This window comes from Chiloscyllium punctatum, chromosome 28 (assembly GCF_047496795.1).
Source record: "Chiloscyllium punctatum isolate Juve2018m chromosome 28, sChiPun1.3, whole genome shotgun sequence".
NCBI classification, from domain to species: domain Eukaryota; kingdom Metazoa; phylum Chordata; class Chondrichthyes; order Orectolobiformes; family Hemiscylliidae; genus Chiloscyllium; species Chiloscyllium punctatum.
The window spans coordinates 24,003,195-24,075,283 of NC_092766.1; positions in this window are offsets into that span (position 1 = coordinate 24,003,195).

The following is a 72,089-nucleotide window of genomic DNA, read 5'->3' on the forward strand; positions in this document are numbered from 1 at the left end:
TGATTGTCCACCACCACTCACCCGGATTGTAGAGATTAGGTCTGATTCACTGGTTACATCTGTGTCTCATTTGCTATTTATACCATGTGGTGAGTAAGTGGCCCAATTTAGTAACTTCATCTCATTCTGAGGTGTATTTGGTGCGACTATAGTCAGGCCTTCCTGTTTTCTCCATTTAACAAGGCTGTATCCCTGGCTTGATGGCCAGGATAAAGTGGAGTATATGCCAGGCAGTGATAGTGAAAATTTTACTGGAGTACAATTCTGCTGCTGTTGGTAATGACCCGAACCGTCTCACACAGGCCAGTGCAAAATTCCAAAATCTATTGGAAATCTGCCCTGTTGAGCACAATGATGGTGTCACATATACACAGGGGGTCTTCACGATGTAAAAGTGGAAAATGTCTCCATAAATATTGTGTGCGGTAGTCACCATTCCCAATACGGTCATTGAACAATGTGTCTGCAGCCAGTAGGTTGGTGATGGTGAGGGGGATGGTGATGTTTCTCCCTATCAGTCGTTCCCCCTGACCCGGTGCAGACGCAGTGAAGCAGTTGTGTCCTTTTGAACTCAACCACCTCGATCAGCAACGCTGCTGCTGAGCTCCCCTTGGTGGTGGTTTTGAAATGGCCCACCCAGTATATATCTGCCAGCTCTGTCATTCCCTGTGCTTCCTCCAAGTGTTGTTCAATGTAGAGGGACACTGATCCACCAGCTCAGGCAGGGGAGTCATCAGGAGGTTTCTGTGTCAGTGTTTGATCTGACACCGTGAGGCTGAGGGAGGGGAGTCAGCAGGAGGTTTCTGTGTCAGTGTTTGATCTGACACCGTGAGGCTGAGGGAGGGGGGTCAGCAGGAGGTTTCTGTGTCAGTGTTTGATCTGACACCGTGAGGCTGAGGGAGGGGAGTCAGCAGGAGGTTTCTGTGTCAGTGTTTGATCTGACACCGTGAGGCTGAGGGAGGGGGGTCAGCAGGAGGTTTCTGTGTCAGTGTTTGATCTGACACCGTGAGGCTGAGGGAGGGGAGTCAGCAGGAGGTTTCTGTGTCAGTGTTTGATCTGACACCGTGAGGCTGAGGTAAGGGAGTCAGCAGGAGGTTTCCGTGTCAGTGTTTGATCTGACACCGTGAGGCTGAGGGAGGGGGGTCAGCAGGATGTTTCCGTGTCAGTGCTTGATCTGACACCGTGAGGCTGAGGGAGGGGAGTCAGCAGGAGGTTTCTGTGTCAGTGTTTGATCTGACCCCGTGAGGCTGAGGGGGGGGGTCAGCAGGAGGTTTCTGTGTCAGTGTTTGATCTGACACCGTGAGGCTGAGGGAGGGGAGTCAGCAGGAGGTTTCTGTGTCAGTGTTTGATCTGACACCGTGAGGCTGAGGGAGGGGGGTCAGCAGGAGGTTTCTGTGTCAGTGTTTGATCTGACACCGTGAGGCTGAGGGAGGGGAGTCAGCAGGAGGTTTCTGTGTCAGTGTTTGATCTGACACCGTGAGGCTGAGGTAAGGGAGTCAGCAGGAGGTTTCCGTGTCAGTGTTTGATCTGACACCGTGAGGCTGAGGGAGGGGGGTCAGCAGGATGTTTCCGTGTCAGTGCTTGATCTGACACCGTGAGGCTGAGGGAGGGGAGTCAGCAGGAGGTTTCTGTGTCAGTGTTTGATCTGACCCCGTGAGGCTGAGGGAGGGGAGTCAGCAGGAGGTTTCTGTGTCAGTGTTTGATCTGACACCGTGTGGCTGAGGTAAGGGAGTCAGCAGGAGGTTTCCGTGTCAGTGTTTGATCTGACACAGTGAGGCTGAGGGAGGGGAGTCATCAGGAGGTTCCGTGTCAGTGCTTGATCTGACAACGTGAGGCTGGGGGGGGGGGGGGGGGGGTTCAGCAGGAGGTTTCTGTGTCAGTGTTTGATCTGACACCATGAGGCTGAGGGAGGGGAGTCATCAGGAGGTTTCCATGTCAGTGTTTGATCTGACACAATGAGCTTCAAACCTCCTCCAAACCTATCCCATTCGCTATCTCTCTCTCCTTCCCCAAACCCTACATTCCTCTCTATCTCTATAACCTCCTCCAAACCTTCCACCCATCCGATGTATATAACTTCCTCCAGCCCCTACTGCCTTTGCTCTCTCTATCACACCCTCCACGCACTGTACCCCTTGTATATCTCTCTAACTTCTTCCAAACCCGACACCCCTCCCTATCTCCTTAACCCTTTCCAAATACTGCACCCCTTCCCAGCTCTCTAAACTCCTCCAATCACTACTCCCTTCCCTATTTCTTCAACCTACTCTAGATCCTGCACCACACTCTATCTCCTTAACCCATTCTAAACCCTGCTCTCCTCCCTATCTTTCTGAACCCTCGAAACCCTATACTTCTCCCTACTTACTCAACCCCACCAAACCACTCCCTATCTATCTAATCACATCCAATCCCTACACCCTTCCCTATCTCACTAACCTGTTCCAAACCCTATGCTACTCCGTATCTCTCTCAAACCCTGCACGCCTCCCTATCTCTCTAACCCCTCCAAACCTACACATTTCCCTATCCGTCTCACCCCTTCAATCCGTAACCCTTCTCTATCTCTCCAACCTCCTTCAAACCCTATACTACTCCATAGCTCTCTCAAACCCTGCACGCCTCCCTATCCCTCTAATCCACTCCAAACCCTACACCCCTCCCTATATCTGTAAGCCCCTCCCAAATCATATACTACTCCCTATCTCTCTCACCCGCTCATACTACCCGCTAATGTTTTATCACGCCTCATATTTACTCTTCTACTTCCGTTTTAAGTTTAACCCTACACATATGGCAGTTGCCTCCATTGCCCTGCTCAATTTGTACCTGCTTTAAGCTTCTCTTTCCGATTTAATTCCCTTCTTACTGCAGTAACTGACTCCATTATGACTAATAATGCATCACCACCTCCTCCTTTACCCCTCTCCTGTGCTGCCTATAGTTCTTGCACCGCAGAATATTGAGTTGTCAGCCCTGACCTCCCTCAAGCACATCTCTGTAATAGCAAAAATGTCACAATTCCACTCGTCACCGCGTTCCCTTATCACATCTGTCTGTCCGATAATATACCCAACATTAAGGGAAAGCACATCCACCCTGGAATATATTACCTAGAATACTCTGTAGCTCTGAGTTCTTCAGTCATTGACTGCTCGTTATCAAGCTGCCCAATTCATGAACCAAAACTGTAACTCTGGGACTGAATGAATATTTGTTGAATAGTAATTTCATTTTCAGTAAATGTATTCATCAAATGCAACTTTCCAGAACTGAACGGTCAGCTCTAAATACAGCGAGTTTCTGCTGATTAATTGCCTGCTTAGTGTGCAGAGGGGACAGCCCTTTGTAATGAAGGAAGTGAGACCTGGAGATGCTGGTGATCAGAGTCGAAAAGTGTGGCGCTGGAAAAGCACAACATATCAGGTGCATTTGAGGAGCAGGAGAGTCAAAGCTTTGGGCATCAGCCTTTCATCGGGAAGGCATTGGTGCCTTCCCATGTTTTCCATTCCATGATTAACAGGTTATAGGGAACCATATGTGTTCAGGAAAGCAGCACTGTATAGAGCCCGGAAATGGAAAGCAGTCAATCAGATAGTTGGACAGTGAGTAGACATGGTGAGGTGAAGTACAGACTGATTGAAATACAAACATAGGGATAGCTAAATCTCCTAGGCGAGACGGGATCCACCCTGGCTTACTACAGGAAGAGAGCGAAGAGATTACTGCACCTATGGAGATGATCTTTGCTTCCTCACTCTCCATTGGCGTCGTGCCAGATGATTGGAGGGAGGCATATGTTACTCCCTTGTTCAGGAAATGGAAAAGGGATCCTGAGAATTACAGACCAGTCAGTTTACATCAGCATTGGGTAAAGTTTTGGAGAGGATTCTGAGAGACAGAATTTAGGATTACTTGTAAATCATAGTTTGGTTAGAAATAGTCAGCATGGCTTTGTGAGGGGCAGGTCATGCCTCACAAACCTTATTGAATTATTTGAGGATGGGATCAAACACATTGAAGAAGCGAGAGTAGTGGACGTGGAGTACATGGTTTTTAACCAGGCGTTTGGTAAATCTCCCCATGGTAGGTTCATTCAGAAAGTAAGGACGCATCAGATACAGGGAAACCAGCCTGTCTGGACGCAGAATTGACTGGCCCATAGAAGACAGGGGTGGGTGGTAAATGGCAAGTATTCTGTCTGGTGCTCGGTGACCATTGGTGCTCCATTGGGATCGGTTCTGGGGCCTCTGCTGTTTGTGATATTTATAAATGACTTCGATAAGGAAGAGTGCAGGTGGATTAGTAAGTTTTTCAAATTAACAAAGTATGGTGGAATTGTGGGTAGTGTGAAGGGCTATTGTAGTTTGCACAGGACATTGACAGGATGCTGAACTGGGCTGATAAGGGACAGTTGGAGTTCAAACTGGAAAATTGTGAAGCGATTCAGTTTGTAGTATTCATACGTTGTGGAGTAACAGTGGGATCTGATGATCCATGTCATAGCTCCCACAAAGTTGCCACCCAGGTTGATAAGGTTCTTAAGAAACCGGATGATGTTTTCATTAGCATGGGGGTTGAGTTTAAGCAGTGAGGTTATGCTGCAGCTCTATGGAACCTGGTGAGATCACACTTCGAATGCTGTGTTCTGTACTGGTCGCCTCATTACATGAAAGATGTGGAAGCATTGGTGAGTGTACTGAGGAAATTTATTAGGTCGCTGCTTGGACTGGAGGGCAGGTCTTGCAAAGAAAATTCAGGGAACTAGGTTTTTTTTCTCATTGGAACGAAAAAGAATGGAACTTGACTTGATAGAGGTGGACAAGATGATTAGAGGCATAGATAGAGTGGATAGCCAGAAACTATCAACCAGGATGGAAATGGCTATGATGAGGGGGCATGATTTTATGGTAATTGGAGGAATATTTATGGGAGATGTCCGAGGTAGGTTCTTTACACAGAGAGTGTGGGTGTGTGGATAGGCACATGAATGATCGTATAATGAAAGGTATGTAGGTTAGTCTGATCTTAGAACAGGATAAAATGTCGGCAGGACGTCAAGGGCTGAAGGGCCTGTACTATGATTCCTGTTTCACCAAGCTTGTAGGTTCTCATCAATTCTTGAGTGTGTGAGGGAGTGATGTGTGTGAGATCAGGAAGCTTTGACGAGGTGTTAGGTCGAAACTTACATTTACGTTGTGCATTGTTACAGTCACCTGAGTGCCAGCACAATATGTGGAGGTCACCACACACCAAACAGAATCCGCCAAGTTCAGTTATTAACGTGCTTCTTGGCCTGCCGTTTGTTGCTGTTTTCTTCAGATATATTCTGTTTGGTGAACCATGTATTAATCTCTGGCCATCCACAGAGATGTAAAATTTCATTTTGATACTGGTGATAATGAAGGTGACATTTATTGGGTATGGTTTCTGAGGTTTCTTTGTGAGACTCAAGATAGTGCATCAGACTGCCAAATTTTTAAAGTCTTTTCCCCAGCATCCGGTCCAGGGTGCAGATGTATGGGGTCTGGGAGGTAGGCCAGGTGTCAGCACCATCAGTAAGTTGTGCAGTGTGATTCTGACACTGCATGGCGACACATCTGCCCACTGGGCCAGGCTCTGACTGAAGATGATTTTTTAAAACTTGGTTGCTGGTCAGCCATTGATTTAGACATTATTTGTAGCTACACTGAGACCAGTAATAGACTGTTAGCGAGCTCCAACCTTTCCCAGGGTGGATTCCAAATTATTTGTTGTGAAGAAATGTTTGACTGACTGCCCTGACCCAGGTTAGAAACTCTTTGCACAGATTTAGGAGCAGGTCAGTGTGTAACTCAGCATCACAGGCAACTGTGAATTTCAGTAACACTGTAAATGATTCCAAATCTTTTGTAAGCCATTTTAGCGTAGCTCATTGCAAGGTGTTGAGTTTACTGACCCGAACAATAATCAACTGTTAGCTATGTTTCGTGAATTGGGCAAAAATGAGATGTGAAGTATGATTATTCAACTGAACAGTAATCTCTGAAAACAATTCGGTCGATTCTATATTTATGGGAGTAAAGTATAAACTCCTATCAATTTTTTGTAACGCAAAAATAAAGAATGCACATTTTATTTTACTTCGAATAAAGAACATGGTACGTAACTATTATGATCAGAATTATATATTCAATGTCAGGATTCAAAACAATGCATTGCCACTCCAACATTTTGAAAATGGTCGGCTTCTGAATGATTACATGTTCGGAGTGAGTAAACGATTGGACAATCAAATAGAATTAGCATTCATATACATTTATATATAATCAATCAGTTAAATTTCTCAGTGAAATGTACGAGCCTCAGCTAATAGCCAGCAATTTAGAAATAGCAATAATTCAACATGCACTGTGAATGATTACATTATCAAATTTTAGCGAACAATAATTTGAAAACTTCCGATTTTTTGAAAGAATGCTACTTAATATGAAATGTGGACAGTGAAAAAAAAGGACATATTTTGGCGTGAAGGAAAAGTCAGACCTTTTCAAAGACATTTGTGCCAAAGCAATGAGATATTTGTTTTCGTTATCAGAACATAACATTTAAAATATTCATGTTCTGAGAAATAAATAGACTACATAATGAGACTGACATTGCAATATTTGCATTTTAAATGTTTATCCTGAACCAAATAATCAGATATTTACGAGCACTTAAAACGGGAAATAATCCGATACTGACTTTTATTTGCATCAGACACATGATAGAGAACAAGCCTTTAAAGTACAGGAGGAGGCCATTGGCCACTGTGTGTGCACCAGCTCCAGTAATGTTTCCCAAGCACCTTCCATTTGCCAGCCCTATCTCTGTAGCCCATTAAATTTATAATTTACAAATATATATCCAATTCTTTATTGAATCATCATCTAAAACTCTCCCAGGCAGTCTAATCCAAATCCTAAGAACTCTCTCAATAAAGAAGTATTTATGTATCTCAGTCCTAGCTCTTTTGCTGACCATTTTGAAATTAGAACTCCTTGATGCTGTAATGCCAACTAACAGAAACAGAGTTTTCTGTTTTACTCTGCAACTTTCTTCAAACTTTATAAGTTCACATCTTTGTCTGTTCTGCTCCAGGAAGAATAAGCCTTGCAAGAACTGTAACAAACACTACGTCGGAAAAACAGGCAGAAAACGAGCCACCTGGATGCATGAACCTCAACTAGCCAGAAAAAAGACATGACCCACGATCACTTGGTCCTTACATACGGATGAGGAAGTATATCATTTTGATTGGGTCTGCAGATCCATCTAGGACCAGCCAAAGAAAGACACGCACAAGAATTCCTAGAAGCATGGAAAGCCAACTGGAATTCTATCAACAAACACATCGATTTTGATTCTATCTAACACTCTCTGAGGAAAAGGACCAGGCATGAAATCACCAATACTGGAAATTACATCACTGACTCAAAGAAACCTAAACACTTAAATAGCAAGTGGGACATAAAACTAGCATTTCAACGGAGACTCACTGATAATGTTTACTAGGATAGTGATGAACCATCGGAAAATGAACTCTCCAACTCAAACTGACATCCAGAAGAAATGCAATTTCTCTCGTCCTTTCTTTAACGAAATCCTTCATTCCAGTTATCATTCTGATTATTTATAAAGTTATTAGTATTCTTCTGCAAGGTAATATGGAGCCTGTCAGATTGTGTGTGTGAGTGCGTGTGTGTGTGTGTGTGTGTGAGAGAGAGACAAAACAATCCTCAGTAATCTCTGAATTACTCCCCGTGCCATATGGAAAAGAGGTAAGGATTAGGACGGCGGTATAGTGTAACATGTTGTTAAAAAGCTAGTTCAGGATTGATGGTTTCAGATATTTGGATTATTGGAAAATCTTCCAGGCCTGGTGGGACCTGTACAAAAAAGAGATTGCATCTTAACTGGAGGAACAACAACATCCTTTTGGGGGGGCTTTGCTAGTGCATGTCGAATGTATTTAAACTAATAAACTAGGAGTTTAGTATCAAAGCAGCGGGTCAGAAACTGAGCAGAAGGTTGAGATGAATAGCACATCAGGCATGGCCAGTCTAATGACCATGCTGAGGGAAGGAATCATATCAGTTCACATTGTGAGATGGGAGTTGGAATAAATGATAGAGATGAGGCTCAGGTTTATCAGGGATTCACAAATGAGGATGGAGAGTGTGGGGGATGTGAGGGATTGAGGTGTGGGAGATCAGGAAGACCGTGCACAAGAAAATATTAAAGGGTAAATATTGAAGGGATGGAGTGGAGTGGGGAATTCTGTGATAAATAACTGGCAAAAAAACGCATGAAAACTTGCTTTTTATCAAAGTGAATATCTGGGAGGTAATTTATTATGCTTCAGAGAAATAGCACCCTCATAGCTAGAAGTCTTCATTATATTGAAGGAAAATCTGTGTCCATGACATTGCTGTAGCTATACTAATGGCGGTAAACAGCTGGAAAAATGCTCGTGCTGTTGTTAGACAATGCTTGCACTGAGCATGTGAATTCCCTGGATGTTCCCAGAGATGGCTTGGATGTTGTAGGTGAAGAAAGGGCTGAAACTCCATGAGATGATTCTGGTTTGTGATCTCGCCACTTACTGAGTCCAGTCAAAGGAACAAACCAGCAACTGCCATTGCTTATTGCTTCAGAATATATCAGAGCATTCATGGCTGCCAACGCATAGAATCATGAAACGAATTAAAGGCCTAACACGTCTGTGCCAGAAAGTGCACATCCAAAGGCTTTTTAAATGTTTGTGAGGTTACCTCCCTCAACGACCCTCCTAGACAATGCATTCCAGATTCATACCACCCTCTCTGTACGAAACACATTCCACAAATCCTCTCTCAAATCCCTGCCTTTCACTTCAAAAATGCGTTCCTTTGTTTTTGACCCTTTGACTAAGAGAAACAACTTCTGTTTATTCATCTTCTCCATACCCCTATACTCCAGTATACCTGTAGCAGGTTCTCTCCTCCCATCTTCCCTGCTGCAAAGGAAAAACGAGCAAATGTAGCCCTCCCCATTCATAGTTTGAGTACTCACTTGTCTTATTACTTCTGACGTGCATCATCCCACATTTATTAGTGTTACATTTCATCGGCCATTGATCTGGCTATCTGAATAATCTATTTATATTCTCCTGATTGTGAGCCATTCAGCTCAGATTTGTGTCATCCACAACATTGGTCAGCATTCCATTGCCCCCACCCTCCCCGACACCACCCCACCCCCCCCCCCCGCCCCACCATTTTCCATATGCTCACCATCGTCATTTATGAATATCACAAACAAATTGGAAGCTAATACATACTGTAAAGAAAAATCAAAAATGTTGAAACACCACACAAGACAAAAAAAAAATCCTCTGCAGTTGATACAGAAAGATAGAGTACCTGTATCATCTTAACAAGAATCAAGTGATAGAAAAGAAAGAACATGAAATCTTTTCTTAATTTTGAATGGAAACCTGATTTCGATTTTCCTGAACAATGATGTTTTCGCATCCAATCCCGCTTCCCCAAAAACAAGATTTTCCTTGACACTAAAACTTCATCCGTCATTCTTCCTCCTTCGTCCTACTCTTTCCTCACACTCCTACTTCCCTTGCACTACCCCTTCTGCTGCTACATGCTCTTCCACTGATGATTTCCCTTTATACCCTCCTTCTGTCACTCCCACCGTAAGTTACACCAATTCCCCAATTACTCCCACTTCATCTGACCATCGCATTCCCTTTTTGCTTTCCAACTGGGATATTGGGAGCTGCTGGCTTCTGTTCTGCTATTGATCATCAGTGCATTTTGAGATTGGGATGATCAATGTCCAATCGGAACAGACAATAGTGTGTGTCTGTCACTGTCTGATGCACCGTGAACAGGATGGCTTTATTCCCCATGGTCCAGAGTAGAGTATCTTCCTGTCTCTGTGTCACCGTGCATAACCAAACAGTCTCATCACAAATAGGATGAACCTGTCCTCAAAATCAGAAGTCCATGCATCAGTTTTCCCTTAAACATTGTGAGTACAGTAAGCACATTGTTCAAACAAGCCGTGTTTTACACTTTTGCTTTTTATTATTTTAACAGTTTACCTCTTTTGAGGTGAGATCAGAGTAACTTCCCTTGCATCAAAGTAGTATTTGATTCATGTGGCATCACGGACCCTGAGTAAACAGGGGTCAATGGGAATCGGAGGAAATTCTGTCCTGGTAATTTCCTCACTGAATGATGACACCTTCCCCAGAGCTTTTGAGAATGACAAATAAACTCTGCCCTTGCTAATACCTTCCAAAACCATGGATGACCTTGTCCTGTTAATAACATCAACATTTATTATGTTTTCACAGTTTTGTCAAAAATCTCCGAAAAGTAAGACTTTGCTGGTTGAGTGTCACTCCAATGAAATCAGGGAATTACAATAAGATTACGTTCATTTTCATTCAGTTACTTCCTGAGGACTGATCATGTGATTGCAGTGCCAGTGATATCAACATTTTATCTTTGCAACAGCATCACATCTCATTGGTTCAAGGCTGCACTACTCCCCAATTCTATTTCTTTCTCCGGCTCATTCGCCATGCTCATCAGATCTATGAGGCACACAAGATGCAATAACACAGAGATGCCTATGACCCTTTGGAACCTGCCTCCCCACCCGTGACCTGCACTCTGACTGCATCCCCTCCCCCAAATGCACCTCCTGTTGTGTCTTCACCCTCCGTCCTACCCTTCCACACTCTGATATTGAATGTTCTGTAGTTAACAATGGTCTCAGCGTTATCCCACTGTGCCCCGACTTTAATGAATTTCGGGTACGGCATGACGTTGAACTCTTCTCCCACCATCTTCTCCTCGGTGCCCATTTCTTTGGGCAAAGATTCTGTTCCCTGTTCCACAGACTCTTCGATTAGCTCCAATGCTCTTCCTCCACCTGGACCTCTCCCTCTGCTGTTTGCTTGAACTCAATCTGTTCATTGAGAATGTTCGATGTGACATTGATTGTCTTAAATTAGCTGCATCCCCTCACCCAATCCAACAAATCACCCTCTGAACAGGCTGTACGCCGTATGCTTTGATACACCCCTGACACTGTTATTCAGCCTGTGCTGGTAATTGTGATGCTGCTGTAGTCTGGTGGACTGACCTCTACATTGCAGAGACAGAGCGCCAGCTCTCAGTTACCTCCTCATATCACCTGCTGGACCATGACCCGACCATGGCACATCAGGCAATTGTATCAACTATGATAATTGTCCACATTTCATCTGGTCATTCCCACCGTACTTGCCCCCACCTAACGGTCCCAAAGCTGATGGTCCTCTGATAGCAGAGCTCACTTCTATCTCCTCCTGAAAATCCACAAACAGAACTGCCCGGGCAGACCCATTGCTTCAGCCTACTCCTGCCACATAGAGGAGGTGCATGGATACACACGTGGGCTCCAGTCATACCTGTTTCTTCAAGTGGTACATAGACAATTCCCTGTTCCACTTCTATTCCAGACCCATCCACAACTCTTTCTCCAATGCATAGATTATATCATCGAATAAGTTTCTCTGTCTTGTCCTGAATTTGAAAAAAAATCATTGAGCTCACTTCCAATTTGCATCCCTCCCTCACTTTCACCGCGTCCTTCTCTGACTCATCACTTCCTTTCCTCGGCATCTCTGTTTCCATTTCTGGGGATCGACAGGACACTAATATCCAGTATGAACCAACCGACTGTCACTGCTACCTGGAGTATACACCCTCAAAACCTGTTTCTTGCTAATGCTCCATTCCATTTCACCAATTTTACTGTCTCCACCGCATTGCATCTGATGATGTCAATTTCCAAAATGTCCATCTTCTTCCTCAACTGAGAATTTCCCAGCAATGTTCTCGAGGGGGCCCTCAATCAGGTCTGACCCACCTCATGGATTTCTATTCTCACCGTCTCTCTACCCTCCTGCGACAGCGAGAGAATTCCTCTTGTCCTGGCCTACCATCCCAGCAGCATTCAAATGAAGTGGATCATCAGCCGCCATTTCCCCCACCTCCAGCAAGATACCATCTCCAGATACATATTTTCCCCCTCAAAATTGTCCGCCTTCTGGAGGGTCCAGGACACCCTGGTTCACTCTTTATTCACTCCCATTACCCCGCCCTCACCCCCACCACAGGCCCACTTCACTTGCCCCTGCCGAAAGTGTAACATGTTCGCACTTCTGTCCTCCTTTCTCACTATCCAAGGGCCCAACCACACCGTACCGATGAAGCAGCACCTTACCAACATTACCCACAATTAGTCTACTCGATTCGCTTCTCACAATGTGGTCTTCTCTACATTGGGGAAACTAACGGTAGCCTGGGTGACCGCTTCACTGAACATCCAAAGTGTACCTATACAAATGACCCTGATCTTCCAGTTGCCTGCCAGTTTAATACAGCATCCTGTTCCCTGGCTAATATCTCTATGTCAGGCTTGCTGCAGTGTTCCAGGAAAAGTCTACGCAAACTGGAAGAACAACGCCTCATTTACTGTGTGAGGACCCTACAACCCTTCAGACCCAAAATCAAGTTCAATTATTTTCAGCCCTGAACTCCCCAATGTCCTCGCCCACGACCGATAATACACCAGGCCTAGTTCTCACATCGCCTTCCATTACACACCCTCTATGTTTAGCCACTAACAATCTCCATTAACAGCTGTCCAGCCCCTTTTGCATATCAACCAACATTTTCCTAGCTACCATCAGTTCTGAGGAAGGGTCACTGAACCCGAAACGTTAACTGTGATTTCTCTTCACAGATGCTGCCAGACCTACTGAGCTTTAGAAGCAACTTCTGTTTTTGTTTCAATATTTTCATGGCACGTTTTCACAAGCCAATATGTCATCAATATTTAGAGCCTTGTCAAACATAGGAACTTTGTAATTTTTCATTTAATGTCCATAACAAATTACTCAAGATCCAAGTGAGACAGGGTCTTTGATGTTATCGTTCAGCTCAGACAATTTGTCACAGATCAGAAAGAAAAAGAAATCGAAAGAGCTGTAGCAAAACTCAACAAATCTGGCAGAATTTGAGCAGAGATGCATAGAATTAACCTTTGACTCTTCAGAAATTTCACATCATAATCAATATGTTAACATTTTCAGTTTGTATCTCATGTTTGCATATCATTATATCCCATGTTTCTTGACAGGTCCATATGTTGACCTTGGTTGTATTTGGACACTGTGGTCCTATTACAGTTTGTGTCTGTGACACGTGTATTAAGGCCGAAATCTGTTTCTTCCATAAGATTCAAAGGGGGAAAAAAACGTGTTTCTGAATATCCTGTAAATCTCAGAAAACGACTTTGTTTTAAAACACTTTTCATTGCAACTGAACTTCATGACATAATAACAATCGATTTTTTGTTGATGGAACAGTCTGTGTCCTTCATTGAACAAGCTTGTCTTCCCCCCCCCCACCCCCGCCAAATAGGCTTTCAATACATATCACAGAATTATTACAGCAAAGGTTGCAGAATCTCAACCCATTGTCTCTTCCAGCTTAGAATGACCTGTATCTCTTACTGTTATTCTATATACTGGCAACTGAAAACATTCTATTCGTTTGGCATGGTAACTGCTCTGCCCAGGACCATAAGAAACTACAGACAGTTGTGTGCACAGCGCAGACCATCACAGAAGGCAACCTTCCATCCATTTATACTTCTTATTGTGACCGAAAGGCTGATAACATTTTAAAAAATCTCTCCCAAACTGGTAATGATTTCCGACAACCTCTTCCAACAGGAAGAAGATAGAGAGGCTTGAAAACATGGACCAGCATACTCAAGAACACTTTCTTCCCTACCGTAATTAGACTGACGAATTGACATCTCTAACTTCAAATAATACTAGTCTTGCTAATAGCGATCGTGTTTTGCACATCTCCTGTGCAGCTGTAACCTTATATGCCTCACTCTGTTGAAGTACCTCATGAGCTGTGTTTTTTTGTCTACTATCATGTTCCTGCACTACTCACAAAACAAAGCTTTCCATTGTACATTTGGCTAAAATAAATCAAATCAAATCAAATAAAACAGGTGGACTACAGTGGCTCACGGTCTTCTCAAGAGCAGCTAGAAAAGTGAAGTAATGCTGGCCCAGCCAGTGATAACCATATCCCATTAACGAATATAAGAAGATGACCACCGTTCAGGGCAGACAGACAGGGAGATAAAATTGCTTTAAACATTGTCTTAGACATATACAGGTTTCCCTTTATTGAACAGACTTGTCTCCCCCCCCCCTCCCCCCCCCCCACCCCACCCCATAGGCTTTCAATACATATCACAGAATTATTACAGCAAAGGTTGCGGAAACTCAACCCATTGTCTCTTCCAGTTTAGAATGAGCTGTATCTCTTACTGTTATTCTGTATACTGGCAACTGAAAGCATTCTATTCGTGTGACATGGTAACTGATCTGCGATTTTAAGTACAGTGTTCCTTTGATAAGCCGATATGGTGGAAAGTGAAGAAGCATTCATTTGTATGGGAAAAATTTCGGCAATCTTCGTAAAAGTGAAAATCCTCTTCGGATTTCTTTTGATTAGCGAAAACAGATTAGATTAGATTAGATTACTTACAGTGTGGAAACAGGCCCTTCGGCCCAACAAGCCCACACCGACCCGCCGAAGCGCAACCCACCCAGACCCCTACACCTACCCGTTATCTAACACTACGGGCAATTTAGCATGGCCAACTCAACTGACCTGCACATTTTCGGACTGTGGGAGGAAACCGGAGCACCCGGAGGAAACCCACGCAGACACGGGGAGAATGTGCAAACTTCACACAGTCAGGAGCCTGAGGCAGGAATTTCCTAATGTAGGTTATTTGGAAAGGGAAGCGGGGAAAAGCGAACTTTTGAAAAGCAGGGAATACCTGTATTTACGTGGGCTTATCATCAGAGAACTTGTAGCTGGCGTTGTTTGGAATTTGGCAACACAGCCGTGTGTGGACAGGGAGTACAGTAGGGGGCTGGGGGACACAGCCGTGTGTGTACAGGGAGTACAGTAGGGGGCTGGGGGACACAGCTATGTGTGTACAGGGTGTACAGTTGGGGGCTGAGGGACACAGTTGTGTGTGTACAGGGAGTACAGTAGGGGGCTGAGGGACACAGCCGTGTGTGTACATGGAGTACAGTAGGGGGCTGAGGACGCATCCTTGGGATATCCAGTGTTGAGTGTGCTTGTGGTCGAGGTGCAGATACCTCTCTTCAAAGATTGTGGTCTGTGGGTCTGAAACCGGGGGATCAAGTTGCAGAGGGTGGAGCCGCGACTAAGGTCACGGAATTTTGAGATCAGTCTGGAGGGGATAACGATGTTGAAGGTGGAGCTCTAGTCAGTGAGCAGGAGTCTGGTATAAGTGTCCTTGTTGTCAAGATGTCCCAGGGATGAGTGCAGGGATCGGGGTATGGCATCCGTTCTGGTCCTGTTACATCAGTAGGCAAATTATAAGGGATCAGGTCAGGCTGGGAGACTGGAGCTGATGTGGGCTATAACCAGCCTTTCAAATGTCTCCATGTTTATTGAGGTCAGAGCCACTGGGTGGTAGTCATTAAGGCACGTTACATGTGCTTTCTCACTTACGAGGATGATGGTGGTCTTCTAGAAGCGGGTTGGGACTTCGGCTTGTAAGGGAGAGAAGCTGTAGTTGTAAATGAATACCTCTACCAGTTGGTCCTCATAGGCTCTGAGTACACAGGCGGGAACATCGTCCAGGTCTGTCGCTTCCCTTGCCTTGACTCTCAGGAAGACTGATCATGTCTGCAGCAGTGACAGCGGGCATAGATACATCCGAGGCTGTCAGGGCAGGTTTCAACCTGGCAGTCACACAGTCATTCATCATAGACATCCCCTCGCTGACCTCCCTCCATCGTCATCAACACACAGTTTGTCCAGACAGAATGCCATCAATAGACTGGGATTGTGCACAATAATGAAGTAAACTCACCACAAAACGGGGCAGGGTGTGCTTCTACTGAGAGTCAGTGGAGCAGGGAGTAAAGACTTTGCAGGTGTAATTCCACTCAAGCCATTGCTTCAACATGAATGTAATCAAGCACCTTGAGTGTTGTGCCTTGTAGATGGTGGACAGTCCTTAGGGAGCCAGGAAATGTATTATATCTGGACAAATTGGACAAAGGAGCTGAGGGCAGTTTTGCTAAGTTTGCAGATGATGCAGTGATGGTTTGCTGGGAAGATGATATTGAGGAAGAGGGGAGGCTGCAGAAAGACTTGGACAGTTTTGGACTGTGGGAACACATGTGGCTGATGGAACACAATATGGAATCGTGTGAGCTTATGCACTTTGATAGGCGGAAAAGAGGCAGACACTATGTTCTAATAGGATCCATTTCATCTGAAGCACAAAAGGATTTTGAAGCACTCGTCCTCCCTTATGGTTAATGTGCAGGTTCAGTTGGCAGTTACGAAAGCAAATGCAATGTTCACGTTCATTTCAAGAGAACAAGCATACAAGAGAGGAGACATACTGTTGAGAATGTAATGGGCAATGGTCAGACGGCATTTGTCATATTGTGAACTGCTGAGGGATGACGGCTTGTCATATGAGCGACAGTGTGTGTACTCGATGGAACTTAGAAGAATGGCGGGGAGGGGGGCATCTGATTGAAACTGATCGATTACTGCAAAGATTGATACAGTCAGTGTGTAGAACATATTTCCACTAGACAGAGAGACAATGCTTAAACAGCACAGTGCAGAATTGTAAGTCTCTGATCTGCTCTTGTAATTATATGTTGATTTGACTTCACGTTCTGGTCAGTGGTAACCCCTGTGATATAGACGGTGGGAGGATTCAGTGCAGCCAGTAGTCCATTAATCTGTTGAATGTAAGCTACTATCTGTGAGTCTCACCTGGCGGGAGTACATTGTCTCTATTATGATTGTCATTTGTAATCTGGTCATTTTGTAGGATTGAGCCTGTTACACCACTATTGTTGATTTTAACTAAAAAGGTGCAATTTATCACTGCAATCAGCAACAATATGTCATCGAATACGGAACACCTTTCCAATAACAGAAAAAGTCTAAAATATTCACTATAGAAACACTGTTTTCCTGTTCGTGTTCAAATCAGATACTCTGTCCCATCGAGATGCTCAACTTGGAAATATTTATTTTTAAAAAAAAATTGGATGTGGGCAACACTGGACGGGCCCAGCATTTCTTGACCGTCCCGAGTTGCCCTTGAGAAGGTGGTGGTGAGCTACCTTCTCGAACTGGTGCAATCTACGTGCTGTGCGTTGAACCACTAGTGATTAAGGGGGGAATTCTAGTGTTTTGAACCAGCAACAGGGAAGGAACTGCGATATATTTCCAAATCAGGATGTTGACTGGTTTGGAGGGCAATTTGAAGTTTGTGGTGTTCCCAAAAGTCTACTGCCTTTGTCAGTCTACATGGAAGGGTTCGTGAGATTGGAAGGAGCTCTCTGAGGATCTTTGTGGAATTTCTGCATTGTGTCTAGTAGATATTCCGCATGGCTGTTCCTGAGTGACCGTGGTGAAGGGAGTGAATGCTTGTGGATGTGGTGCAAATCAAATGGGCTGCTTTATCCTGGATGGTGTCAAGCTTCTTTAGTGTTGTTGGGGCTGCACTCAGTCAGGCAAGTGAGGATTATTACATCTCATTCCTGGCTTGTGCCTTGAAAATGTTGGACAGGCTTTGGGAAGTCAGAAGGTGAGTTAATCGCACAGTATTCATAGCCTCTGATCTGCTCTTATCTGTGACGAGTCCAGTTGAGTTTATGGTCGATAATACGCCCCAGGATTTTGATAGTGGGGAAATTTAGTGGGGATAATGCTGCTGAAAAACAAGTGGTTATGTTGTTTCTTGTTCGTGATGGTCATTGACTGAATTTGTGTGGCATGAATGTTATTTGAGACTTGTCAGCCCAAGCCTGGATAATCCCCACTCCCGACCTTATGATGGAAGGAAGGTCATTGTTGAAGCTGCTGAAGATGTTTGGACCTAGAACATTACCCTAAGGGACTACTGCAGAGATGTTCTGGAGCTGAGATGACTGACCTCCAACAACAATGACCATCTTCCTATCTGTCAGGTATGACTCCAATAATGCAGTGTTGGCCTGCGATACCGTTTTTGCTTGGGGTCCTTGATGTCACGTTTGGCAGAATGCAGCCTTGATATCAAGGGCTGGAATTCAGTTCCTTTTTCAATGTTTGAACCAAGGCTGTGATGAGGTCAGGAGCTGAGTGACCCTGGTGGAACACAAAATGGGCGTCCCTGAGCAGGTGCTGCTTGATAACACTGTTGATGACTCCTTCCATCACTTTACTGATGATGGAGAGTAGACTGATGAGGCGGTATTGGGTCGGGTTGAATTTGTCCTGCGTTTTATGTACAGAACATACTTGAGCAGTTTTCCCCATTGTCTGTTTGTAACCGTACTGGAACAGCTTGTCTACGGAAGCGGGAAGTTCTGGAGTACAAGTCTTCAGGACTATTGTCGGCATGTTATCAGGGTTATAGCCTTTGCAGTATCCAGTACCTTTAACCGTATCTTGATATCAGTGAATCGAATTTGCTGAAGACTGCTATCTGTAATGATGGGGAACACGGGAGGAGACCGAAATAGATCATCCACTCAAAACTTCTGACTGAAGATTGCTGCGAAAGCTTCAGCCTTAACTTTTGCACTGATGTTCTGGGATCTTCCATCATTGAGGATGGGGATATTTGTGGAGACTCCTACTCCAGTGAGTTGTTTGACCATCCACTACCATCCATGATCAGATTAGGAGGACTGCAGTGCTTAAATCTGATGCAATCATTGTGGGATAGCTCAGTTCTGTCTCTCCCTTGCTGGTCACGTTATTTGGCACGCAGGTATTTCTGTTTGGAAGCTTCAGCAGATTAACATTTTATCTTTGTATAGTCCTGGTTCTGCTCCTGACATGCCCTCCTGCACTCTTCATTGAACCAGAGTTGATCCTCTGCCTTGATGGTAATGGTTGAGTGGGGGAATATGATGGGTCGTGACATTACAGTTTGTGCTGGAGTACAGTGCTGCTGCTATTAATGATCCACAGTGTCTTATGGATGCTAGTGTTGAGTTGCTAGATCTCTTCGAAAGCTGTGCCATTTAGCATGGTGACAGTGCCACACAACACAATAGAATTTATTCTGAACCTAACCACGATACGTTTACCGATACTGTCACGGACAGATACGTCTGCATTTGGTAGATTGGTAAGGATGAGGTCATGTATGATATTTTTCCCCTCCTGTTCTTTCTCTCGCCACATGCTGCAGACCCAATCTAGTAGCTATGTCCTTTAGGACCTGACCAGCATGATCAATAGTACTGCTGCCAATCCATTCTTGATGGTCGACTTTGAAATCTCCCAGCCAGAATACGCGTTGTGCCCTTCCCTCAGTCAGTGATTTCTCCAAGTGTTGTTTAACACAGAGGAGCACTGATTCAGATGAGGAATGACGTTACGTGGTAATCAGTAAAAGCATTCTTTGTCCCTGTTTAATCTGAAGCCATGGGACTTCATTAGGTCTGGAGTCAATTCTGGAGACTCCCAGAGCAACTCATTACCGACGATATCTCACTGAGCTGCCCCCTCTGCTGGATCGGTCCTGCCTTTGGGGCAGGACATATCCAGGGATGGTAATGGTGGTGGCTGGGTTATTTTTGTAAGGTATGGTTCCGTGAGTATGACTATGTCAGGCTGTTGCTTGAATAGCCTGTAAGGCAGTTGTCCCAGTTTTGGCACTACCCATTAGATGATAGTAAGGAAGACTTTGGAGGTTCTACAGTGATGTTTCTAATGTTGACTATTCCAGTGCACAGTTTGATGCCAGGTGGTCCAGCCGGTTTCATTTCTTTGAAACATTGTAACCATTGGTACAAGTGAATGACTCACTGGATCATTTCAGGGAGCGATTGGGAGGCCATGACGTTGCTTTGGGTCTGGATTTGCATGTCAGCCAGACCGGGTGAGTATAGAAGATTACTTCATTGAAAGATATTAATGATCCAGATGGACTTTTCTAAAAATCGGCAATGATTTTATTCTCATAGGTAGATTCATAATTCCAGGGATATTTTAAAATTATTGAATGGAATTTCCACCATCTGCAGTGGCACGATTCGAACCTGGGTCCAAAGAACAGGAGCTGTTTGTCTGGATTGATAATCTATTGGTAACACCATGAGGCCTATTTGGAACCACATGTTGTACTGAACTGCTATTTCTTGTGTTGCCGTGTTTTTCATTCATTGATTATGTTATTCTGGAATTTCATCCATCATTAAATCCTGATTGAAATACACAGTCATGAACGTCGTCTCAACTGCTTGAATTTCATTCAATCTGTTTGGTTTGAACAGATATTTCAAGGCAGCTGCACATCAGAAAAGAACAGGAAGTCAGAATGGCTGACTGTGCACTGTACCTGTCACCGGACCAGCATGTCTGGGTATGTTAGTTAGTCTGATCTTCGAGTAGGATAAAAAGATTGGCAGGACGTCAAGGGTCGAAGGGTCTGCAATGTGCTGTACTGTTTTGTGTTTTACGTTTCACCCAGTCTGTGGATTCTTATCAATTGTTGAATGCTTGAGGGAGTGATATGTGTAAGATCAGGAAGCTGGGGATGAGCGTTACCCCAAAACTTCCAGTTATTTTGTTCATTGTTCCATTCACCTGAATACCAGTATGTGTGGTGTCCTACATCAGGCAGGCTCCGCAAAGTTCAGTTATTAACGTGATTCTTGACTTGTCATTTGCTGCTCTTTTCTTCAGATACAATCTGTTGGGTGACCCATGTATTAATCAGATTTTTGCTAAGTTGACTGAATTAGGCAAAAATAAGACATCAACTATGATTATTCAACTGAACTATAATCTCTGAAAAGAATTAGGTTGATTCTATATTTATGGATCAAAAATATAAACTCCTGTCAAGACTTTCTAACACAGAAATAAAGAATGTACATGTTATTTTATTTCGAACAAACAACATGGATGTAACTCTGCTGGCGATCAGAATTACACACACAATGTCAGGATTCAAAACAATGCATTGTCACTCCAACATTTTGAAAGTGGTTGGCTTCTGAATGATTACATGTTCAGGGTGAGCAAACGATTGAATAATCAAATAGAATTATCGTTCTTATACATTTATATATAATCAATCAGTTTAATTTCTCACTGAAATGTACAAGCTTCATCTATTTGCCAGCGAATTAGAAATGGCTATAATTCACCATGCATTGTGAATATTAAACTAAATAAATGATTTGTGTTATCAAATTTTGGTGGTTAATAATTTGAAAACGTTTAATTTTTAGAAAAAAATGTTATTTAGTTTGAAATGCAGACAGTGATCAAAAACGATAAACATATTATCGTGTGAGTGAAAAGTCAGTTCTTTTCAAAGAGACTTGTGCCAAAGCAATGACAGATTTGTTTTCGTAATTGGAATTCAACATTTAAAATATTCATGTTCTGAGCAATAATTAGACTATATAATGAAAATGGTCTTGCAATACTTGCATTTTAAATGCTTATGCTGCACTAAATAATCAGATATGTGCGAGCATTTACGATGGGAAATAATCGTATACTGACTTTTATTCACATCAGACACATGATAGAGTGTGTGCATCAGCTCCAGGAATGTCTCCAAAGCCCCTCCCATTTGCTAACCTTATCTCTGCAGCCTGTTAAATTCATATTTCCAAATACATATCCAGATCTCTTTTTGATCTTCTTTCACAACTCTCCCAGGCAGTCCATTCCAAATCCTAACAACTCTCTCAATAAAGAAGTTTTTCCTTATCTCAAACCTAGTTCTTTTGTTAGCAATCTTGGAATTAGAACTCCTTGATGCTGTAATGCCAACTAACGGAAACAGAGTATTCCTGTTTTACTCTACAACTTTTTTCATACTTTTGAGCACCGCAATATGTTCACATATTTGTCTGTTCACCTCCAGGAAGAATAAGCCTTGCAAGAACTGTAAAAAGCACTAGATTGGAAAAACAGGCAGAGAACTAGCCACCTGGATACATGAACAACAACTATCCAGAAAAAAAGACATGACCCACTATCACTAGTATCCTTACATTCAGATGAGGAAGTACACCATTTCGACTGGGTCCATCTAGGACAAATCAAACCGAAACACACACGAGAATTCCTAGAAGCAGAGCATTCCAACCGGAACTCTATCAACAAACACATCGATTTTGATTCCATCTAACTCTCTCTGAGAAAAAGAACCGGACATAAAATCACCAATACTGGAAATTACATCACTGACTCAAGGAAACCTAAACACATAAATAACGAGTGGGACATAACACCAGCACTTCACCAGAGGCTCACTGATAATGTTCCCTAGTACAGTGATGAACCATCTGAAAATGAACTCTCCAACTCAGGGAGCAAACTGACATCCAGAAGAAGCGCAATTTCTCTCATCCTCCCTTAAACTAAACCCTTCATTCCAGTTATCATTCCTATTATTTTAAGGTTATTTGTATTCTTTTGCAAAGTAATTTGGTGTCTGTCTGTCTGTCAGTCTTCTGAATGTTTGTATGTTTTTTTTGGGGGGGTGGGTGCGAGAGAGAGAGAGAGCGAGAGAGACAGACGGAGGGGGAGGCAGAGACAGAGAGAAAACAATCCTCTATAATCTCTGGATTACTCCCCCTGCCATGTGGAAAAGAGGGATGGATGAGGAAGGCAGTATAGCTCAAGATGTTGTTTACAAGCTCGTTCAAGGGTTGGTGTTTCAAATTGTTGGATCATTGCGATCTCTTCCAAGACAGGCGGGGACGTGTACAAAAAAAAGGTTGTATATTAACTGGACGAGCACCAACATTCTTGTGGAGAGGTTTGCTAGTGCAAGTCAGATGGATTTGAATAAACCAGGAGAGTGAGAACCAAAGCAGCAGATCAGGAACTGAGTAGAAGGTCGAGGTAAATAGAACATCAGGCACGGCCAGTCTAATGACCATGCCGAGAGAAGGAATTAAAACAGTGAGTTGAGTGTTGGAATAAATTAGAGAGATTAGACACAAGTTTTTCAGGGATTAATAAATAAGGATGGAGAGTGTGGGGGATGTGAGGGAGTGAGGTGTGTGAGACAGAGAGACAGTGCACAAGAAAATGATAATGTGGAAAGAGGGTGGGGTGGGGAATTCTGTGAGAAACAACTGGCAGAAAAAAAAACACAGGAAAACTTGCTGTTTGTCAAAGTGAATATCTGGGAAATAATTTATTATGCTTCAGCGAAATAACATCCTTATTGCTAGAGGTGTTTATTATAATGGAGGAAAAGCTGTGTTCAAATTATGGCTGTAACTATAATAATGGTGGCAAACAGCTAGAATAGTGTCAGTGCAATTGTTGGACAATGCTTGCACAGAGCATGTGAATTACCCTGGATGTTCCAAGAGATGGCTGTGCTGACTTTGGTTGAGTAAGTGCTGAAGCTGCATGAGATGCTGCTGCTTTGTAATACAGAAACTTACTGAGTACCATCAAAGGAACAAAGCAGCAAATGCCATTGCTTATTGTTTCAGAATATATCAGAGTGTTCATGGCTGCCACTGCAAAGAATCATGCAATGAAAAACAGGCTCATCACGCCTGTGCCAGCAAGTGCACATCCAAAGGCTTTTTAAACGTTTGTGAAGTTACCTGCCTCAACCACCTTCCGAGACAACGCATTCCAGATTCAGGCTCCCCTCTCAGTTCGACACACATTCCACAAATTCTCTCTCAAACCCCTCCCTTTCCCTTTAAAAGTTTGTCCTTTATTTTTTGATCCTTTGACTCAGGAAAACAGCTGTTGTCTGTTCATCCTCTCCATACCCCTTATGCTCTTGTACTCCTGTACCAAATTCCCACCTCAACCTTTCCTGCTGCAAAGAAAAAACGAGCAAATTTAGCCCTCCTCTTTCATACTCACTTTTGAGTACTTACTTGTCTTGTTACTTCTGACTTGCATTTTCCCAATTTATCGGTGTTAAAGTTCATCAGGCCATTGATCTGGCTCTCTGAATAATTTGTTTATATCCTCCTGTAGCCTAACACTTCCCTCCTGACTGTGACCCACCCAGCCCATCTTTGTGTCATCCACAACATTGATCATCATTTCACTCTCCCCATCTCCACATTCTCACAATCGTCATTTCTGAATATCACCAGCAAGCCGTGATTTCCTTCCTGTTCTCCAGATGTTATTCAGAGGATTATTTGACAATTCCAGTTTCTTGCTTTCCCCATTTTGGTGAATTTATGACTGATGTAATTAACACATTTTATGAGGGAGCCACAAATAGCATTTTCGACACAGAGTTGAATTCACTTTCTCCACTCCGCCCCTCTGCATGTTTTATTTATAAACCTTGTAAATAAATTAGGATAAACTGGGTTTGGCATCTTTCGCTGGAACATTGGCATTTTGTGTGGCACTATTCTTTGTAACATTCCCTGCAATAGCCAGAGCTGACGAAATGTTTCATCTGCAGGATGGACGTGGACTCATGCATTGTTTGTTTAATTCAACGGGTGTGATGGGGTTAAATATTCTTTTAAATTCTATATTTTGGGAAACTGCAGAATGTCAAGCCATATTCACATATCCACCTTGAATTGGAAGTAAATACATACTGGAAAATAATCAAAAATATTGAAACACCACAGTCGAGGAGAAAAACAAAACATGTCATCTGCACTTGATGGAGATTTAGAAATATATAGTACATGTACAACCTGAAAAAGGACCAAGCGATAGAATAGAGAGGACAAGAAATCCTTTCTTAATTTTGAATGAATTCCAGATCCTGATTTTCTTGAATAGTGATGGTTTCTCATCCAATCTCACCATCCAGCCTTTTCTGCATATAAACCAACATTTTCCGTATTACCATCAGTTCTGAGGAAGGGGCACTGGACCTGAAACGTTAACTCTGATTTCTCGGCACAGATGTTCCCAGACCTACTGAGCAGTTGCAGCAACTTCTGTATTGTTTGAACATTTTCATCGCAAGATCTCACAATAAAATACGTCATCGATATTTAGAGCCTTGTCAAACAGAGGAACTTTGTAATTTCTCATTTAATATCCATAACAAATTACTCAAGGTTCAACTGAGATAACAACTTTGTTATGATAACTTTGTTGTTATCATTCAGATCAGACATTTTGTCACAGTTCAGAAAGAAGAAAGAAATCAAAAGAGCTGGAGCGAAACTCAGTAGATCTGGCAACATCTGAGCAGAGATGCAAAAAATTAAACTTTGATTCTAATAGGACTTTTCAGAACAGTGTCACATCATATGACATTTGTTAATTCTGTTGCTCTCTGCAGATACTTCCTCATCTTTTTGTTTCTCCAGCAATTTCTGTTTATATTTCATGTTTCCATTATCTCTATATTTCATGTTTCTTGACAGGTCCATACATTGAACTTGGTAATATTTGGGCAATGTGGTCATTGCTCATTCTCTTAAAGTTGGTATTCCTGTGACACCTGAATTACAACCGAAATCTGCTTCTTCTTTAAGATAGAAAGTAAAAACAATTCTGAACATCCTATAAATCTCAGGAGATCTATTTTTTAAAAATATATTTTACAGGTAGCTGAACTTCATGAAATAATTCGGATAGATTATTGATGATGGAACACTCTGTGTCCTTCATTGAACAAGCTTGTCTCCCCACTCTGCAAATGTTTTCAATGCATAACATAGAATTATTACAACAAAGGTGGAGAAAGCTTAACTCATTGTCTCTTCCAGTTTGGAATGAGCGATATCTCTACTATTATTCTACTGTATTGTCCCCATAGCCCTGCACATTTTGTTCTTAGTATCTGTTTTTAATTGTAAGCATCCTGCAAGATATGAACAATATGATCAACCTCAAACAAAAACAGACATTGGAGGGAAAGCTCTGCAGGTCTGGCAGCAGCTATGAAGAGAAAACAATGTTAATGCTTCAGATGCGGTGACCCTACTCAATCTGTATTCCCAATGATTAAATGGTGTGTATATAAAATATCAAATATCCTTGTTGTGAACTATATTTAATTATATCTGACGTTAAGAGTGTTGATGACATGTGGAATAGCATCGTACTCCTCATGCAGTCTCCACAGCCACTACCCCCATTCCGCCCGATCTCCCAGCCAAACCTGACTCATTAATTCAAAAGTCTTAATGACTTTTGGTTTCGAACTGAGGAGAAAAAAGCATAAAAATTACTGCTTCATATCAAATAAAACTGCATTAAAATGTTTGTCCATTTGTATAAATTAATTACTCAAGCATATTTTGAATGGAAGGTCCAACGTTTCTTTATTCGAGCAGGGAGAGGAACATTTAGAGAAAATCACACTTCCTGTCTATGTGCAGAGCAACTGCACCCAGTGACAGTGTGTTGGCTGGCGTTTCTTCCCGTGGAGGAGAGATCAGCCCAGTAACAACGTCCTGATTGTGTTTCCTTTTTTTGTGGAGCGGTGAAAATTCAGGGTAAGATTGTTACAGCATTGCAAACGTACAACGGAGCAGAATCATCTCGTCTGCGAAAATAAAACATCCATCATTCTCCCTGACAACTGACTTCACTAGAGCAATTAGTGATGGGAGATGTGACCAATAGCCAGCGATGTCAGCATCCAGTCCAGTCCAGTTATATTGTGAACTGAATGTGCTGTATTGAAAGCTAGAACTGTTTGCTCAGTGACTGTGATTGATAAGGTAAAAACAATGACTGCAGATGCTGAAAACCAAATACTGGATTAGTGGTGCTGGAAGAGCACAACAGTTCAGGCAGCATCCAACAAGCAGCGAAATCGACGTTTCGGACAAATGCCCTTCATCAGGAATAAAGGCAGTGAGCCTGAAGCATGGAGAGATAAGCTAGAGGAGGGTGGGGGTGGGGAGAGAGTAGCATAGAGTACAATGGGTGAGTGGGGGAGGGGATTAAGGTGATAGGTCAAGCAGGAGAGGGTGGAGTGGATAGATGGAAAAGAAGATAGGCAGGTCGGACAAGTCAAGGAGACAAAACTGAGCTGGAAGTTTGAAACTAGGATGAGGTGGGGGAAGGGGAAATGATGAAGCTGTTGAAGTCCACATTGATGCCCTGGGGTTGAAGTGTTCTGAGGCGGAAGATGAGGCGTTCTTCCTCCAGGCGTCTGGTGGTGAGGGAGCGGTGGTGAAGGAGGCCCAGGACCTCCATGCCCTCGGCAGAGTGGGAGGGGGAGTTGAAATGTTGGGCCACGGGGCGGTTTGGTTGATTGGTGCGGGTGTCTCAGAGATGTTCCCTAAAGCGCTCTGCTAGGAGGCGCTCAGTCTCCCCAATGTAGAGGAGACCACATCGAGAGCAACTGATACAATAAATGATATTGGTGGATGTGCAGGTAAAACTTTGATGGATGTGGAAGGCTCCTTTAGGGCCTTGGATAGAGGTGAGGGAGGAGGTATGGGCACAGGTCGTACAGTTCCTGCCGTGGCAGGGGAAAGTGCCAGGATGGGAGGGTGGGTCGTACGGGTGTGTGGACATGACCAGTAGTCACGGAGGGAACGGTCTTTGCAGAAGGCGGAAAGGGGTGGGGAGGGAAATATATCCCTGGTGGTGGGGTCTTTTTGGAGGTGGCGGAAATGTTGGTGGATGATTTGGTTGATGCAAAGATTTGTAGGGTGGAAGGTGAGCACCAGGGGCGTTCTCCTCCCACTCTGCCGAGGACATGGAGGTCCTGGGCCTCCTTCACTGCCGCTCCCTCACCACCAGACGCCTGGAGGATGAACGCCTCATCTTCTGCCTCGGAACACTTCAACCCCAGGCCATCAATGTGGACTTCAACAGCTTCCTTATTTCCCCTTCCCCCACCTCATCCTAGTTTCAAACTTCCAGCTCAGTTCCTGTCTCCTTGACTTGTCCGACCTGCCTATCTTCTTTTCCACCTATCCACTCCACCCTCTCCTCCTTGACCTATCACCTTCATCTCCTCCCCACTCACCCATTGTACTCTATGCTACTCTCTCCCCACCCCCACCCTCCTCTAGCTTGTCTCTCCATGCTTCAGGCTCACTGCCTTTATTGCTGATGAAGGGCTTTTGTCCGAAACGTCGATTTCGCTGCTTGTTGGATGCTGCCTGAACTGCTGTGCTCTTCCAGCACCACTAATTCAGGTTTTTTTTTCAGCATCTGCAGTCATTATTTTTACCTTGTTGATTTTAACCCTACTGCGAATCCTCTTGCAAGGATGCCTGCCTTGAAGAAGTTTTCCTCCTCTCTCTTCAAGAATCTCAGGGAGTCCATCTCCCACTGCAACTCCCAGATCATTTCCTCTGCTCTGAAGCTCTTCAACCATGTTGTGAAACAAACTCGGTACCACAGCCACATTTGCTTCCTCAGTCCATGCCTCCGTAACCAACTCATCCCACACGGACTCCAGACCACCTTTAAACCAGCAGAGTTCGGACCCGAACAGGACAAACAGTACAGACTACAGATTCAAAAACACCAGCAACAGTTCTCCTTCAGGATCCTCCGCTCCACTCTTGCAGCAATGCGCCATCACCTAACCTCTCTCCAGTCATCCCTGCCTCAGCTGACGGCCACACTCTCTCAGAATTGCAAAGGACCCACTCTGTACGACATCCTCAGGAGAATTCATACTCTCAACAAACAGTATTTCAATTCCATCTCAAACATCAAAAACTGTAAGTACAACAAACTTTTATCCACCCACCTCCATAACCAGCGCTCCTCAAACATTCCAGAAGATTCCCCTGGCCTCGGAAACGCCTTTAGCCATGCAGCTGACGCAGCTACCACCCCCACGCTGAGTGATGATGTCACTTCCGCCCACATCATGGCCACGCCCACAGCCACTTCCGGCCCTCACATCATCGCTGATGCCACACGCTCAGTCACTTCCCCTACTGCCATGATCACCACCACTTCTGCCTTCACCAGCGCCACTCACCTGCATTCAGCTGACACGCCCCCCACAGACCCCACTGTCACCATCCCCACACCCCAGAACCCCGAGGGCAACATTACCCCAGCTCATGCCTCCACCCCCATTCCCCCCACCATCACACCCAATCCAGGTACTGGCTCCGACCCCACTCCCAGCTCCACACCCGCACCAGATCCCAGCTCCCAGCCCTGCCGAGTTTTCACCATCCCTCCAGATCTCCCACTCACTGAGGACGAACGATCAGTCCTCAGCAAAGGACTCACCTTCGTCCCCCTCCGTCCACGCATCAATGAATTTAATACACGACGTGACATCGAACAATTGTTCCGTCGCCTCCGCCTCCGAGCTTACTTTCACAATCAGGACTCCCGCCCACCTTCCGAGGATCCCTTCGCCCACCTCCAACACACTGCATCCACCTGGACACCCCGCGCTGGCCTATTACCTGCCCTCGACCTCTTCATTTCCAACTGCAACCGGGACATTAACCGCCTCAACCTGTCGTCCCCCCTCCCCCACTCCAACCTCTCACCCTCAGAACGCGCAGCACTCCAATCCCTCTGCTCCAATCCCAACCTCACCATCAAGCCAGCGGATAAAGGGGGCGCAGTGGTAGTCTGGTGCACTGGCCTCTACATTGTTGAAGCCAAACGCCAACTCGAGGACACCTCTTCCTACTGCTCCCTCGACCATGACCCCACCCCCCATAACCAAACCATCATCTCCCAGACCATACAGAACCTCATTACCTCAGGAGATCTCCCAACTACAGCTTCCAACCTCATAGTCCGGGAAACCCGCACGGCCCGGTTCTACCTCCTTCCCAACATCCACAAGCCTGACCACCCTGGCCGACCCATTGTCTCAGCATGCTCCTGCCCCACTGAACTCATCTCTACCAACCTTGACACTGTCCTATCCTCCCTAGTCCAGGAACTCCCCACATACGTTCGAGACACCACCCATGCCCTCCACCGCCTCCAAGACTTCCGTTTCCCCGGCCCCCAACGCATTATCTTCACCATGGATATCCAATCCCTCTACACCTCCATACGCCATGACCAGGGCCTCCAAGCCCTCCGTTTTTTCCTCTCCAGACGTCCCCAACAGTACCCTTCCACTGACACTCTCATTCGTTTGGCCGAAATGGTCCTCACCCTTAACAATTTCTCCTTTGAATCCTCCCACTTCCTCCAGAACAAAGGCGTAGCCATGGGCACACGTAAGGTCCCCAGCTATGCCTGTCTCTTTGTTGGCTATGTAGAACAGTTGATCTTCCGTAATTACACCGGCACCACCCCCACCTCTTCCTCCGCTACATTGATGACTGCATTAGCGCCACCTCGTGCTCCCACGAGGAGGTTGAGCAATTCATCAACTTCACCAACACATTCCACCCTCACCTTAAATTTACCTGGACGATCTCTGACACCTCCCTTCCCTTCCTGGACCTCTCCATCTCCATTAGTGACGACCGACTTGACACTGACATTTTTTTCAAACCCACTGACTCCCATAGCTACCTGGATTACACCTCTTCCCACCCTATCTCTTGCAAAAATGCCATCCCGTATTCCCAATTTCTCCGCCTCCGCCGTATCTACTCCCAGGAGGACCAGTTCCACCATAGGACATAATAGATGGCCTCCTTCTTTGGAGACCGCAATTTCCCTTCCCACGTGGTTAAAGATGCCCTCCAACGCATCTCGTCCACATTCCGCACCTCCGCCCTCAGACCCCACCCCTCCAACCGTAACAAGGACAGAACGCCCCTGATGCTCACCTTCCACACTACAAACCTTCGCATCAACCAAATCATCCACCAACATTTCCGCCACCTCCAAAAAGACCCCACCACCAGGGATATATTTCCCTCCCCACCCCTTTCCGCCTTCCGCAAAGACCGTTCCCTCCGTGACTACCTGCTCAGGTCCACACACCCCTACGACCCACCCTCCCATCCTGGCACTTTCCGCTTCCACCGCAGGAACTGTAAAACCTGTGCCTACACCTCCTCCCTCACCTCTATCCAAGGCCCTAAAGGAGCCTTCCACATCCATCAAAGTTTCACCTGGACATCCACCAATATCATTTATTGTATCCGTTGCTCCCGATGTGGTCTCCTCTACATTGGGGAGACTGGGCGTCTCCTAGCAGAGCGCTTTAGGGAACATCTCTGAGACACCCGCACCAATCAAACAACCGCCCCGTGTCCCAACATTTCAACTCCCCCTCCCACTCTGCCGAGGGCATGGAGGTCCTGGGCCTCCTTCACCGCCGCTCCCTCACCACCAGACGCCTGGAGGAAGAACGCCTCATCTTCCGCCTCAGAACACTTCAACCCCAGGGCATCAATGTGGACTGCAACAGCTTCATTTTTTCCCCTTCCCCCACCTCATCCTATTTCAAACTTCCAACTCAGTTACTGTCTCCTTGACTTGTCCGACCTGCCTATCTTCTTTTCCATCTATCCACTCCACCCTCTCCTCCTTGACCTATCACCTCCGCTGCTTGTTGGATGCTGCCTGAACTGCTGTGCTCTTCCAGCACCACTAATCCAGACTGTGATTGATGTCAGTCTCCATGCATTGTAATTGTGTCACTCCTATTGGTGAGGGGCTTCACTCAGTGCGCTATCCCAGTGTAGGAGCAGATGCATCAGCTCCAACAATAACCAAGATCAGCAGCTGCACAGACGTGGAGAGGACAGATCTGAATCTGAGAATAATGGACTGGATAATTAAACCAATGGAGGGGAGGCTTTCCTTGGGACTTTTCAACATTTTTCTCTGTTGGGAATTTCTACCATATCGGATATTAGAGGTACTGATCATTATTTTGGGCGGGGTGGGTGGTGTGTTACTAACCTATTCTCGCTATTGTTGGTGTTTTCTACCTCTGTCCATTCATTAATCCCATAAACAATTTTGAACTTCATTGCAATTGCTGTTATCTATATTTTTCAAAGAATAAAACTATTATCTTCAATTTAAATTGCAGTCTCCATTCATCTGAAATGCAGACCACTCCCTTACAAACATCTGAGAACAAAATTGTGCACAACCTCAGGATCCCTTTTGGCCCTGAGTTGATTTATGTCTCGTGTTCTCTCTGTCACGAACCCTGTCCACTTCCAGCTCATAATATTCCAAATCTCCATCTCTGCGTCAGTTCTGTGTCTGAACAAACCATTGACTGCACGTTGGTAATATTCAGACTTTATGTTTCAAGCTCTCTTCTGGCCACTTTTCCAGTTACAAGTATTTCAATCACAAAATTGTTCTTGTCTCGGAGGTTACTTCATGATTAGGACAATGTATCAGAGTAGGAATGTTGCTTGATGTAATTCAGGAGCAAAGCTTATTAAACAAAAGACATTGTTTCAAGCGATTTGTTTCAAGTCTTACCACAGCTGATGGCAGAACTTCAATAAAAATTGTAAGAATTGGAATAAAAGTGAATTTCACGAAAAACAACCATAAAACCCAGATTTTGTCTGAAAATCTTGCTGGTTCACTGATGACTTTAAAGAAATTTAATGTTCCTACCCGGTCTGGGTTAAGTGCGACTTCAGACCCATATCAATGTGCTTGCATTTATATTGGCTTGTGGAATGGCCTCACAATCAGTACAATTAGTGATGATTAATAAATGCTGCCCTTGGCAAAGATGCCGACTTCCAATGGAATAACAAATTTGAAGCTTAAACCAAATAAAAGAAGATGCTGGAGATCTGAAATTGCATAAGAAATGCAAAGCAAAGAACAGAAAGTGCTGGGAGATTTCCTGAACTGAAACCAGTTGGAAAATAGTGTGAATAATGATGGGGACAGGGAAGTCTGCTTTGAAAGGGAGGAGAAGTGAGCTAAATCGATAGAGAAAGAGAGAGATAGAAGAAAAAGAACAAACAAAGGGAATGATGATCAGCTGGTATGGAAATAAAATGTGAGATCCACCTCATTTATTTTTAACTTTTCCCATCTTCCTGAATACCATGCCCATGCCGTTACATGTATACCCCGCTTTTCAAAAATTTGCTTTTTGCCACTTCCCTTTCCGAAAAATATCCATTACGTCCTGTTTTTGTGAACCAAAAGAAATCCGAAGCGGATTTTCACTTCTACCAAGAAAGATGATTTTTTTCCACATAAATTAATGCTACTTTGCTTTATGCCACATCAGCTTATGAAAGGTTTTGTAGGAACACTCTACCTTCAGATTCCGAGGGAAACCTGAATATATCTAAGATCACGTTTAAAGTGATTTGATCCCACTTGTCTGTCTTCGCTGAGTGTCATCATCTTCTTAAATTTATTAATGTGAAATAGGTACCGATGGCTGGGCCAGCATTAGTTCACTCAGTTGATTGCCCTTGAGAAGACCTTGAGCCTCAATTGCACTTACACAGAGTGAGCCACTCAAGGTGACAGCAGCACAGGAGGTGTGCAAAGCAAGGTCGACTTTCGCAAGATTAATATTATTTGAAAAGTTAGAGATTTCAATTCGTCAGTGTAATTAAGGTAAGGAAGATGGTGTTCCTGAGCATGCTGGTCCATGTTTTCAAGCCTCTGTATCTTCTCCCTTTAGCAAGAGGTTACAGGAGATCATTACGGGTTTTGGAGAGATATTTGATGTTGCCCGCCTTTGGCTCCCAATAAGAAGTATAAATGGATGTAAGGTTGACTTCCTTGATAGTCTGGGCTGTGCACACAACCGTCTATAGTTTCTTCTGGTCCTGGGAAGAGCTGTTACCGTCACACTATTATGCAGATGAATTGAATGATTTCAGTTGCCAGTATGCAGAGCGTGGGAGAAGGCCGTTCCAAAATATTGAGATATAGCAATTGGCTGTTAAATGGATATCCAAGTTCTGGTTGCTGTTTTGACAACAATTGACATTTAACCAATGTTGCCAGCATCCAACCAAAGAGCCATCACATCCTTCAAAACAATAGAGAAGCCATCACCATCACAACGAGGGAGAACTAGACAGACACGTATAAGGAGAGAGAAAACAAAACGAGGGAAACAGAATGACAGTCAGTAAAACAGAGAAGGGAAACAAAACAAGAAACAAACAGTCACATGGACAGGGAGAAGAGGAGATAGTGAGTTCAGGGAAAGAAAGCGAAGACAGAGAAAAGGAAAATACAAGGAAACAGACAGTGTGACAGAAATAGTGAGAGACAAAGCACACCGTGAGCTGGGGATGGAGAATGGGAGGTGCTGGGGGTGAGGACCAGAGAGAGCTCGGAGTGAGCTGGGGGGAGGAAGATGAGGATTTACTTTGACCTGTACCAAGGTGTACAGGCTGGTCATAGTAAGCAAGGATGTGCAGAACAATGGCTGTAAAACATGTCTGAGAGGCATGTAGGTTACGCTGCACATGGCGTGCGCGAGGTGAGATCAACATGAACAAGATCAGTATTATCTGAGATTAGAGAGTACATTCATCAGTCTAATAACAGTCAGGAATAAACTTTTAATGAGCCAGCTGGTCAGCGTTTTCAAGCTTCCATCTCTTTTCGCCTGATGGAAGAGGTTGTGTGAGACCATTACTGGGGTGTGATGGGTCTTTTATAATGTTAGATCAAAACATACCAGCACAGAAACAGGCCATTCGGTGGTCCTAGCCTGCGCCGATCCAAATCCTCTCTCTAAACCTGTCGCCTATTTTCTAAGGATCTGTACCCCTTTGCTCCCTGCCCATTCATGTATCTTTCCAGAAACATCTTAAATGGAACCACTGGTCACAGTTGTCCATTTTGAAAAACTCCCTCCCCCTACTATTCTCTGCATCCTGTTGCCCAGCCAGTTCTTTCTCCACGTAGCTAGCGCACCATGTGACTTTCACTTTCTCCATAACCCGACCGAGGGGAAACATACCAAACTCTTTCCTGAAGTCCATGTTCATGACATCTACAGTCTCTCCCTCATCAATCAACTTTGTCACTTCCTCAAAGAATTCTATCGAGTTGTTAAGACATGACCTTCCCTGCACTAAACCATGTTGTCCATCAGAGATAAGACTATTTTCATCCAAATGAGAGGAGATCCTATCCCTCAGTATCTTCTCGAGCAGATTCCCTACCCCTGACATCAGTCTCACCAGTCCATAATTGACTGGATTATCCCTACTTCCTTTCATAAACAAGGGGTTTAACAATTTTCCCGTCTTCCGCGACCCCGGCCATGTTCAAGGATGCTACAAAGATATCTTTTAATGCCCAGATATTTCCTGTCTCCCTTCCCTCAGTAATCTGGGGTAGATGTTGGCAGCTTTTCTGCGGCAACGAGCCATGTAAATGGAATCAAGGGTTGGGATGTTAGAGTCCGTGTTGGTCAGAGCTGTGCACCCAACCTTCTATAGTTTCTAACAATCCTGAGTAGAGCAGTTGCTGTACCAGGCTGTTATCCACCGGGACAATACGCTCTCAATGGTGCATCTGCAGAAGTAGTGCATGCTGATTTTCCTGTATCACCTCAGGAAGGAGAGGCATTGTTGAACCTTCCCGACCGACGGACCTATGTGAGAAGTTCAGGACAGATTGGCAGTTATCATCACTCTGAGGGACTTGATGCTCTGCACTCCCTCAAACGGTTGATGTAGATGGGGTGTGTTCCCCTCTTTCCTTCTTCAAGTCAGTGATCAGTCCTTTACGTTTGCCGGATTAGAGAGAGGTCATTATCAATACACCATGCCACCTCTCTATCGCCTTTCTACATTCTGACGCGTTGTTGTTTAATATCTGTACTGCTGTAGTGATGTCATCAGCGAACTTGTAGCTGGCGTTGTTTGGAATTTGGAAACTCAGCCGTGGCTGTACAGGGAGTACGTAGGGGGCTGAGGACACAGCCGTGGTTGTACAGGGAGGACATTAGGGGGCTGATGACACAGCCGTGGGTGTACAAAGAGAACATTAGGGGGCTGCAGAAACAACCGTGGGTTCACAAAGAGTACAATAGTTGGTTTAGGGCACAGCCGTGAGTGTACAGGGAACACACTAAGGGGCTGAGGTCACATCCATGGGTGTACAGGGTGCATAGTTTTGGGCTGAGGACACAGCCGTGGGTGCACCTGGAGTACCATAAGGGGCTGAGGGGACTGACGTGGGAGCACATGGAATACAGTAAGAGGCTGAAGGCACAGACGTGGGTGTGCATGGAGGACAGTGGGGGGCTGAGGACACTGCCGTGGGTGTACAGGGAATACAGTAGGGGGTTGAGGGCACATCCGTGGGTGTATAGGGCGTACAGTAAGGTGCTGTCGGCACAGCCATGGGTGTATAGGGAGGACAGTAGTGGGCTGAGGGTACAGCCGTGGGTGTACAGGGAGTATTGACGGGTGAGGGGAACACATCCTTCAGCAGCTTTAGTGTTCATTGTTATTGTGGAGGAGGTGGTTTTAACCTATCTTCACGATTGTGGGTCAGAAATCTGAGGAGCCAGTTGCAGAGGATGGATCCGAGACCAAGGTCGTGGAGTTCTTGATTCGTCTGTAAGGGATAATGATTTTGAATGTGGAGCTTTCGTCAATGAGCAGGAGTCTGGTGTAAGTGTCCTTGTTGTCCAGATCTTGCAGTGATGCGTGCAGGCTCGGATATGGCATCTGTTGTGCACCCGTTACATCAGTCGGCAAATCATAGGGCAGCAAGTCAGGCTGGGAGACTGGAGCTGGTGTAGGCTATAACCAGTCTCTCAGAGCACTTCATGATTATTGAGGTCAGAATCACTGGATGGTCGTCTATAAGGGCATGTTCCATGTGCTTTCTCACGAGGATGATGATGGCCTTCTTGAATCAGATTGGGACTTCGGCTTCTGGAGGGAGAGGCTGAAGTTGTATGTGAATACCTCTGCTAAATGGTACAAGCAGGATCTGAATGCTCAGCCAGGAACACTGTCCAGGCCCATCACTTTCTTTGATTTGACTCACTGCAAGACTGACTATGCCTGCAGCGGTGACAACAGTCACAGGTACATCTGGGGCTTTCACGGCCTGTGTCAGCCCTCAGTGACAGTCACACAGTCATTTATGATCGACATCCCCACCCCACACCTCCCTCTGTCATCTTCAACACAAAATGATATTCGTTGGTGTGAGCACCACACAGTCAGCATTGAGACTGATTGCCATTAATAGACTGAGATCGTGCACCATCAAGGTCTGTGTCACCATAATGCGGTAAATTCATAATAAAATAGTGAGCAGGGTGTCAGTGCCAGTGGTGCAAGGAGTGAAGGCATTGCAGATGTAATTCCAGTAATGTTTCTTTAACCTAAATGGAGTCAAGCATCTTGAGCGTTGTGCCTTTTCAATGGTGGACAGTCCTCAGGTAGTCAAGAAGTACCATTTACGTGAACCATCTGACCTGACGGCAGTTTTACTAGGTTTCCAGATGATACAATGATGATTGGATGGGCAAGTGATATTGAGGAAGTGGGGAGGCTGCAGAAAGACTTGGACAGTTTAGGACACTGGGAAAACACATGGCTGATGGAACACAATATGGGAACATGTGAGATTATGAACTTCAGTAGGCGGAATACAGGCAGACACTATGTTCTAAAAGGCTTCATGAAATCTGAAGCACAAAAGGAGTTTGGCGTCATTGTACTCTCTTACAGTTAATGCGCAGGTGCAGTTGGCAGTTAGGAAAGCAAATGCAATGTTCACATTCATTTCAAGAGAGTGAGAATACAAGAGCGGAGACATACTGCTGAGAATGTAATAGGCTATGGACAGACGGGATTTGAAGTATTGTGAGCTGTTCTGGGGAAGGATCTACGGGTGTTGGACATGATCTATCCTGGGAATGATGGCTTGTCATATGAGTGGAAGTTGAGGGCTCGATGTCTGTACTCAATGGAATTTAGAAGAATAGGGGGGCGCAACTGATTGAAACTGAGCGATTACCGCAAAGATTGATACAGTTAGAGTATAGAAGATATTGCCACAAGTCTTAGAGACTGACAAAATGAGACAGTTTCAGAGTGAAGAGATAGGCTGAAGGGCCTAAATCTATTGCTATATAGCATGCCTGTATTGTCATTCAGTCTATTATTCAGTGCAGACTTGTAAATCTCAGACCTGCTCTTGTAACCGTTGTATCTGTATTTTGATTTGAATTCACCTTCTGGTCAATGGTAACCCCTGTAATATGGACGGTGGGAGGATTCAGTGTTAAGCAGTAGCGCAGTAAGATGTTGAATGTAAGCTGCTATCGGTGAGTCTCATCTGGCGGGAGTACATTGTCTCGACGATGATTGTCATTTTCAGTCTGGTATTTTTGAAGGATCGATCCAGTTACACTAATATTGCATTTAATAAAACAGGTGCAATTTATCACAGCACTCAGCAACAATATGCCATGGAACACTGAACACCTTTCTCATAACAGAAAGGTCGAAAATGTTCAGTATCAGAAACACTGCTTTCCTGTTCATGTTCAAATCAGAAAACCTGTTACATCGAGGTGTTCAACTTGGAAATTTTTAAACTTTTTTTTTGGTTATGGGAATCGCTGAATGGGCCCACCATTTCTTTTCCGTCCATAGTTACCCTCTTGGGAAGGTGGTGCTCAGTTGCCTTCTTATACCGCTGCAGTCCACCTGCTGTGAGTTGATCCACAATGCTACGAGGGAGGGAATTCCAGGGTTTTGACCCAGCAACAGTGAAAGAATGTTGATATATTTCGAACTCAGGATGTTGACTGGTTTGGAAGGGAGTTTGAAGGTGGTGGCGTTCCCCAAAGCCTGTTGCCGTTGTCATTCAAGATGGAAGTGATTGTAGGATTGAAAGGGTCTGTCTTGTATATAAACATACTGCTGCTACTGAGCATAGGTGGTGAATGGAGTGAATGCTTGTGGATGTGGTGCCAATCAATTGGGCCGTTTTATCCTGGATGGTGTCAAGCTTCTTCAGTGTCGTTGTGGCTGCACTCATTCAGGCAATTGGGGAGTATTCCATCTCACACCTGACTTGTGTCTTGTAGATGGTGAGCATGCTTTGGGAAGACAAGAGGTGAGTTAAACGCATAATATTCCTAGCCTTTGATCTGCTCTTATATTTATGTGGCGAGTCTAGTTGAGTTTCTGGTCATTGATTACCCGAAGTGTATTTATAGTTTGGTGGGGAGGGGAATTTAGTGACAGATATGCAGCTGAATACCAAATGGTTATACTGTTTCTTATTGATAGTCATTGTCTGGCATTTGTGTGGTGCGAGTGATACTTGTCACTTATTAGCCCAAGCCTGGATATTGTCCAGATCCTGTTGACTTTAGGCATGGACTGCTTCCAAAACTGAGCATTTGCAAATGGTGCTGAACATTGTGCAGTCATCGTCGAATATCCCCACTTCTGACCTTATGATGGAGAGAAGGCCATTGATGAAGCAACAGAAGTTGTTTTGACCTAGGTTTCATCTGGAGGGCAACTGAAGATATTGCCTATTATGGTGACGAAACATCTGAATATGACCATTCCAGCTCACGGAGCAAACCTACGTCCACATTATCCTGAGGGACTACTGCAGAGATATTCTGGAAGTGTGATGACTGACCTTCAACAACAATCACCGTTTTCCTATCTGTCAGGTATAACTCCAATAATGAAATACTTGCTCGAACTATCCTTTTTGCTTGGGTTACTTGATGCCACATTTGAAAGAATGCAGCCTTGATTTTCAAGTGCTGCAATTCAGTTCCTTTTTCTATGTTTGAACAAAGACTGTGGTGAGGTCAGGAGCTGAGTGTCCTTTAGGATCCGACCAGCGTGATCGGTAGTGCTGCGGCCAAACCACTCTTGGTGGTTGACTTTGAAATTCCTCAGCGAGACTAAACTTTGTGCCCTTTTCACAGTCAGTGCTTTCTACAAGTGTTGTTCAACATGGAGGAATACTGATCCAGCTGAGGAATGACGTTACATGTTAATCAGTAAGGCTGATTTGCCCACGTTTAATCTAAAGCCATGAGACTTCATTGGGTTTGGTGTTAATTTTGGGGACACGTAGAGCAACTACGTCCAGAATGTATCGCACTGAGCTGCCCCCTCTGCTGGATTGGTCCTGACAGACTAATCTTTCCTGTCCTGTGGAACAGCTAACCAGCCACTCAGTTCAAGGTCAACATAACATGCTGTCCTGACCAGGGCTGAATACATCCCTTGAGGGCAGATGAAAAGGAAAGATAACCCCCTTCCTCTGCCTGTATCCCATATTCCTGCAGCTGAATTACATTCAGGTAGGTGGTCACGCACACTTTTAGACGTATTCATTGTGATTGAGTCTCTCTCCGAGAGTGTTTGCCATCTCGATAGGCACCTCTGATGCTAGCTTTATTGATGCTGACCTACAGATGTAAGGATGTTTTAAATTCCACGTCAGCGGCTGTGCATTGTAAATGAATGGTATCCTGTGTCACATGAAGGAAATGGAGCCGACTAAGTGAGGGAAAGGAGTTATTGTGATCCACTGTGAGAGCGTTGTTGAGGCAGGATTTGGGGTATTGTGGACAGATTTTAACTCCTTTATATGGAGTGATCTCCTTACCACAGAGAGAATGAACAACAGTCCCACCGGATTAATCCCTGGGATGATGGCACCATGAGGAGTGAGTAAAGGTTGATCTGTAGCGCTGTGAGATAATAAGAGGTGATTGCATTGAACCTTGAAGGGGATGGACAATCACTCCTTATATTCGAAACAGACAATGAGAAGGCAATAAATTCTGTGATTGTTGATTCATTCAGGATGCATGATTCGGGATACTTTAAGTGCCTGGGAGGACGTTACGCCTACCCACCTCAACGCCAACCCCCCACGGCAATTGACAGAGACAGAGAGGTCCAGGTTTTGAATAAAATCTCCCCACATTAATACAGTGCAGTTAGTGTGTGATCCTGCACTGAATGTCATATTATCCACCATCCTGACAGCAGCCAAAATATCTTCATTCAAAAGCAGTCAACTATTTTTGGCCCTGGTGAGACCACAACTGGAGTACTGTGTGCAGTTCTGATCCCCAAATTTGAGGAAAGACATTCTAGATATTGAGGGAGTGCAGCGTAGGTTCACGAGGTCAATTCTGGAATGGCGGGATTACCATACACTGAAAGACTGGAGCGACTGGGCTTGTATACCTTGAGTTTAGAAGACTGAGAGGGGATCTGATTGAGGCATATAAGATTATTAAAGGATTGGATACTCTGGTGGCAGGAAACATGTTTCCGCTGATGGGTGAGTGCCGAACCAGAGGACACAGTTAAAAATACGGGGTAGGCCACTTAGGACAGAGATGAGGAAAAACTTCTTCAACCAAAGAGTAGTGGCTGTGTGGAATGCTCTGCCCCAGAGGGCAGCGGAGGCCCAGTCTCTGGATTCATTTAAGAAAGAGTTGGATAGAGCTCTCAAGGATTGTGGAATCAAGGGTTATGGAGCTAAGGCAGGAACAGGATACTGATTAAGGATAATCAGCCATTTTCATATTGAATGGTAGTGCAGGCTCGAAGTGCAGAATGGCCTACTCCTGCACCTCTTGTCTATTGTCTATTGTCTACTTCCACCAGCTTCTGACGTTCATGAAGAACACGCGTCCAAATTCTCAGAGATGCAAAAAGACTCCATCAAGTTTAAACCATCATACTGTAAGACATAGGGGCCGAAACTAGGCCAGTTAGCCCATCGAGTCTGCTCCGCCATTTGGTCATTGCTGATAAGTTTCTCAAACCCATTCTTCAACCTTCTCCCCGTAACGCTTGATCCCCTAGATAATCTGAAAAGCTATCCCCGTCTCACATGTACTCAATGACCTGGCCCCACAGCCTTCTCTGCAAATAAATTTCAAAGATTCACCATTCCCTGGTTAAAGAAGTTTCTCCTTAGCAACATCCTAAAAGATGTTCCCTTTAAGCTTAGGCTGTGTCCTTGGGTCCTCGTCTCCTACCAATGGAAACATCTTATGCACTTTCACTCTGTTCAGGTCATTCAGTATTCTGTATGTTTCAATTACAATTCCACTCTTCCTTCTAAACTTTATCAAGTATAGACCCAAAGCCTCAAACGTTCGCCATACAACAAACTTTTCACTCCTATGACTATTCCCGTGAAAATCTTCTGAACACGCTCCAGGGGCAGTATACCTTTCCTGAGATATCGGGCTCAACAGTGCGCTCAACACTCCAAATGTAGTCTGACCAAAACTGTATACAGCCTGATCTTATATTCAATTCTTCCTGTAATAAATACCATCAATTACAGTGCAATTGCCCTCTTAACTACTGCCTTAACCGACAAGCTTACCTTAAGAGAACCCTTCACTAGAACTCCCAAGTCCCTTTGCACTTCACAGTTCTGAATTTTCTCCCTATTTAGAAAATAGACCATGCCTCGATTCTTCGTGACAAAGTGCATGACCTCACACTTTGTGACGTTGGAATCCATCTGCCAACACTTTTACCGTGTCAATTCCTTCTTCAGCTTCTCTATGCGACCAGTCCATCTGCCTATCTTTGTATCGTTTGCAAACTTAGCCAGAGTGCCCTCAGTTCGATCATCTATATTGTTAACGTAACAAGGAAAAAGTTACGATTCTAACACTGATGCTTGTGGATCACTTCTTGCCACCGGCTGCCATTCTGAGAAGAACCATTTTATCCCCACTCTCTGCTTTCTGTCAGACAAGCAAGTTCCTAATCATGCCTCTTCCATGCTTCTAACAATACGGACCCTTATCATACTCAATCATCTCCTGTGTGACACCTTGTCAAAGGCCTTCTTGGCGTCCAGGTGGATAACATCCATTGGCTGTACTTGATTGAGCCTGTTCATTTCTTCTTCAAACATTTCCAACAAATTTGTCAGGCATGACCTTCCCTTGATGGAACCATGCTAACTTTGCCCTATTTTACCAAACAGTTCCAAGTATTCAGAAATCTCATCCTTCACAATGGATTCCAGGATCTTACCCACGACAGAGGTTAAGCTATTCATTGCGGTTTTAAAAGTAATTTTTCCTTACTCCCTGCTATAGCTGACTTCCCTCGTCCGTCATGGTTACCTTATTCTCCATGTACTCTGCCTCATTTTACTCGGGGTAAATCTCTGCTGCATCCCGAATTACTCAAAAAGTCTCCTCTCATTGCTGCTCCACTGTCTCTCCTGCTGGGCCCTTCTACCAGTCAGTTCTACCAAGCTCCTCTCTCATGTCTCTGTAGTTGCCTTTATTCAGCTTTAATACCTTCTCCATCTGAAATTGCAGAGTAAATTCAATCATATTACGATACTGCCACCTATGATTTTCTTCACCTTAAGCTCCCTCATCTCATCTGACAGCACAAGCTGCTCCAAAATGCCATCTCAAAGACATTCCACAAATTCCTTTCCTTGCAAACCACCATCAATCTTGAATTCACAGCCGACCTCCGTAATGAAATCCCACATGATCACTATAACTTTGTATTTCCTACAGATCTTTCTAGCCCCTGGTGTATTTTGCCCCCCAGCTCCTGAGTACTGTTTGGAGGCCTGAACAGAACTCCAACTACTTGTTTTTAACCTTTTTCATTCCTCCATTCTACCGACACAGATTCTACACCATTTTCCCTTATATCATTTCTTATTATTGAATTAATTGCATTTCTTACTAATAGGACAGCCCCATCCCCTCTGCCCAACTGCCTATCTTTTTGATAGGATGCATATCCTTGAATATTCAGCACCCAATCCTGATCCTCGAGCAGCAACGTCTCCGTGATGGCGATCTGCCAATTTGTATATGAGCCATAAGCTTATTTACCTCTTTCCTTATACTGTATGCATTCCAATATAACAGTTCAGCCCTGTAGTAACCATCCCTCTTCTCGTCGTCATTTGTTTGTCCTGAGTGTTTGAAGTTTGATTGCGAACACTTTCCATACTCTGCGTCTGTGCTGAAGATTTGAATAACTTAGAGGTTTAGAGTCATCAAGGTGTACAGAATGGAAACAGACCATTCGGTCCCACCTGCCAGTACCCGGTCCATATACATCCGAACACTTCCTCTTCATACACCCACCTAAATGCCTCTTAAACGTAGCAATTGTACCAGCCGCCACCACATCCTGTGACCACTTATGCCATGCACGTTAACCCTTAGGTCTCTTTTATATCTTTCCCCTCTCACCCTCAACCTCTGCCCTCTAGTTCTGGACTCCGTGACCCCAGGGAAAAGACTTTGTATATTTATCATTTCCATGCCCCTCATAATTTTGTAAATCTCTAAAAGGTCACTCCTCAGCCTCCGACGCTCCAGGGAAAGCAGCCTCAGCCTGCTCAGCCTCTCCCTATAGCTCAAATCCTCCGAACGTGGCAACATCCTTATAATTTTTTTCTGAATCCTTTTAAGTTTCATAACATCTTTCTGATACGAAGGAGATCAGAATTGCATGCAATATTCCAACAGTGGCCGAACCAATGAACTGTACAGCCGTAACATGACCTCCCAACTCCTGTACTCAATACTCTGACCAACAAAGGAAAGCATACGAAACGCCTTCTTCTTGAGATCTGAAGTCTTACCCGCTCCTTTAATTCAGGCTTTATAATTTTCCCTATAACTGACACCACCCCACCCCCATATATCTTAATGCCCAATCTACAGCCCTAGTTATGCGATTTGCTTGGACTCTGGTCCCAACACGGTTCACCTGAAGACCATCCGATCAGAATAGTGCGCTCCTTCCCCAGTGTCTGGTGTCAATGTCCCATGATACAAACCCATTTCTCCCACACCAAACTTTGAACCACGCATTTTCCTGCTGATCCTGTTCTAATTAGCTGAGGGCTCAGGCCGTAATCCAGAGATTATTTCCTTTTTGATTCTGTTTTCCAATTTAGCTCCGAGCTCTTTGTATCCCTTAGCAGAACCTCTGTCCTAGTTTTATCTCTGTCGTTGGTACCTACACAAACCATGACCGATGGATCTTTACCCTCACACTCGAAGTTCCCCTGCAGCCCAGATGAGATATCCCTTACCCAAACACCAGTCGGTAACGCCGCATTCAGGACTCTCAATCCAGGTCACAGAGAACAGTGTCTATGCCGCTAACTATATTATCCCCAGTTATATTAACATTTCTCTTCTCTTGCCCCACTTGAAAGCTTTTCTCAACTCGGTGCTATGGCCAATCAGCTCAGCCTCCCTGCAGTCCCCATCCCATCCACACAGGGAACAAAACTCTTGATCCTGTTAGACATGGACAGCGGCTGAGGCTCCAGCGATTCTACGTCCTGGATCCCTTTATCTGCCTCACTCAGAGATAATCTCTCTGATTTTAACCACTGGCTGAATTTGAGTCAGTTTATCGAAGGAGTGTAACTCTCTCTTGAATCACAGCATCCAGGGAACTCTCCCCCTCCCTGATGCCTCGCAATGTCTGAAGCTCAAACTCCAGCTCACCGACTCAGAACCAGAGTTGTTCTTGCATGCGACATTTACTCCAGACATGGTCACTGGGAACCACAGTGGGGTCGACCACTCCCACATCATGTAGAAACAACACATCACCCGACCCTCCATCCTTATTTTATTTTTCTACTATTGAATTGTTCCTTTGCAATTTTATTTGTCAATGTACGTCTGCTTATGTAAGTTGTAACCAATAAATTAACATGATTCAATTTAACACAGATTCAAAGTTAACACACTGCCTATTAGCAAATGAGATCACATCCTCCCTTTGTCAAACCTGCTCATTATCTTCTAATAGAATTCTGACAGACTTGTTAGCGGGACCACCCTTGATGAAGCCATGCTGACTCAGCCCTATTTTACCATGCACCTCCAAGTACTCTGCAATATCATTGCTAGCAATGCACTCTAAATCCCTAATAACGGCCGATGCCAGGCTATACTGCCCTATGATTTCCTATATTTTGCCTTTCTTCCTTCTTACACAGAGATTTTAAATTGTCCATTTTCCAGTTCTCTGGGACTCTGTCTGATGATAGTTATTCCTGGACAGTCGCGACCAATGGTTTCACAATCTCCTCCGCTAATTCCTTCAGAACTTTGGTTGTTATCCTTCCAGTCTGTGTGATTTATCCATTTTCAAACATTGCAGCTTCCCCAGTACCTTCTCCTCAGCGCTGGTCACTACATCCTTTCCTCACCCTTGACTCGCTTTAAGTTCTGGAATGTTCTTAGTATCTACCATTGTGAGGATTGACAGAAAGTACCTATTCAGGTCATTCTCCAATGCTTTGTTTTCCATTTCTCTGCAGCCATCCTCAATGTTCCCTCTCCCCTTTTATATATCTTAACAAAACTCCTGCAATCTCCTTTTCGAAGGCAAGCTAGCTTGCATGTTTCGTGTTCATCACTTTATTGCTTCTTGAATTGTCCTCTGCTGCTGTATAAAGACTTCCCATCCTTAGATAGGCTGAGTGAGAGCATTCCTGTAAACTAACTGACGAAAACATACTAATGTAACTGTCCTAATCCTGTTGTCCATCATTGGATAGCGTGGTGACACAACACTGCTGCCTCACAGTGCCAGGGACTCGGGTTCAATTCCAATCTCTGGACCCTGTCTTCCTGGAGATTTTGCAGTCTCTGCATTGGGAGAATTGCCTCTTTTCTCTCTCCACAGTATGTTTCTGTGTTTGTTTCAGGTTTCTGCCATCTACAGTATATTTGCTTGTGTTTGATGGAGAATTGCTGCAAATATGACAGGTTTATTGTAAAAGTGGCTCTGGTCCTCAGGCTTCCTGAGTGCTTGGGAATCTTGCCCAGCTACTTATGTGAGTGCATGTCCCTGATTACGTAATCTTCTCTCTCGATCCCTGAGTCCATCCGTCACTGCATGCAGCCTGTCATTGAGCCACCCCTGGATTCCCCACACCTCATCGCCTGGCACTGGATGCTCCCTACGCAGTGAGCGCACAAAGACACTGGGCACTTTCTGACACGCTAGGGATCCGGGGTAAAGACCCAGCCATTAAAAGGAACAGAATAGCTACAATCCAATTGAACAGCAAAGCAGAGTAAACAGGCTGACTGGCACCCATCTGTTATGACATTTTCAGGTCTTTTGGACTAATTTCTGTTTATCCTCGTCCATGTACAAATAGATGCTCCATAAGTATATCTTGTCACACAGGTTTGGTGGAGGTGACATATATCAGATCCTATGATCATTACGACGATTCGTTGGGCTCCACGTTCCTGGTTAATGAGATCACACTTAAGTTTTTATTGTCAAGTCTATCCATTTTAAAGTAAAGGTCTTGCTGGAGTTGTGCTGAAAGCATATTTGAATGTTGGGGAGACTAGATTATGCCACGTGCCAGTGAGGTTAGGAATAGGAAGGTAGTAAAGTTAAAAACATGGCCAAAGAGCTGGGAGGATAGGCAGCACTTCCAATATGTGGATCATTGGGATTCCTGGGTCGGTAGGAAAGACACAAGAAGGACGGGAAGCAGCTGAACTGGCAGCAATCTCCGATATGTGGGTCATTGGGAATCCTGGGTCAGTATGAAATACACAAGAAGGACGGGATGGACGTGAACTGGCAGCAATCTCCTGGCAGGCAGGTTTGTTATTTTCACTCAGGAGGGTTTAAACTAGTGTGGTGGTGGGGGAGGGAGGGTGGAGCCAGAGCAGTACGTACACAAGCACAGTGACTGAAGAGCAGTTGGAGACTAATCCCAGTACAGCTAAGATCAACAACAAACTGACAGAGGGGAGTGAACACAATGGGACTGGAAATCTGAAGTATGCTGATTTTAATGTGAGCAGTGTGACAGGCAAGACAGTTGAGTATATATAACTATGATACAAATATTACAGAGATTTTGTTGAGAGAGGGAACAGAAAACGATCAATCCAATGGGTGCAGAGCGAGTTGAAGATTGTGCTGTGAGAGGCTGGAGACGGTTGTTTGAAGCAAAATAATTACGCAGCAGTTTATTGGAATTGGACAGTGTGGGATGCATTATAAAGATTGAAGGGACAAGGGAGGAAACTGAAATTGTCTGTTTACAATATTTTCTGCTTTACTGACAGTCCTTTGTAATCTCCTGTTACCAGAGAATAGACGAGGAGGAATTTACATCAGGGAAACTCAAACCAAATATCAGGTCAGGATCTGTTGGAGTTGGGCTGAAGTGTATTTATTTCAATGCAAGAATTGTTATGGGTAAGGACGATGAACTGGGAGCCTGAATCCATACATGGGACTATGATCTTGCGGCTTGACAGAGACTTGGTTGAGAGAGGGAAAGGACTGGACGTTCAAAGTATCCAGGGTTTCATTGGTTTAGGCGAGATAGAGAAGAAGCTAAAAGAGGTGGACGAGTTGTTTTACTGATCAGGAAGACTGCTACATCTGCACGTCAACAGGACATACAGGAGGGACCATCCAATGCAGCAATATGGGTCAAGCTCAAAAATAAGATGGATACAAGCACTGCGTTACTATAATCTCTCCAACAGCCACGGCAGGATTGAGGAACAGATATGTATGTCGATTAAGGAAAGGTGTATTAAAAACAGAGTGGTCATCGTGAGTGACTTTAATATCCCCAATAATGACTGTAAGTCCATTAGAGCAAGGGGCTTAGGACGTGCCAACTGGGAGGAGCTGCTATCAGGCAAATCCAATTTTGTAAGAGGGAACGGCTTGTTAAATCCTGACAGCAAAATCATCTCGTGAACGTTCTCCCAACTGCTCGAATTTCTATCTTTTTTATGAACTGATATTTCAAGGCCACTGAAATCAGACAACAGGTAGAGATAAAGGATGAATCTGCACTGTGTCCTTCTCAGTATCAGTTTGTCTCTCCAGGCACCTGAAGTCTTTATTGTGGGTCAGAGAACTTCAGAATTGATAGAGCATTTAGCCCATTGTACACCGACGAGCTCTTCAAAAGGACAATTTGTCAACAGACAGAACAGAATGTGTGTGTGTCTGTGCGTGTGTGCGTGAGAGAGAGAAAAATTAACAGAGAAAAAAGGAAGTGAAGAGAGAGAAAAGGAATGGAGAGAAAATAGAGCGACAGAGTGAGTGAGAACAAGGGGTGTCAGACGAGTGTGAAGTTATATCAGAAGACAGCATGAGGAGAAATACACAGAAATTTCATTTAGAAACTCCCACAGACTGCAGGCCCTTTGTCTGGTCCGTAACCTGTGAGCACTATGCTGTCATCCCAGATCATTTATCGCCAATAATATCACAGAACCGGGTTGCTGACCCTGAACAGGATCCAAAAGAACAATAGATTAGTTCCAGGGAGAAGGTGAATTAATTTAAATATTCTGGGCCAACAGGAACTTGTAGTCCCTCAAGACACGGTGTGAGAGACAGGGCGAGAGATTCTCAATGAGGGGGAATCACTGACAGGGGGGAAGATCAGCATCTCAGCTGTGGGTCAAATAATAACTGATAAAGGTTGAAAACCTCGTCCGTGGTTTTTAAATTCACATTTCAATTCATATAACTCCACATCGTAAGTGTATTTTAACAATCTTGCATCTTTGTAGTTTTCATGTTTTGGTATGTACGTGAAAGCTTGTTTTTTGTCCCTTTATTTTGTGTTGGGACCAGAGTCCGATTGAATCCTAAGTCTGTAGACAGAGGTCTAAACTGATTAGGAGAGTGTTTGTGTTGGCAGGGGGGGGGGGGGGGGGGGGGGGGGCGGGGTCCGTTATAGGGTTTAATTAGAAAAGAGGAGGTAAATGCACAGAACTCAGGAGAGGTTATTAAAATCTCCAGCACAGACGCAAATAAGACAGAGTGTATGGAAAGTGTAAGCAATCAGACTTCAAGCACTCCGGACAAACACATAACAATGAGAAGAGGAACCGTTAATAGAAGATTGAAGGGTTTATATCTGAATGCACGCAGTATAAGGAATAGTGTAAATGAGCTTGTGGCACAGATTGGAATTGGTAGGTATGACGTGATGGGCATCACGGGTTGCAAGGGGACCAGGATATTCAAGGACATATATCCTATCGAAAAGATAGGTAGCAGAGGGAGTGGGTTTACATTATTACTAAGAAATGAAATTAAATCAATATTAAGAAAGGAAGTAAAGTCAGATGGTGTAGAATCTGCGTGGGTCGAATTGAGGAATCACAAAGATAACACAACCACAATTGGAGATTTGCACAGGCCTCCAAAGAGTAGTCAGGAGCTGGGGCACAAGATACACCAGGAGATAGAAAAGATCTGTAGGAAAGACAAAGTTCCAGTGATCATAGGGGAATTTGAATATGCAAGTGGAATGGGAAACCAGGTTGGGAGTGGATCGCAAGAAAATGAACTTGAGGAATGTCTATGGGATGGCTCTTTGGAGCATCATGTGGTGGACCCCACTCTGGAACAGATGACACTAGGTTTAATGACGCAGGCTAGATAAGGGAGCTTAAGGTGAAAGAAAACTTCAGAAGCGGTGATTAGAACATGGTTGAATTTATTCTGCAATTTGAGAGAGAGAAAGTAGAATCAGAGTTAACAGTATTTCAGTTGAATTAAGGCAACTGGAGAGGCACAAGGGAGAAACTGGGTAGAATTGACCGGAACAGGGGTCTAACAGGAAAGACAGCGGAACATTAATGGCAGAAAATTCCAAGATTAATTCAGGAGACACTGCAGTGATACATGCTGAGTAATAAAGGCATGGCGCAGGGAGGCTGAGGCAATCAGGGCTGACGAGAGAAGTCAGGGATTTCGTACAAGTAAAAGCGCAAGTAATGTGAAGGGCGAAGGGAAACTGGAGAACGGGGCCAACAGAGGGCAAGGAAAAATAAATAAGGAGGGAGAAGATTAATTATGGGGGCAAGCTAACCATTAATATAAAGGAAACTTTAAGAGATTCTTTAGATAGATAAAGTGCAAGAGAGAGGTAAAAGTGAACATGGACCACTGGAAAATGATGCTAGAGAGACGGTAGTGGGAAACAAAGAAATGGCTGAGGAACTTTGCATCAGTCTTCACGGTGGAAGACACGAGTGATTTCTCAAGACTTGACGAGAGTGAGAGGGCAGACCTGAATATGGTGGTCATCACCAAGAAGAGCATGTTAGAAAACGGAATGGCCTGAATGTGGATAGCTCACCTGGACCAGTTGGACTACACCCCAGCCTTGTAAGGGAGATAGCTGAAGAGTTAGTGCAAGCGTAAGTGGTAATCTTTCAGGAATGACTAAAATCAGGAAACGGCAAAGTGGCTGTATAATTGCTAACATGACACCCCATTTATTAAGGGAGTTAGGCAGAAGTTGTAAAACTGCAGACTGATTTGCCTAACCTTGGTTGTGAGTAACATCCTGGAATCCATCGTGAAGGATGGGATTTCTGATACTTGGAGGTGTTTGGTAAAATACGACAGAGTCAGCATGGTTTCATCAAGGGGAGATCAGTCCTGTCAAACCGGCTAGAAAACAGTGATGGAGTAATGAGCAGATTAGATCAAGTAGAACCAATACATGTTATCCATCTGCACTCAAGACTCCTTTGACAAAGTGCCATGCATGACGCTATTGAGAAAGTTATGTGCCCATGGTATTCGAGGCAAGGTCCTAGCATGGATATAAGTTTGGCTGCCTTAGAGAAAGCATTGAATGGGGATAAAAGCGTTCTTCTCAGGATGGCAACCAGTGACAAGTGGTGTTCCACAAAACTCAGTGTTGGGACCACAACTTTTCACTTTGTGCATTCATTATCTATATGAAGGAACTGAGGGCATTCTGGCTAAGCTTTCAAACAGTGCAAAGATAGACAGAGGGACAGGTAGCATTGAAGAGGTGGTTCGGCTGCAGGAGGGTGCTCTCGTGCACCTCCTCAACTTCCCACACCTCCGCCCTTGCACTCCACCCTTCCAACGACAACAAGTTAGAACCTCTCTGGTGCTCGCCTTCCATCCCACAAACCTCAGGATACAACGCATCATCCTCCGCCATTTCTGCCACCAACAGTCAGACCCCAATACCAGAGATATAATTCGCTCCCCACCCCTATCATCATACTGCTGAGACCATTCCCTCACAACTCCCTCGTTAGGTCCACACGCCCCCACTAAGCCACCTTCCACTCCCAACACCATGCGTTGACACTGCAAGAGATATAAAACCTGTTCCTACACCTCCCTCCTCACCTCCACCCAAGGCCCCAAAGGATCAAAACCACATCAGGCAGAGAACATCCTGTGCATCCAAACACCTCTTCTCGACAGTCCATTGCTCCTGTCTGCTATACATTGGCGAGACAGGATGTCAACTTACAGAACGGTTCAGGGAACACTCTCGGACACAGAAATCCAACAACCTCACATCCCTGTGGCCGAATACTTCAACTCCCCCCCCCCGCCCCCACACAGCCAAAGCCCTGCAAGCTGTTGGCCTCCTCCACTGCCAAATTCTAGCCACCTGACTTCTGGAGGAAGAACACATCATCCTCTGCCTTGGGACCCTCCACACACACGGTATCAAGGACAATTTCACCCGTTTCCTTATCTCCCCTTCCTCCACCTTATCCCAGATCTAACCCTCCAACTCAGCACCGCCCTCTTGAACTGTCCTATCTGCCCATCTACCTTCCCAAATATCAAATCCACCTTCCACTCTGACCTATCACTATCAACACCCACCTTCATCTAGCTGTCGCCTTCCAAGCTACCTTCCTCTCAGCGCCAGCTCCACCCCCCCATTTATCTTTCTGCCCCCATCCACCCACTCGACATTCCTGATGAAGGCTTTATGCCTGAAACGTCGAATCTCCTGCTCCTCAGATGCTGCCTGACAGACTGTACTTTTCTATGACCACACTATTTGACTCTGATCTCCAGCATCTGCGGTCCTCACTTCCACCTGCTGAAGGATTTTCACAGGTTTGGAGAGTGAACAAAGAAGTGATAGATGGAGTACAATGTGGAAAAGTGTGGGAAAGCATTTTGCCAGGATGAATAGAGGCATGGACTATTTTCGAAATAGCGAGCAAATTCAGAAGTCTGAAGTGCAAAAAGACTAGGGAGTTTAGTCCAGGAGTCTTGAAAGGTAAACTTGCAGTTTGTCAGTAGTTAGGCAGGCAAATACAATGATGGTATTTATTTCAAGAAGGCTTAAATATAAAAGCAGGGATGTACTTCTAAGGCTCCACAAGGCTCTACATGCCACATTTGGATTATTGTGCGCAGTTTTGCGTCCCATATCTCAGGAAGGATGCACTGGTCCTGGGGCATTTTCCAAAGGTATTCACGAGAATGGTGCCAGGAAATAAAAAGCTTAACATATAAAAAATATTTGAGGGCTCTGGGTCTGTATTTGGTAGAATTCAGAAGGATGTTAGGAGGTCTAATTGAAACTTACAGAATACTAAATGACCTGGGAGAGGGGATTTTGGGAAGATGTATCCAATGTAGGAGAGACTTGTACCCGAGGGGACAATGGAAAGAGAAGATCTTTTCGAACAAAGATAAGGAGAAACCTCTTCACCCAGACAGCGGTGAATCTATGGAATTCACTGGTACAGAGGGCTGTCGAGTCCAGATCAGTGAGTATATTTAGGAGTGAGACAGATAGGTTCTTGACTGTAAAGGGGATCAAGGGTTACAGGTAGAAAGTGTGAGAATGGGGTTGAGAAGCTTAACAGCCATCATTGAATGGTGGAGCAGGCTCAATGGGCCGAATGGCCAAATTTCTGTTCCAATGTCTTCTGGTTGTGTGGTTAATATTGACTCTCCTCATTCCTCATTGGTGATGTACCTTTAATTTGATCTTCATATGATTTATGAAGAATAAAATTCCAATACTGATGGCTGGGAAATATCATGTTCCATCCCTCTACTCTCAGCAGCCATGCCCCGATATCATAATCACACTGCAATTGAAATCCAGTGAAATTTACTTCAATACAGTTGATTGACATCGATAACATTAACAGCAGCACCCTTACCTGCCCTCTCTGATCATTGAATAACCATCTGAATTGTGTGTCATATCCATGCCATTTGTCTGTTATCACTCAATTTGTCATAAGCAATTTTCTGTCAGATTATGGACTAGAAAAGTTCTCTACATATTTTACTGACATTATAATCACTGATCAGTAGTTACAGACAGTATATTTCGTTTTATAATCCGAGTAACTTGTTTAAGTTCTGACAATCCTTTGACATTACTGTCATATCTAAGGCAGATTTAATGATTACATACAATCAATCTACCATCTCAAATATTTCTTCCTGTTCACCCCCCACACGAATCCCATGCCAAATGTGTAAACTTTAAAAGTTCTTTTGAATTTTAATAAAATCATTATTGAATTCAAAGGGGTTAACTGGAGCTATTTGTTCAGTGACTGTGATTAATATCAATCTCAGTGGATCCTAATTATGGCAGTGGAGAGTTTCCATGGTTGAAATATAAATGGGCTCTGCTCAATGTGCTATCACATAGCGTGAGTAGGAGCATCACTGACAGCACTAACAGGGATCAGCAGCTTGAGAGAGAGAGCGGGAGGAGAGATCAGAATCTGAGAACATTAGACCGGAACGTTACAATAATGATTCATAATCTGAGGACCGTGGATTGGAATATTCCAACAATGGATCAGAATCTGAGAACATTTGACTGGAATATTCCAACAATGGACAGAAGTTTATCCTGGGGTCTTTACAGGCTTTCATCAAATTCGATACCATTAGCATCACGGATCATGTATATCCTTTGGATTATTCAAGGTGGTTACTATCCCATCCTTGCGATAGTTGGTGTTCCTGGTAAGTCATTATATTTATCTACTAAACTGGGTTGAACTCAATTTCCGCTCATGATATACAAATTTTGGAAAGTGCAAGTCAATGTCTTCAGTTCCAAACAAAAAATCCTTTCGTTATAAATTATAACTATCAAACTACTATTTATCACTTGCTTATCACTGATAAGCGAGAAGGACACAGAATGTTCTCAAACTCCATAATCCATTTTGTCCTTCACGGATTTACATCTCCATGTCCTCCCCACTCACCAATCCTGTCCAAAACCACCAGCATGACATCTCAGTCTCGTCTGCAGGCTCAGTGCAACTTCTGAATGAACCATGATTTTTGCCTTTGTTCAATCTGGAGGCAACAGTTTCAAGTGCCTTCTAATAACATGTCCATCACTAAATAATTGCTCTTGAGGATGTTTGACGTTTTCCCTGCACGTACAGGAAGACAGTTTATGGTAGTCAAGTCATTGACTCATAATCTAGAGCCACAGAATAATAGTCTGATGATATCTCATGAAGGAAAGTGGTGGAATTTAAAAGCAACCATTATCATTTGTTATAAATGTCCATCTGCTTGCCTGAAGTCCTTTAGGTAAGTCAATGTGTCAAACTTCCCTAATCAGGTTTCCGTGTAACTTCAGTGATGAACATGTGGGTGTACTGTACCTTTAAAGTACATGACAGCACCAAGTCTTCTGAAAAATAGATAAAATTTAACATTTAATCGAACAACTCGATTAGCTCATTGTCTTGAGACAAAACCAAATTTAGCCAAACAGTTTAAATTATACCTCAAATGACCCACTTCCAATCAAATTTGAATGTAATAGATTGATAATCTTAAAAGCCAATGACACAATCCAATAGTTTGGAGGTACAAGACCGTGGAAATTTGAACAGTTGAGAGCAGAGCTGCCAAGCTACCAGCATGCAAAGACTGCCTGAAAAATAGTTCTCTTAAAAGTATATTCATTGATTAGTAACTAATGAAGCAGAATCCCCCAGAAGAAAAGAACACAGGACTATGGAGAAGAACCGAAAGTTTCCTGGTTTTGAGATAAGAAGTTTTATTTTGTAAGTCTTAATTAGGAATCTTATCTGACTCGTATTGTGGAGGGGGGAGGTCAAAGATAGGTTAGAGGAAGAAGTTGTAAATATTCGTTCGATTATTATTCTGTGTAAAACTTTAAAAAATAAAGTTGTTAATTTTTACTTTAAATAGTTCTTAGACTCTAGAATTATCACACATTACTGCATTGGATAAATCTTATCTGTGTTGCTAGTTTTAATTATGCAGGAGAATTTATCCTGAACTGTAACACTACAAGCCCCCATCAATGTGTTTAACTCTTTACTGTCCTGTGGAACAACTGAACCAGCCACTCAGTTTAAGATTAGTGTAACATGCTGCCCTGACCAGGGCTGCATACATCCTGTGAGAGAAGAACAAAAGTAAAGCTAACTCCCATCCTCTACCTGTTTCCCGTATTTGTACAGCTCATCTCTATTCAGGTAGGTGATCATTACATCTTTTAGGTGTATTCGATCTCATTGAAATGTTCCCCGAGTGTGATGCACATCTCCATAGGCAGCTCTGATGCTGGATTTATTGATGCTGACGTACAGATATAAGGAACTTATAAATTCCATGTCAGACGTAGTTCATAGATAAATAATGGCGTTTCATAACACAGGAAGGAAACGGCGATGTCTAAGTGAGAGAAAAGGATTATTGTGATCATCCCTGAGTGTGTTGAGGCAGTATTTGGGGTACTGTAGATAGACTTTCTCTCAAGTCTCACCAGACTAATCCCTGGGATGATGGCAACATGAACAGTGAGTGAAGCTCAGTGATAGAATAAGGTGATTGCATTGAACATTAAGGGGGATGTACAATCACTTATGATGTTCTAAACAGACACTGTCAAGGTAATAAATTCCATGGCTTTTTTTCAATCGGGTTACATGGTTCTCGATAGTTTAAGAGCCTCTGAGAACGTTCCACCCAACCACCCCCACTCCCTATTTCGATTCAGAAACAAAGAGAGAGACGTTCAGGCTTTTGAAACAAAAAACTCTCCCAACGTTAATACAGTTCAATTGGTGCGTGATCCTGCAATGAACGTAATGCCATCCATAATCCCGACAGCAGCAACAGTACCTTCATTATAAAAGAGTTAACTCTTCCCAGCAGCTTCTGACCTACATAGAGGACTTGGGAGTGTCTTCTCGGAGATAGAAGATTCCTCCTTGAGACTTTACACAAAATATATGGTTTCCCTTATCACTGCCAGCAAACCATGTTAAGGTATCACACGTTCTACAAACAATGGAACCATGATTAACACCATGGAGCCCCCTATCAATGCAGTCTTGGTTTCATTGGTTTGTCATGTTAGAGTATCAATGACGCCTTCCTGTTTCTGTATAACCATCTCGTGGGGCTGAATAGCCTCCTCCTGGTCTCATGGAACAGGTTTAAGGGTCTGATTGGGCTCTGCCTGTTCCTGTTTAACAGCTCGATGTACTGACCAGACCCCTTCTCTTCATGTGGAATAGGCAGGTGGATTGAATGGGCTGTCCCTCTTCTTGTTCAGTAGTTTCCACGGACTCAATGGCTTCCACATATCAGTGTGCAACCAGCCTGGGATGCTGATTGAGCTCCTCTATTAACTGTGGAAATGTGCAATGTCTGGCAGCGCTGTTACATGAATGTTACCGACACTTTAACAGCACAAACGGAATGCTGTCCAGGTCTTGCTGCACATGGACACAGCTTGGTTCAGGAACTGAGGGGGCACAAAATCTCTGAATATTGTGTGATCTTCAGTCATCATCCTTACTTCAGATCTTATGATGGGGAAAGATATTGATATAGCAGTTGAAGATGTTTGTGCTGAGGAGGCTAACCTGAGGATCTCCTGCAGAGATATCCCGGAACTGTGAGGACTGTTGGCCACCGACCACAAGCATCTTTCTTTGTGCTCTGAAAGACCCAGACAAATGGGAGGTTACACCTGATTTCCATTTAGCTCAAATAAGTGGGTGGTCCTGATGCCATCCTCAGTCAAATACTCACTTGATATCAAAGCCATTCACTGTTTGCTGAGCCCCTGTGTTCACCTCTCGTTCATATCAATTAGGTGACGATGTATGTGTAGGGAATGTTTTCCTCTCACAGCGGGTAATCAATGACAGGAATTATCTGGGCTAGCGAGTTATGGGATCTACATCACTGAAAGTATTTAAGGAGGAGGTAGATGGATTGTTGACCTGTCAGACAGCTAAGGGATGTGAAGAATTGAGCATTATAAAGGAGTTAATGCCAATAGTAGATAAGCCATGATGGTAGACAATGGCTTGATTGTCCGAATTAGCTGCTCCGGTTGCTTATGTCCACATATTCTGTAATTACAAAGTTAATGGTTGTAATTTTCCTAAACGTTCTGTCATTGAACGTTGCAATCAGACAGAGCAAAGTATTTTGTGAGTCATCTCTGGGTGAGATATGAGGGATGTATTCACAGTGAATCTGGGCCTGTATTATGACCAACAAATAAAGCACAAGTTGCAGTGAGGAGACACTCTGCAAAGAGACCAGAGGCGTCTTTCGAACCCAGCCTGGATTTCCAAGTAGCCTTTTGCAAGCCACACTAAACCGTGTGTGTGTGACAGTCTTGAGGGACTGAATGAGATGCTGTGTTACTGTTGATCAGGTATTTGGAGCAAGTGGCCTCCAAATGCTCCTTGCAGGAGCTGTGAGTGGTTGGATGGAACATAGGAACATAGGACTGAGCAGCAGGAGTGTGCCATTAGACACGTTGTCACCGCTCCACCATGTACAAAGATTATGGGTCATGTGATTGTGATTGCCCCAGCACTTTTCTGTCTCTATACCATTTTCTACATTCACTTTTCTGTCAAATGTCAACAAATACAACTTTGAATAAATGTAAACATCCAGGTACCACAAACCTCTGGGGAGTGAATTTCCACTTGGACAGCCCTTTGAAAATTTCTCATTTGTGTTCCAGCCAATGTTGGAGGGTCATTGTTTCCTTTTCCGTCTCACTCCTCCACTGGTTACACCAATCTTAAATGTAACCAGTTTAATGATGTGGCCAATGATATCGGTCTCAGAGTAGGACATTTTCTAGAAACAAATGTAAGACACAGAACGTTGAACTCATATCAAATAGTAAAATGACAGAGTGCTCCAAATGTTATTCTGCCTTTGAAGTTATTCTGTTCAAATAAGCTAATGGTTGTGCGATTTCTTTCTGGAACAGTTGGATTTGGCTGAATTCCCTTTGTTTCGGGCATATGAGAGTTTCCAATGAATCCTCACCAGGAATCCATCACAAGTGGCAAAGATAACTCAGGGATTTTATAGACTGACACTTTGCTATCTGGTGGAACAAAGTAAGAGAAAGGGATCAATCGGCTATTGTTTCTCAGGCAGGGAACAATTTTCTCCCTCTCTGTGTTGAAACATACAATAATGTCAACTGAACACCAAACTGGACCATGAGTGCTCTACTAGAACATCCTCTGGAAAACCTGATTATGCATTATATGCAGGGACATCATTGCTCTTGTTGTACATAATTCTATTCAATCTCAACAAATGTCCCCATTTTATAATTTGATATGATGCGTACACGTGTCTGTGTAATTTGTAAATATTGGTAGGTGTCTTCATAGTATGTGTGTTAATATCAATGCATCTTTTTCTTCAAATATATTCTCTAGCTTTAGTCTCCCTGACAAGAGATAATATGCATCCAGCTGATGCACTTTTCTGAAAGTCATGGTGGTCCAATACTATTTCTAGGCTAAGATCGGAACTGATTATCCCCCATAACCAATGGCCGGCATTCCAGGAATGAGAAAAGGGAACCCTCTTTGAAAATTTCAAAAATAATTATACCCTTTTATTTTCGTGTTAGGGGATCAAAACTGCACACAGTGCATCAGATGTGGTCTCAGCAATGCCCTATACAGATGCAGTAAAACATTCCTGCAATTAAACCTTAACCTTTTGTCAAAAACAAAATCATTCCACTTACCTTGCAAATCACTTGCTGCATCTGCAGACTGACTTCACATGATTCATGTCTCAGGAACATGGAAACCGTCTGTTTCACAGAGTTCTGCAATCTATCTCCATTTAAATTGATTAACATTATTTTATCCTTCATGCCAAAATAGACAATTTACCTTATGTTATTTCTAGTGAAGGTTTGCACACTAACCTTTCCTGTCTATAATCATATTGCAGACTCAGTATCTCAATTTGACGACACAAATTGAGTGTACGTGCTAATTGAGCTCAAAGCCATTCCCTCCCCTTCCTCCAGATCATTGATACAGATTGTTGATCATTGATGACCCCACAGTGATCTCTGAGGCACTCCATCAGATAGAGCTTTGCAGCCTGAAAGTAAACATTTCTCTCTACTCTCTATTTCCTGCTAGCGACATATTCCCTGTTCCTGTGTAGCCGCTTAGGCGGGTTGAATGGCGTCGTCCTGGTCTGTGTAATGTCCACGACGATCTGAATTACTTAATTCTATATTCCTGAGTAATTTCTTAGAGGGGCAGAATGGTCTCCTCCTGTCTCATTGTAACGATCCTGTCTGACGGATTGGGGTGGTCCCCTACCCTGTAACAGCATCGAGGGGTGGATTGAAGGAACAACACATGGGTTCGGGGCAGCAGTATATCTCTGTAACAGCCTCAATGGTGGATTGAGGGAACAACACACGGGGTAGGGGAAGCAGTATATCTCTGTAACGGCACCATGAGACTGATTGAGGTAACAACACATTGAGTAGGGACAGCAGTATATCTCTGTAACAGCTTCAAGTGGTGGATTGAGGGAACAACACATGGCGTAGGGGCAGCAGTATATCTCTATAACAGCATCGAGGGTGGATTGAGATAACAACACATTCAGAATGCTCATGGTTGGTCCAATTGTCTCTGATCATCCCTCTCCTGTCTGTTCCCGATAAACATTGACTCTCCTGTCCAGCAAAGATCAGCCGAGCTCAGCCTATAATATCCTCAATAACAGAGTCTTCCCTATTCCCTGAGGATGAGGATACCACAGGCCGCACACAGCACTAATTGGAAAGGGTCATCTTTGTTTTATTGTCGGACCCATTACATTAAAACTGTGCTAACCTCACATCAAATCACCACCTCTTTTCATACTTAAGGATATAATAATTATGAATAACTATAAACCATTCTGCCCTCCAAACCTGTCCCACATTCCCACTGACTCTTTCCAGTCAAATATGTATCAAATCCAGCCTCTGCTGCAATCTCAGAAAGTGAATACTTGACAGCATAACACCACATGAGCATGAAAAAAGGAGCAGAATGAGGCCATTCGGCCCATCAAGTCTGATATGCCATTCAATAATTTCTTCTATGTACCCCAAACTCAATCTCCTGCCTTCTCCCTAGAATCCTTGATCCTTTTATAAACCAAAAACGTGTCGATTTGTGTCTTAATGACACTAGTGCTTGTGTCTCTGTGTGTATGTGTGTGTATATATATATATATATACACATATGTGTGTGTGTGTTTCCGTATGTGTGTGTCCATGTGCTTCTTTTTTGTGTAGTTGTGTGTCTACATCAGTGTGCCTATGTATCAGCCTCTGTGTTTCTATCTGTGTTTGTGTCTATTTGTGTTCAATTGCATATGTCCCTGTGTGTTTCAATGTGTGTGTATGCCCATCTCCTTATATGTGTTGTGCATGTTAGTATGTAGGGGTGTTTACCAAAACGTCTGTGCATTTCAGTGTCTGCATCTCTGTGCAGTGAGATATCTGTTTTTGTTTGGGAGTGAATGGACTGATGTTGGAACTGACAGTGGGTTTAAGGTGAGAACTGAATGTTGCTCTTTACTCAGTTGATGGGAAGTGGATGTTTCAGAAGCTCCACATGAGCCATCTTGTTTCTGTCTGACTCATGCCAGGTTCCTCCCTACATGGCGGGGAAAGGGGGTGCGAGGGAACAGACATCAGGCACAGCACCACCCGGCTTGGCCCTTTCTGTCCCATTCCAGACCGTTTCTCCTGGAACAGGAGAAAGGGAGAGAATGAGGGAGAGTGGAAATGGGTGACCCTGCTGTTAGTGCTGGTGGAAGTGCGGCGGGGGGGCATGGTGAGGTGTCCAGAATGAGTCAGTCAACAGTTGTAAATCAATTTAACATTATGAGTGTGGGGGGTATTGTGTAGGTGACAGAGAAAGTGAGGAAGAAAGTTGCTGAATTCAATAGTGAGTTTGGAAATGCCTGAGCCTTATTTGGAAATAGAGTGTGAGCCTTGTTCGGGGGTCAGTGCTATAACATGTACACAGGGAGTGTGAAGGAGCAGATAGAATATGGTGACCCTTATCCTGCCAGAGTGGAGAAGGTTATTGACGCTTGGCCTGTATCACAGCGTCAAAATGATCCTTCCGGAATGTCTTGTACAAGTCTATCACCAATGACGCCACAGACCAAGACCCTCAGATTCATTTTAAGGGGAGCTTACAAATAACAAGGAGAAGCAAACATTGGTGTATTATATATCGAAACTAAAACTGTTGCAGAAATTCTGAGCGTCATATGCTCTGAAAATTAGACATGCAAATATCATGGATACTGCATTCTTATTGGATGGTCTCAAGTTGCATCTCAACTGCGTTAACTAAGTGACTGTGAAAAATAAATTTCCTAAATGTATATCAGGTGTGTTGAAGAGTATGTATTGAAACAAACTAGGATCAAGTTTTTTCAGATTTGGTGTTGTGTGGTCAGGAGGACTAATCAATGTCCTTGCTCTAAAGCAGCTTTGGAGGAGTAGTGACATTAATATGTTGTATTTTACACGGAGTCTGCATACAATATAGAATGTTTGTACATATTGGTCAAACATGATGGAAGCATGAAGCCGACAGGGTCAAGTTTGTTCCAGTGAATTAGAAAAATACAAAATAACATTCAGTGGGAGATAAGTAATGGTTGTTAGAGTCATAGAGTCCTATAAGCCCTACGGCTCAAACTAATCCATTCCGACCAAAATGTCAATTCACACGAATCCCATGTCCCAGCCATTGCCCCGCATCCTTCTACTCCTTTCCTCTCCTGTATTTGTCAAAATGCATTTTAAATGTTGTGAATGTACCCGCCTTAACTACTTCTGCTGGTAGCTCATTCCATATGCGTATCACCCTGTGTGTAAAAAAGTTGCTTCTCAGGTTCCCTTTTATTCTTACTCCTCTGACCTTAAACTGATGCCCTCTAGTCTGTGAGTGTCCAATTCCGGGAAGTAAAGGCTGACTGCATTCACTCTATCCATGCCTGTTATGATCTTATACCCTTCAATAAGATCCTCTCCCCAGTCACATACGCACAAAAGTAAAAAGTCCTAGCTTTTCCAACCCCTCCCTATAACTCAGAGCCTTGAGTCCTTGGCAACATCCTTGTATTTTTTTCCTACACTCATTCCAGTTTAATAACATCATTCCTATAGCAAAGTTTCCAAAACTGAACATAACGCTGCAAGTATGGCCTCATCAGTGTCCCGTATTCTGCAGCATAGCTCCCCAAATTCGCTACATAGTGCACTGACTGATGAATGCCAGTGTGCCAAAAGTCTTCTTCATTGCCCTCTCTACCTCTGAATCAACTTTCAGAGAAACATGAACCTGAATTCCAAGGTCCCTCTGTTCCATTACATTCCTTAAGACTCAGCCATTCACAATAAAACTCCGATATTGATTTGAGTTTCTAAAATGCAAGAACTTACACTGATCTGCATTAAAATCCATTTCCCATTTCTCGGCCCACTTCCCCAGCTGATCAAGGTACTGCTGTAAGTTCTGAAATTTCTGATAATCTTTGTCATTCTCCATGTAACCGCCTATTTTATTGCCACCTTCAAACTTACAAATCATGCACATACATTCTCATCTAAATTATAGATATATGTAATATATAGTGGTACCAGCATCGTCCCGATGCATTCTATTCGTCCCAGACCTCCAGTCTGACAAGCATCCTTCCATTATTACTCTTTGCTTCCTACCATCAAGACAATTTTGTATCCAATTTGGCAGGTCCTCCTCCACTTTCATGCGATCTAACCTTCCAGAGGAGCGCACCATGTGGAAGATTATTGAAAGCCTTACTTGAATCCATATAGACTACGCATACCACCCTGACCTCCTCAACGTTGCTGGTCACTTCGTCATAGAATTCGAACAGATTTGTGAGCTATGGTGTCCGATGCACAAAGCCGTGCTGACTTTGATGATAGACTTTTGCCCGAAACGTTGATTTTCCTGTTCCTCGGATGCTGCTTGCTCTGCTGTGCTTTTCTAGCAATACTCTAATCTTGCTTAGAATCACACCCTGTCTTTCCTAATGCACGAATATCTTATCTCTTAGAACCTTTTCCAGTAAGTTACCTGCTACAGGATTTAGGTTTAGTGGTCCATAGTTCCCAAGTTTTTCTTTTTAGCCATTCTTGAGTAAGGGCACAGCATTCGCAACCCTCCAGTCCTCCGGGACCTTACCTGTTGGCCAGCGATGATGCAAAAATATCAGCCAGGGCTCCCGCAATTCCTTCTCTGTCCTCCTGCAGTGTTCCTGAATATATCTGGTCAGGACCAGGAAGTTTATAGAAATAATGCAAAGTCTGAATAATACGTCTATTTATTTCAGGTATAAACACCAAAGAAAGGGAAAATGACACAATGATGTTTAACATAACAAATTAGAAATCGTATTAATCATAGGAAGTGGCTTCGGAAGAATTTCAGTCATTGTGGAAACCTGAGAATTCTCACAAATTCACGATCTAGAAACAAGGGCCATGAAATTGATAAGGAAATCAAAAACAGAACATGAATGCTGACAAACAAGAACAAAAACACAGCATAAATCTACAATCTATATTTCAAAGGAAACAAAGGAAAGGCAAGGTCAAATATTGAAATTGGTAATCGGGAGAGGAGAGTTTATTGTGAAAAACAGGGAAATGGCCAAGAAAATAACCAGTTACTTTGCATCTGTCTTCATGGAGGAAGATCCACAAAATCACCCAGTAATACCCAGTGATCATGTTGGGATTGTGCAACTGAAGATATAAAGTCAACCTATATCAGTAACAAGGTGGTATTTGAGAATGTAACTGGATTGAGCATTGCTAAGTCTGACAAACCTACTGTACTTCATATTAAAATATCAGACATAAATCAGCAATAGAAATATTAATTGCAATGTCGATGACTGTGTTTTATTTTCCTGTGCATTCTGCAAAGGCTGGAAGCCATTGTGGATAAATGGAAGTTAGCAAACGTGGTCCAAGCACTTTAGATTAATGGAAGGAATACAAGCATCTATAAAGCGAAGAAGACATAGTTTGGAGAACTGCCGAACAATTAACTTGACATCTGCAAGTTGGAGACTGTTGGAATCTATTATACAACGTGTGATATTGGATATTTTAGAATTAACAGCGACAATGGAGAAAATCCATATGCATTTCTGACAGATGTCTAATTCGATGTGCTATTCGTTTTTAGACCCCATCAACCACCCTCTGAGAAAAGGAACAGGAAGTGACTTCGCCACAGGAAATAGCATCACCAACACAAAGAAATCCAAACATATCAATGGAAAGCAGGAATTTTAAGCATTGTTTCGCATGAGGTCCACTGAAGATGTTACCTAGTAAGATAAAGAAACGTCTGGAAATGTAGCGAACAAACCTACATCCATTGTGTAAAGTGGTGGTGACCCAATCTGAGAAAGAATATACTGACCACAAAAAAGTGCAATGGACATTGTCCAGATTAATCCCTCAGATGGCGAGATTGTCTGATGAGGAAACTCGGCCTGTGTTCTTTAGAGTTTGAAAGAAAGAGAGGAGGGTCACAATGAAACTTGGAAACTTCACAGAACATATGCCAAGTTGGAAATAAACAGGACGTTTCCCTGGCTGTCAGTTCCACATTCAAGGCAAATAATTGCAGTTTAAGGGACAGGCCATTGAAGACCACAATAATGAGGAAATTCTTCACTTGGTGAGAACTGCCTAAAACAGGGGCAAAGAAACCTGCTGGTAGGGCAAGATTAGGGAGAATTCCCAGATATTCTGCAAGTGTGTCAAGCAGAAAAAAATAACAAAGGAACAGGTCGGAGTCATTTGTGACTTACCAAGTTGCATCCAAATCACCTTACTGTTAGGAGACAGAGGGTAGTGGTTGAAGGCTGTTAGTGTGACTGAGACCGGTGTCCAGGTGTTGGTGTTGGACTGGGGTGGACAAACCTAAAAATCACATAACACCAGGTGATAGTCCAGCAGGTTTATTCAGAGGCATCAGATTTCAAAGCGCACAACCACTTGATGAAGAAGCAGCTCTTCGAAGTTAGTGCCTCCGAGTAATCCTGTTGGACTATAACCTGGTGTTGTGTCATCTTTAACCTGATTATTTGTGGTATTCATAAGTGATGCAGCTGTGAATAAAGATGGGCGTGGTGGGAGTGTGACAACTAAGTTTGTGTTTGATACAAAGATTGGCCGCGTGGTTGGCTGTGAGGAAGAAGGTCTTATGTTGCAGGAAGATACTGATGGAATGGTCAGATGGGTGGATCAATGGCAGATGGAATGTAACCCTGATGAATATGAAATGATGCACTTTGGAAGAAGGAACTGGACAGGGGAGAACTCAATGAATGGCAGCACACGAGGAAGCTCAGAGGGTGCTTCTCCACAAATCCCTAAATGTGACTAAACTGGTTAATGCACAATTTGAGAAAGCCTAGGGACGGTAGATATAACCTTTATTCATCAAGGCATAGATTATAAGAGCTATGTGGAAGTTTGCTTTTACCAAGATGGAATACTGATTGTAGTTCTGGGAGCCACATTACAGGAAGAATGTGATTGTAGTGGAGACGGCTCAGAGGAGATTCACCAGGATGTTTTCTGGGATGGAGCATATGAGCTATGGCGATAGGCTGGATAAGCTCGGGCTGTTGAGTTTGGAGGAGAGAGGGCTGAGTGGGCCGAGATTCAGAAGGATAGGATTATGAGGGACATGGACAGGATGGATAGATAGTAGCTGTTCCTTTTCGTCAAAGGGCCAAGAACAATGGAGCACATTATAAAGTGAAGGATTTGAGATTTGGAGAGGAATTGAGGATTGTTTTTCACTCAGAGGGTGCTGGGGTCAGGAATGCACTTCCTGAGAGAAGAAGTGTCATGGTAACTTCACAACCATTAGAAAATACACGGTTGTGAACTTGAAATGGCATAAGATTCACGGCTACGTTCTTGTGTCGGAAAGTGGGGCTAATGTCGACCGTGCTGTATTGCTGATGGGACAAAGTCTGTGCTTCTGGGTTTGTATGGCTGTGGAAGATCAATCAGTGAGTAGCTTAAGGTAGGAATCGATTGGTTTCTGAAGAGTATATTAACAAGGGTTTTAAGATTGAACTTGTAATACCTTCTGAAAATATGTCAATGGCAAAATTACGGGTAAAAAGGTGCAACTTTCTTTCAGTCTGATACCAGAGAATTGAGGACAGGGAAAAGGCAGAACTGTGGACCAAATACTTCAGTTATGTCTTCACGTAAGAAAACGAAACAAAAAAGAAAACTTCCCAACAAAACTAGTGAACATTAGAAAAAGGGAATAGAATGAAATTAGCACTTGAAACTTGAACAGTTTTCGAACTGTTTTGGAACTGAAAGCAATGAGCACAAACAAAGTCAACAGAGATTGATCAAATGGGAACCATATTTGAGAAAGTGCCTTTAGCATAATTATGGAGAAGCAATCAATGAAATATATGCATTTTCAGAGAAGATTTTTGATAAAGCCTATTATGCAAATTCAAATCCTATGGGATTGGGACTAATATGGTTTTAAAATGGGAGAGCTGTCAGGAAGCAGTGAGTAGAAATAAAACAATGTATTTTTTGAATGGAAGGCTTGGGGGATATAGCAAGGGTTGGGGTTTGGGTCCCAGCTATTCCCAATACACATCATATGTATGATTGAGTGGATCAAGTACAATATTTTCAAGTTTGCTGATGGCACTAAACAATATCAGATTGTGAGTGGGTGAGCAGGATGTCAAAATGCTCCAAGGTGATTGAGACAAGTGGAAAGTTTGGGCAAATACGTGGCACATGAGGATTAATGGGGAGGGGAGGCGGGGGATATGTGATATTGTGACCTTTGATGGGAAAAACAGAACTGGACCCTATCGTTTGAAAAGGGATTGGTTGAAAAATGTTAATTTATAAAGGAACTTAAACTGTATTTTTGTTTCTTCTGTGCAGCCTTCCGAGGTCAGTGTAGGGCAATGAGATCTGAATCATGAAGTCAATACTGGTAATGGCATTGGCACGCTGACCAGTGTACACAGACCCACAAGTGGGGAGCTGCAACATTCAAAAGGATCTGGATCTCCCTGTACACCAATCACTGAAAACAATGTTGCAGGAGCAGAAAGCAGATAGGCAGATAAATCGTGTATTCACCTTCATTTCAGGGAGATTTGAATACAAGAGTAAGGGTGTTTTACTGCAGCAGTACAGGGCGTTGGTGAGACCTCATCTCAAACACTGTGCAGTATGATGTACAGTTTTGGTCTTCTTACCTAATAAAGGACAAAACTGACATTGAGGGAGAGCAGCGAAGATGACCAGACTGATCACTGTTGTGGGAGCAGAATCTGGGGTGGCTGGGCCTGAATTCCATGGGCTTTAGGAAAATGAGTGGTGATATCAGTGAAATATATATAACTCTGTCAGGACAAGACAGTTTGGAAGCAGGGGTGACAATTCCCCTGGCTGGGACATCAAAACAAGGGGCCACAGTATTAGGTACAGACAGACCACTCTGCATTGAGATGAGAATAAATGTCTGCACTCAGAGACTGGTGAACCTGGGGAATTATCTCCCGGATCAGGCTGTGGAAACCAAGGCACTGAATATATAAATGGATTTCTGGAAACTAAAGGGATAGCGAGAGAGCAGGGTATGGCATGAAGATAGAGGAATCAGATACCATTACAGGTTGCTCTTCAATAACGTGGTAGCTGTGTTCCTGTGCATCACTATGTTGCAGAAAATCATGTAATATTAATAATGTGGTCTATGGGGAAAAGAGAATAATGGGCAAACCGCAAAATATCAGTAAAAAAACAAAATTAAAGTTCGTCTAACACACACACTACCACAGTCTAATTAAGCCTTTAAATCATATATTGTAATGAAATAGTGCTGTAAACGCAACACTTTCACAATACAGTCACTGGCTACATCCCTGTACCTTTCACCAAATTCTTCACCTGAAAGCACGAAGGGCTGACTGACCACGTGATGCCAACATGGAATTCTATTTCTCCTCAAGATTCTCCCCCAGTTTGAAATAAAGTTCTTTCTAATTGGAGAGAACACTTCCCCGTTTCAGGCTCAGGTTCAAGGCTTTGCAGATCGGATTGCATTCCTGTTTTAGCTGAACACTCAGAGGGTGCATTTTGATTACAGAGGATCCTGAAGCTTTTTTTTTGTTCAGCTGGTGCCTGGCAAGGAATCGCGTCACAGTGAACGGGAGCTCACTTTATAGAAAAAAGGTGCACAATTCACGAATCGCACTGCAGTCAAATCACGTTTAATAAAGTAGCGTTATCAGAAAACCGCTTGTATATTGAATCGAGGAGCAAGATTGATGGACTGAAGGGACTACAACAGTTCTTATTTTATATTTCACCATTTTTAAACATACTAATGGATATGAACACTGTGTCGGGAAAACTGCATTGTGGAGATTTTCTCCATGAACTAGAATGGGGAAGGCTCAATGTGTTGTATGACCTACTCCTTTCCCGATGTTTCTGTGCAGTCTGTGGGAAAGCTCTGTAAATGTTGTCACAAGCTCTCAGATGTTAGGAAGGAGGTCTCTCCAGGGTCAACAGGACTGCGATTCCCGTTCCTTTTTCTGATATCGAGGCTGGTGCTGGGTATTCTGTTTGGTTTTCTCCTTTAAGACATTGGAACAGTGTGATACAATAGAGTGTATTGCTTGGCCGTTTCAGGGACCATTGAAGAGTTTATCACATGGTTCTGTGTCTGGAGTTATTTTTAGACCAGACCAGGAAAGCACAGGAGATTCATTTCCTGAAAGTCCGTTGGGGAAGGAGATCTATGTTTACAATCAACATTGGATGCAAGGTCACTGTTGCCATCACCAGATTCTAGATCTTGATATTTTATTTTTTTAAACTTCCATCAGCTGCCAGAGCATTATCCTGTATTGGATTAGTAATCTAGTGACATTTCCACAACAGCACCATGTCCACATCGGGATCGATCGAAAACCACACTGAGCGGGTTATTTCTGGACTGCTTCACAACTCTGTCAAAATGAACTCCCACCAATTTGTTTATCATGAAGAGACTGAGGGGGTGTGATATGGTCAGAATGTAATTATTCACCTATTAGGGGACTGGACATAGTTGAGGAATTTTCCACATTGCCAGGGAGATGTCAGAGTTGGAGCTGGAATGAAACAGTTTCCCCAGGGACACAGCTTGTTGTGCAGCACAAGTCTTCAGTCCTATTGCAGGATTGGTATCATTGCCCTTTGCCATTGTCGTATCTACTGTGTTCAGCTGTTTCTTCATGTCACATGCAGCGAATCGAATTGGGTGAACACTGCAATCTGTGATTCTGTGGGCATCATGGCGAGGGTGAGGTGGATCATCCTATCAACACCTCTGGCTGAGGATGGCGCAGATCCTTGACTTTTTCACTAATGTGCACGGCTGTTCCATTATTTAGGATGGGGATATTTCTGGTGTCCTCTCTTCCAGTAAGTTGTTTAATCGTACACCGACATTTCTGTCTGGATGTGGCAGGACTGCAAAGTTTAGATCTGATCTGTTGGCCTTGGGATCATTTCGTCCTCTTTATCAGATGTTAGATCTGCTGTTTGGAATGAAACCATTCAAGTACGGTAGCTGTAATGGGTTGTGATCAGCTTTAGGTAAACATGGTTCTGACCGTGGCATGTTCAACCACACTCGTCACTGAACCATCGCTCGGCTTGATGATAATGGTAGACTAATGGAATATCCTAGGGTAAAATGTTACAGATTATGTTTGAAAACAATCCTGCTTCTGTTGCTGCTGTTGTCTACAGCATCACGTGATAGCCCAGTTTGAGCTGCAATATCTGCAATTCAATTCTACTGACTGTTCCCCAGTTCACATCGAAACCCATTCACCCAGCAGCCTTGTACTCAGTGAACGGACCTGGTTTCTGATGCAGTAACACTTTCATATTCTCATTCTGCTGAGAGTTCTCCTTAGTGTCATGCATCAAATTTGTTACATTACTCAAACCCTTTAACATATTCATCTGAATCGTTTCCTTTCTCATAATGCCATCTTCCGCGTTTGAATTGAATGTGTTTCCCTCTGGTTTTTTCCCTGACCATGATTAAGAGCTCTGTGGTGTCAGTGATGCCAGCCTTATGCAGTTTCTGAGCGAATGAATGTGCGAACTTTGCGTTATCGTTCAGTTCCCAGTGTAGGGCACTCCATGTTGGACAGGGCGTTTGAGCAGCTTTCACACACGTCATTGAAACTTGTAAAAAAACAGAAATTGCTGAAGAAATAAAGCACGTCCGGCGGCATCTTCTGTAGTGAATGCAGTGTTAATCCTTCGTGTCCAGTGACCCTCTACAAAGCTCGCAGTTTCTCCAGCAATTTTTGTATTTATTTCCAGTATCCATAGTTATTTATTTAATTGAATTTTTTGCTGTGCCTATTCGTTTTTGGAGAAACTCAGCAGGCCTGACAGAATCTGCAGAGACAGAGAAACAGAGTTGGTGTTACAAGCCCAGTGTGACTTGTTCAGAACTGAAAAAGGTTGGAAACTGGACTTTGTAATCCCTTGCCGTAGATGGGGGATGGGTGACTTGGAAAAGAGGGCATGGCAAAAGATAAGCGGGCCATTCGCAGTGGTAAACGAGAAGATAATGCAAAATGGGTTTCAATTAAGGTGTGAATGGGGGAAAGGGGTTCTCTCGAACTGAGCGTAAGATCAAGAAGACACAACCACACAAGGTCATAGGGAGAACAGGAGGGAGAATGTTGACCATGTGGTATTAAATAGATCTAGATCTATACGTTTTGACAGTTTACATCATCACTGCCTTCACACTATGGAAGTCAGGTGCTT